General features: G+C 54.5%; 1 protein-coding gene and 1 long non-coding RNA gene across 2 annotated transcripts; one reads left to right on the forward strand and one right to left on the reverse strand.

Moving 5' to 3' along the window:
- The first annotated feature begins 5532 nt into the window (after positions 1-5532).
- Positions 5533-10492, forward strand: LOC309632287. Its single transcript, XR_014246832.1, has 3 exons — positions 5533-5807; positions 6071-6207; positions 6459-10492. It is a non-coding gene; the product is annotated as an uncharacterized lncRNA (long non-coding RNA).
- Positions 10493-10559: 67 nt separating this feature from the next.
- On the reverse strand, positions 10560-21832 carry SHH (sonic hedgehog signaling molecule; the record flags this gene model as incomplete). The annotated part of the gene is made up of 3 exons (XM_082399614.1): positions 19449-21832; positions 14029-14290; positions 10560-11356 (listed from the first exon to the last, which is right to left on the reverse strand). The coding sequence occupies exons 1-3, from the start codon at positions 19755-19757 to the stop codon at positions 10560-10562; spliced, it is 1368 nt and encodes a 455-aa protein (XP_082255740.1). The 5' UTR covers positions 19758-21832.
- Between the last annotated feature and the right edge of the window lie 48589 nt (positions 21833-70421).

A 70421-nucleotide genomic window follows, 5' to 3' on the forward strand; every position in this document is an offset into this window, starting at 1 on the left:
ACCACTCTCTAAATAATCTCCCCGTTCTCTTGCTACCATTATTTTCTCTCTCCTTATACTACTTTATTCTCCTGGGAGTTTTTACCCTGGTCTCTTCCTTCTTAGAATGTCCAGTAATTTTGGATTGTATATTGGACATTTTGGACACATCATTTTGGGAATCTGGAATTTGTTGTCCTGATTTAAAGAATGTTCATTTTTGTTCTGGAAGGCAGCCAATCTCATGGAGGGTTGACACGAGGCTTTGAGACGTCGTTTCCAGCTTGGTTTGGTCCATCTTGGGGGGCCCTTGCTCAGGGCTCCTGGGGCTGGAGTTGCAGATTGATTGCCCAGGATGTTCAGTGATGTTTCCGCTGTGTCTGGTCAGAGCGCCTCCTCTCCCAGCACTGCACTCTGCAGTCTGCGTAGCTCACGGTTCTTCGTGGCTGATTCCTGCCAAGCCCCACGGTGTCATGCCCGGAACACGTGCAGCTTAGTAGAAAGCCAGGACTCACGGGGACCCCCTGCAAGTGTCTGGAGTTCCTCCTCTGCTTCGTCCTCCCCAGGACCCTGCACCACAAATTCCAGTCTGCTCGGCTCAGCCGAACTGGCGTGCTGCACTCGGGGTCCACGGCCCTGCACTGAGGTCTGGAAGGTTCCTCCAGGCAGAAAGCCGGCCATGTGTGATGACAGCCCTGTGTGCCTGTGGTCCGGCACCTGGCAGAGATGCTGCATACATTTCACTCCATTTCATGCCTGGTACAGGGGCAGAACCAGCTGGGTTGTGGTCGTTCTGTCCTGGTTGGAAGCAGAACTCCTATCCTGTTGGGTAATATAACCTAATAACTTACTACATTTTGTATATTTTGTTGATCACGTGCCTCCCTTCACTCTATAAGTAAGTAAATTCTAGAAAGGGAGGAAATATTGCCTGTTTTTTTTTCTTTTGTTTCCCTGCTGTATCCAGAGGGCCCAGAATTGTGCTTGTCACTCAAAAGGTGCTCAGTTCATAAGTGAACAAGTAGAACTTGTCCCCAGATGGTACCACATGAGCTCCTCTTGGAGGAGGACCATCTGGGCCCTGATCCTGCCCCTCACCTGCTCCCACGGGGGCTGCGAGGACCACGGATTCAGTGCTCCGGTCCGCGGGGCCCAGCATCCCTGGTTGCCCGGTCTCGCGTTCAGTCTGCTGACGGGGGCTGAGTGTGCAGTGAGGAAACCCTTCTGTTCGAAGAGAAACTGTAAACGTTTCCAATGGGAGCGACCGGCTGCAGGCGCTCCTTGGAATTCAGGTGTTATGACCTGTGCAGGAGTCGGTGGGGCGCGGTGACCACCTGGGACACGGCATGGGGGGGGGGGGGCGCGTGGCCACGGGAGAGCACGGCCCGGGCAGGAGGCACGGAGCCTGAGCCGGGCCCCTGCCACCCTCAGCTGCAAGACGTCTTCCCCTGGTTGGGGCCCAGAAACCAACGTGGCATGAGGCCCAGGGACCAGGCAAAGCTGTCAGCCCTTCAGTAGAAAGCAGCTGCTTCCTGGGAGTCCTGGTGGGGAATCTCGGAGGATGAAAGGCCCTCAGGTCACACTGGACATCAGTGACTTCTGGTCCTCACCTTCCACACCCCCCTCCTCCTGGATTTCATGGTGACTTGATCCCGTCATCTTGTAAGCCCCAGGCTTCGGGAAAAAACATATATTTTTTAATATATGTATGTAAATATCCATATTGATTTTATAAAATATGGCATTATGGCCCTTACTCTTTGTGAAACAAATTTAAAGTTCTCTAGAGAAGAAGTCTACACTGTATTGTAGTACGTTGACTGTAAGATACTCCTTTTTTTCACCCTCGACTTCTCTGAGACGGGGTATGTCTGACACTCGCCATCAGCCAGGAGGCACTCAAGATGCAATTGTACACATCTTGTTGTTCATCTCGAGGGCATCGTCAGACGGCTGCAGTGCCTTGATGTTGCAGAAAACAGCCATTGAGGAAGGACCGCGGTGTGTGAAAACTTCCATTGGTACCTCCCACTGGTAAGTTAGGCAGCTTCGATTGGATAGAAGATGTAACTGCTGCCACTTACCGAACGCGTGTGAGTGCTGGGCCTGTGTGATGTGCGTTATGTTGCTTACAGTACATAGCGTACGTGTACCACAGATACGCACACGCGTGTTGTCCAGTGCACAACAGCCCCTGTGTGCTGTGAACGGTGACGTTGACTACAGCCGGTTTGGGCCAGGGCCACACGGCTTGGCGTGTTGTTGCCGCAAGTCCCCTGTCCTGGTTGAGGACATGAAATCGTATTAACCGAGGGCTCAGGAGCGGAGGGAAGTGCGGGGCTGGGGAGAGGGAGCTCACGGCCTCCCCGGGGACCCCTCCCCTCTCCTCTGCGGCCCCTCAGCTCTGTTTGGGGCCCTCAGTCCCTCTGTCCTCCGCCTGCCCCTCCGGCGGCCCCGTGGTCCCCACGTGGCCTGTCCCAGGACCCCGTCACCTGCCTGTTCCGCTCTCAAGACCCATCCTCGGAGGAGGAGTCGATACTGAAGAAGTGACCGAAAGGCTTTACTCCCCAGGGGCCTAGCGTTTCTAGCCCGAGCCGCCTCTCTCGGCAGGAAGACAGGCGGCTTTAGCTCGCCTCACCCCCTCCGGGTGCCCTTGGACTCAGAAGGCATGTCCTCGCTCAGCCAGAGTCTGGGCCTCGCTCTGCGGCCTGGCGCCTGCGGACTCCTCCCGGACTCCACCGCCCACGCAGACACACGCATGTGCACGCACACTCACAACTCACGCGGTAGACTTGCGAACACGCACGCCGCACACTCACACGTACACTTGCACACCCAGCCACACCCTCAAGCGCTGCATCCAGAAGCTCGTGTGCTCACCTGCCTGTCTGCACCTTCCGGGGTGGGAGCGGGCGGCAGCGGGGGCCCTGCCTCTCCTGGAGTTGGCCTTGGGGGGGTCTGTCTGCCCTGGGGCGTCTTCCCTGGGGGCTGGAGGTCACGGCTGGCAGGACGGGCAGGAGGGCGCCGGCCTGCGCTCAGAGGGTCCGCCCGGAGAAGGCTGAGGATGGGAAGGCTGCACCCTCCAGCTGGCTCACGCGCAGGCAAAGTATTTTTAAACTCATTTCCTTGACCTAAAAAGGTTCTTTTTGGACTGAACACCTCGTGTTCAGGACCGACACGGAGCACTGCCTATAAATAGCTCGGAGCGGCGGGGAGGGCGCTGGCGTCCAGGGGGGCCCCAAGGTGGAGGCCCGCGTGAGGGCTGCCGGGGTCGCTTTAAGTCACAGAACCGGGAGGGGATGAAACGGGCCGTCCTGCGCCGCCCCCGAGTGCCACTCGGCCGGGGAGCGAGGGGCTGCAGGCGGCCTGACCGCACGGGCAGGATCTGAGCTCCTGGCATTTAAAGATCATTTCGCTCTCCCCACGACGGAAGTGTGCTCCTTCCGTTGAACTAGGGAAACACAGAAAATGGAACAAATCGATATGTATCTACGAAGCTCCTCACAGCCCGTCCTGTGGTGGGCGTGGATGGGCTGAGACCCCCCCCCCGGGGCCGCCCCTTCCCGGCTCAGCCTCCCGGCCGACTTGGGGTGTCGGGGCTTCTTTGCTGAGGCTGGGCAGGCTCCTCAGATGCCCCTGGGACCACGGGGGCTGGCGGCTGGCGGCTGAGACCCCCCGGGCTGCCTCAGTTTCCCCTTTTCCTTCTCACCCCCGGTGCTCACCTTCCTGCGCCCTCCGTGGGCGGGCTGGTGGCCAGGAGGGCAGGTGGGGGGTCTGGGGCTGCAGTGGGGCCCAAGCTTGGTGCCGTCTGCAGGAGGTGCCCTCCGCCGCGCGCTCTGTCTGGTTCTTGCCTCGGCCCTGGGCTTCAGGGCCGTCACTCGAAAGCCTCTCCCGCAGGCCGTCCCGAGGTCGTGGACCCCTGGACGCGAATAAACAGGGCGGGGGGGCGGAGGGAGAAGGCAGCGTGTGCTGCAGGCAGCATGGCTGTGGTGCCGCGTGGCCGGGAGTTGGGGAGACGGGGCTCCTCCCCGTGGGCACACCGTGTGCGGGCCGGTCGTATCGCAGAGCGAGCTCCAACAGGGAAGGGGTTCTGGACGTTCGATCAGCGTTGGTCTATTAGGTTTCTTCTTTTTTCTTCAACTTCTTCCTTGAAAAAGAGGAAGAGAGCTGAAAGGGCTGCTTTCCCCCAGCAGCGGCTGCGCTGGGGTCTGCATCTGGGTGGCCTTCTGGGCTCTGCCCGGGAGGGGCTGGGAGGAAAGTGCTTCCTGGCCTACAGTGGATGAGGACAGAGAGGGGTCTCTTCTCCCCGTCCCCAGTCGCCCTGTGCACAACTCTGCTCCCGCCCCAGCCAGCCCTGGGGTTCAGGGAGGGGGCACTTCTCCTACAGTGTCTCTGGTCCCCAAGTGTTGCTGCAGAGGGCACTGGGGCGGGGCAGATGCTGGGTTCTTTCCCACTGAGGATGGCGTCCAGCGCAGGGACGGGTCCCCCGTGAAGGCCGCTCGAGGGAACAGCTCCCCCCCCCCCCGCCCCGTGCTTTGTGGCTCAGGACACGGCTGGTGTTGGCATCGGCGCTCCACGGCAGCTGACCCCAGACATGGGTTCACAGGGACTCAGATGCCTTCATCTAGAATTTTCAAAGACTGTCAGGTCATCTTTTTTCGTGTGTGCAGACGGACTCCATCAGAGTCTCACCTGAATCCAGGTGAGGCCTGAGTACGGGACAGAGGAGTGATCCAGCCTTAGATCAGGGGTATTTCTGAGCTTAAAGGGACCTCAGGGTGCCCTGTCTCATCTGCCCTGTGGTGGAATGGAGGGCGGGCGGAGTTAACCCCCCGGTCAGAGGGCTGGGGAGCGGGGAGCCCAGCGGTTCCCTCTTGGTAAAGGAGAGGCCAACATGACTGCTGTCCACGTGTGTGACCCTGTACTTCCTACGAGCCTCTCACAGGTCACTCCTCACCCCAAGATGTGGGAAGTTGTTTCCAGGCCACGGAAGCCAAGTGACGGTCCACAGGTCCAGGAACCTCCGGACGCTGCCACCCCGGCCCTCGGGAGGAGGACTCGCCAAGTCGCACCCCTGGCCACGCCCCTCAGCTCGGAAAGGGCTGCAGCTGGGCCCGGATGCGGGGCCTCCCAGCCCGGGGACCCTCAGCCCCAGTTAAGGGAGAGGAAGGCTCGAGGGTGCCCTGCCGCCCTCCTCAGCGCACGTTTCTAGGCTTCAGTTTTCCCAGCACAGTCATCGTTTTCTTCTTCCTTTTTTGGCTACTGGTCAGAATAAAGAAGAAACTGATGCTTTAGAGCACTGACCCGGCCTGGTGCACGGGGGCAGCTTTGATGGCTGGGTTTCAACTGGTGGGGAGGGGATGCAGGACAGGGCGGTGCTGTCGGCTCTGACCCCACACGTCACCCCTCTCTGGGGGCTTGCCCTGCCGCCACTGCCCTCTTTTTGAAGGTACTTCTGATATTTTGTGTTGATCAGCCCCCGCTGGCGGTCCCATCACTGTCGGCCCCTGTCCGGGCGCGAGGCCCGACTTTCCCACCGTGACCAGCAGAGGGCGCTCGGACTCCACTCAGGGGCGTTTCTCCTGCCAGCCCGGGTGCCCCTCCGTGATGCCGGATCCCGGGAAACTTTCTCGGCGAGCAGGCTGAACCGGAGGCATGGTGCCGCCCTGAGCCAGCAAGTCCGCAGCCCAGCCCTCTGCTCCCAGCCGCCTCCTGCGCTTGGCGCTTCTGCTGCCCGGGGCAGCGGCGAGGGGAAGGAGGCTTCCCGGAAGTCCCAGCGAGAAGCGGAGCGGCCGCAGGCCCGGGAGGGCGGGCGCCGTCCCGGGAAGGTAAGAGACGGGGCGGCCGGGCCAGCCGGAGCGCGTCCGCGGAAGGGGCGGCGGCCGCCCGGTGCTGGCAGCGATGGGGCACTGACCCGCAGAGCCCCGGGCTCAGGAAGGTTGGCTGTGCCCTGCCACATAGGCCACGGAGTACCACCACCAGCAGCAGGGGGAGGCTCAGGTCCAGCTCCACCTGGTGGTCCCGTGCCGATGCCAACGCTCTGGGGCTCTTCCTGAAACAGCCCCCCTTCCACGCCCACGTCTCTGCCCAGGCTCCGGCTTTCCTGGCCCATGTGCGGCCTGCCTGTTGGGTCTGGCTGCAGGGTTTCGGCTGGGATTCTGATGACTTGGACCCGCAGGGTGACAGACACCGGGACCCGGCGCCCAAAGCTCCTTCCAAAGACATCGGGTTTGTTTTGCTGCCTTTTGGTGGCAAGGCTCAGAAAGGGAAGCCTTGAGCCTTCCTGGGGGTCTGGAGAAAGGGAATTTCCCGACTGGGATGAGGCTTGGCGTCCAGCGGAAAGGGCATCACCTTCCCCTGGAAGCAAACACCCAGGCCCTGGCCTGGGACGTGGAAGTTTCCACCCAGGACCCGGTTCAGTTGTACGGGGGAAATCCTTGGGCTTTCGGCATAATATTTCTTCGAATTTATCTTTTCAGATTTCTTGAGCCTCTTATTTAAACCAGTTTCCCCCTTCTGGGAGCATAGCTGCCCTCATCCTGAAAACCAAAGACACCCATTGAAAACGCCACCTTCATGCAGTTTCCCTGTCTTCTTGGTGGGCCCAGAGCTTATTTATAGAAGGTGAATTACTGTCAGTTTCTTCTTCCTTTGAGAAAATCAGGCTCAGCCAAGAAAAGCCAAGAAGGTTACCTCCAAACACGGGCTTCCTATTTTCCCCCTGGGGGTGATGATTTTCACCAGGTTGGGATGAAGCCTGCATGCTCGTGGGTCTTTACAGGTGGGTGTCTCCAGTTTACCTCCAGGCTAGCACAGGGTTCGCCTGTCACACCACCAGCTCTTGCTGGATTTGTGACCGCAGCGAGGAGCAATGGGAGCCTTTGAATTCCAATAGAAAATGTGCTATGCTGGCCTCACCCCATTACGTTCCAGCCCCACCACAGCGGGCTGGGTTTCCATGAGATCCTAGACGGGGGTTGGCGAACGTTCTCTGTAAAGACCCGGATAGTACATACTTCAGGCTCTGTGGGCTGCGTGGTCCCTGATGCAGCTTCTCGGGAGCCGTGGGAGCCTGAAGGCCCCCCCAGGACAGCAGGCAGAGGAATGAGCCAGCCTGGGGGTGGGGTGGGGTGGGGGGAGTAGGCTTCCAAGAGAAACTTGCTGATGGAAGCTGAGTTACAGATTTTACAGAATTTTCACATATGGAATATTCTTCTTTAGCTGTTTTATTTTCAACCATTTAAAATGTAAAACCCGATCTCGGCTTGTGGGCTGTATAAAAACGGGCTGCTGTCCAGATTTGTCCCTGGGGCCACGGTTGGCCGATGAGAAACTATGAAGGTCACTTCCCTGGACCTCTCAACCCCCTTGAGTGGATGGTTCTTTCACAAGGATGGACCGGCCACTTTTCTGCGTCACTGGGGCACCCAGATGCCTCCCCCCGCCCCCCAGCCCTGGAGCTGGCTCACAGGCAGGCACTTTGTTGCTTTCTTGCCAAATCTTGCAACCAGCCGGCATTCTTTGCATGTCAGCCCAGTATTTCCCATGTGGATGTGATGCTGACAGCAAAGGGTCTCCACCAGGAGAGGATGGGGCTGCCTCCCTCCCACACAAACAGGCCGCCGCGTGCTGGCAGCTTCCTCAGATGGACGGGCCTCGTGCTTTGTCCCACACGTAAGAGCCCATCACCACCCCTGATGGATGCAAAGTGTGCACTCTCAATGAAATTTCTTCTCTCACATATTTGGGACAACCTGGTGGAAGAAAACGGGAGTTGCAGATGACAGGATGGGACGGGAATTCTGCCACAGAACAGACACGCACAAAGTCTCTGTAACTTCTTTAATTATTCAAACAACAGAGCACAAAGATAACAGTTTCAAGTACATTCTGGTACGCGTGTTTGACAGGAATAGATATGCAATTAGTCACGAGGGAGGCCGGCGGCAACACCACGCACACGCTTGGCACAAACTCTTGGTCCTGTCAACCCTGAAGATGGAGAAGTGGGCCCTCGTCCGGCGGCAGTACTGCACCTGCCCGATGCCCTGCACTTCGTTTCTCTACGCGGTGGACGTGAAAAAGAGAATTCTCACTGTAAAGCTGCGAAGGGTCTTAAAAGGTGGGGAGGCAGGGGGGGAAACAGGCGAGGGTGCCACAACCTTGCCCGGCCAGGAGGGGGCGCTGCCAAGGGCCTTCGGGCCAGGCCAACACCTGACCTCTCTCTCTGCCCGCTAACTAGTCCGGTGGATCAGTCTGGCCAGAGCTGCTGGTGTGCTTTGTGCCCCTGGTTTGACTTCACACTCAGACCTGAACAGTCACCGGAACAGAAACCACCAACCTTACCAGGGATCGAAACCCTGCTGACCACCTAGGGGACCAAGGAGGACCGGGGACCACTCCTGCCTGGAGGGTGAGCTCTGGCCCCAGCACCACCCATCGGGGCCCTCGGCCTCCTGGAGAGCCACATCTCACCAGACCTCAGCACAGAAGCCCCCAGGGGCCTCAGCCCTAGCCTCAGAAGCAGCTTCTCCAGACCCTGACCAGGTGGGACCGAGACCGGCCCGAGGCCGTCGAGTTCAATTCTGTTCCCCTAAACCCAGGCCCGCCTCCAGACATGTTTAATCTGCTGAGACGCCCTGAGGCCACACGGCCCACCTTTCCGAAGCTCAGCCTGCAGAGGCATTTCGGCCCAGAGCGCAAAGCGGGACAGCAGCCTTCACTAAACCAAAGCCCTCAGTGACCGCCCAGCGCGGCTGAGCCTATGACACAGCACCAGGCACGGAGGACCTGTCCCCCCGGCCCGGCTGACACAGGGCGCTGGCCCCAGGGCGCCCGCAGAAGGAGGACCACGACCTAGGGACAGACGTACTCGCCTGACAACCACTCAAGACAGACAACTTGGAGACACCAGCGTGGCCCGAGGACCCCGGCACCCTGAGGCTCTAGTGGGTGTGACGGGAGAGGAGGGAAGGCCGGGGTCCGCACAGAGCAGGCAGGGAGCACGTCCTCCCGCAGATCGTCAACACCTGGGCCTCTCCTTGGGGACCCTCCTGAAAAGGGCACCCCAGGACTTCAGAAAGCAGTTAAGGACCGCCTCCCTGCAAGGCCAGGGGGACAGTGCACCCCAACCTGGGTCAACCCAGTGGAGGGAACGAAGTCGGCCAACAATGACACGGGGCCTGGGGAGGAAGATCTGGGTGACTGCCCCAGGCCGTCTTCTCCAGGCAGCCACTGAGGCTGTGCTGGTTAAGCTGGGGGAGGTGAGGGCAGAAGGGCACCCAGCACGGCACCGCCATCCTTTGAGTAGAGAGACTTTCACACAATAAATACAAACAGAGCTGAGGTTTCTCCAGTGACGAAAACAAACGAGTCAATTCGGTTACCTACGTAAGTGGATCTGAATTCACAGTATAAGCAACACATCTAAATATAATACTGGGAACTCCTGTCAGCACTAGGTTTCCCAAACAAAGAAGCCAAAAAAAGGAAAGAAAAAGGGCTGCAACAGGAATTCTTAGTTATTATATACTAACCAGGCTGTGCGTGGCACATTTTATTTCTATAAAACTATTACAAAATATTCAAAAATACATTTTAGTAAATTTACAGCAGTTATTTCTCAATTTATTAATGCAAAAACATCCTTTGTTTTTCTCTGTACAAACTACAGGCTCCATCCTTGTGGGATCATCACTATGTGCGCTTTTAAAAAATATTATTTTCTAATAAATTCTTTGAAGTTAAAAATAACAGAGTTCTTCCAGTTTGTCCAAGAAAAAAAAAAGTGTATGTGTGTGTGTGAGTGTGTAACAGTCTTGACTTCCAAGAATGTGGCCAAAATGGTGATGACAAAGCAAATATTAAACCCAGAAGACAAAACAGGAGATGGCTGTTACATTGGAAACTAGTTAAATTAAAATAATATATTTTCATATTTTACACTATTTCAAAAATGAAATGTAATTCAGTTAAGTATTGATCTCTCAAAAATCTAATTTACAATTCTGTGTATAAAAATATAATTTGTGGACCCCCATGAAGCATGTTTTAGTTTACACTTGCTGAAAAGCAGGAGCGTTGCAAACGAGGCATGGAGAGGACAGAATTTTGCTTTCTGAAAGTCAGGACGAGGGACATGTAGAAAAATAGACTCTGAGCGGGTCGCTTGGCCTCACAAAATAATCTTTCCCCCTGTGAGTACAGTTCACATGATAATAAATTATCCAAGAAACAAACTATTTAAGGCTCTTGAAGGTCCGGTTCATATTATTTTAAAACATCTATTCATACCAAACAAATAAATAGCCAGGAGAGGTGAAAAAATAACCAAAATTAAACAGGAATCAAAAAATTCAAAAATATATATATATAAACTAAACACAACAACAGAATTTCTCGGGGTCTTTGATTCCTTATAGTCTACTTTGGACTGTCCTACTTTTTTATTATTATTAATTATTATTATAATTAAAGTCTCATTTCGTGCGCTTTTTCCGTGTGTCATTTGCGGTATCTCGCCCCTCCCCCCGCCCGCCCCGCCCCGCCCCCTCCCGGTGCCCTCCCCGGCCCCCTGGCCTTCAGCTGGACTTGACCGCCATGCCGAGCGGGTGCAAGGCCTCGCTGTCCAACAGCCAGGTGCCTATTTGGTAGAGCAGCTGCGAGTACCAGTGGATGCCCGAGGCGCCTGGCGCGTCGGGCGCACCTGGCGCGGCCGGGGACACGCGGCCGCCGCCCCCGCCCCCGCCGCGGTCCGTGCGCGAGGGCGCCAGCGCGGCCAGGAGCGCGTGCGCCAGGCGGTAGGGCGCGAAGGCCCGGTGCGCCCAGCTGTGCTCCTCTATGACCGCGTAGCACGACGCCAGCACCCGGTTGATGAGGATGGTGCCGTGCGCCGTCAGCGGCGCGTACGCGCCCGCGCTCTCCTCGCGCAGCGTCACGCTGTGCACGGCGGCCGGCAGGAGCCGCCGATCCCCGCCGCGCTCGGCCACCACGTACACGTGCTGGCCGGGGCGCACGCTGCTGGCGAAGAGCGCCCGGCGCTCCGGCGCGCCCCCAGGCGGCCGCCCGGCGCCCGACAGCGCCTCGGGCTCCCGGACGGCCGAGCCGTTGTGCGGCGCGACGAAGAGCAGGTGCGCGGCGGTGAGCAGCAGGTGCTCGCGAGGCTCCCGCGTCTCGATCGCGTAGAAGACCTTCTTGGCGCCGTGGTCGCGGTCCAGGAAGGTGAGGAAGTCGCTGTAGAGCAGCCGGCCCTCGTCGTCGGCCGCCAGCACGCGGTCCCCGGGGCGCAGGTCCTTCACCAGCTTGGTGCCGCCCTGCTCCAGGTGCACCGTGGCCGAGCCCGGGAAGCAGCCGCCCGATTTGGCCGCCACCGAGTTCTCTGCGGGGGAAGAGAAGGGAGAGGAGAGGAGACAGGGCGGTGAGTCCCGAGAGGAGGACGCGACTGGAAAGGGGGGCGCACGCTTGGTGTCCCGCGCGCCCAGACCGAGGAAGCGCGTGGCTCCGGGGAGAGATGCCAGGCTGGTCCCGCGCGGACCTCCCTCCCCCCATCCCCACCGCCTCGGTGACCGAATTCAGATGCAGACGCATTCCTTAACGACTCTCTTAGGATTGGACTGGCGGTGACAAAGGTCGATTGGCGTCTCCGGCGGGAGGCCGGTTACACTCCTTCCCTTTCGCCGCCCCCCTCCCCCGCCGGCTCAGCACACACCCAACCTCGCCACGAATTCAGAGGGTATTTGCTCTCCACTTGGATTCCTCAGGAAGCCTCCTTGAGCTCACCCGGGCGCCGGGGCGCACCCTCCTTTGCTCCCGCCTCCGGCGCGGGGCGCGGCGCCCCCTCGTGCGCTCCGCACCCGGGCTGCGCGGCGGGGACCCTCGGCCGCTCCCCGCCCCCACCCCGCCCCCAGCGCCCAGCGGGGGTCTTGGTGTCGGCCGGTTGGTGTCGGCCGGTTGGGGGCGAGGGCGGGGCTGAAAAATAGCTGTAGTAGTTGTAGCAACTGGACAAACATTCCAGAGAATTGGCCGAGGTGTGAAAATCCGGGGCTTGTGTGGATCTTCTAATTAAAATCCAATAAAGGGCTCGCCATTGTCATTGTAATTTCTGCAACAAATGGGAGGCGCTCTTGGAAGAGGGGCTCCTTCCATCCCCCCCACGCCTTCTCGGCTCCCTCTCTCTCCAGCTCTGGGCCGCCCCCTCCCTATTTGCTCAGGTGCAACCCCCCCGCCGCACCCCCGGCGATTCACACGCGGGCTCTCCAGAAGCCCGGGCCTCACAAGCACTATTTGCACAGCCAGGCCTCTCTTCCAAGCACTCGAGATGTGTATTTGAATTTTAAATGGCGGGGCCTGCTCCGAGCTCTGGAAGCGCCGGGTTCTCAAGGCCCCTTGACTACCCGCTTTCTCCGGCCTCTGTCGCTCTCTGAGGCTCACTGTCCCGAGGACAATAATCGGAGTCGGGCGGCGCGCAGGGGGCCGTGGAGGAGGGGCGGGGACGTCCCCGTCTTCTTTGCATTCCAATCTCCGGGATCCTGCTTTTTGCAAATAGAGATCGCGAGAAAGAATCTTCCTGCTGGAATTACTGAGGGCTTTTAATCTTCTCATCGTTTTCTCCGGCATGAAGTGCGGGGCCGGCCTTTGGAGGCCCGACATAGCCGCCCGGAATGCGCCTGGGACGCAGGCGAGCCCGAAGCGTCGAGTCGCACGACCCTGCTTGACACGCAGCGCCCCGCGCCCGGCCCGTGTGCGCGGAATGCCAATGAGCGGCTCTGCGCGCCCGGCCCGGCTCCCCCGGCGGGGTCCCGGGCCGCACGACCGCTGCTCATTTGCGAGGAGACCTCGAGGGACCCCCGCCAGGGGGACCCCGCGGACAGGGGTGGCCCGGAGGGGGCCGCGCGCCGCGCCGCGCCGCCATTTAGGAGCCCCACGAAGTCGGGGCGCGCCTCCCCGCCCTGCTGGCGTCTGAGACCCTTTCCCGGGCTCTAAGCGCAGACCTTCTCCCCAGCCTTACGAACCTTTTCTTTCTGTTGTTACAGCAGGCCACTACTTTCCTTACCTCCAAAGTGTGCCTCGACACTTTGAAAGTGTTTTTCTACTGACATACGCTATTAAAATACAGTTTAGGAGACAAACAGGCGAAACTTGGGGTGGGGGGAGACGCAGTTCCTCCCAAATTCACTGTGAACTGCCTTGCTAAATGCGCCGGCTTCTGCCGAGAGTTGGAGAGACCTGCTTCAGTGGAGCTGGGGCTTGTGCGCGCGCGCGCGCGCCTTCCTGCGGAGCTGTTCCTCGCCAGCAACAGCGTGTGGCGTTGCAGGCCCAGGGAAGTCAGCCTCACGCAGCAGGGCGGGGGCTCCAGCTGCAGGCTTGGCTTTCCTGGCCCTGCCTGTGGCTCAGGGCAGCCCAGCTGGTTCCTAACAAGGACGGATGCTTCTGGGCTTGCGGCCTCCAGATGTTGGAAGTGGTTAACTACCGGCTTTATTACCTCCCATCAGGCCTCTTCCCAAAGGCCGAGTGAGTTAAGTTAGTTCAGAAGCCACAGGCGCTCAGGGGGGAAGGGAGTGGACCGGGACTTCCACCCCGGGCAGAACCTCCTGTGCCGGGTGCGGGCCGGTGGCGAGTGGGGAGTCGTTCATTCTTAAGCTCTATTGAGACAGAGGCTCTGGGCCAGAGCTGGCCGACTGGGCAGGGCTGCAGTCTCTCACCAGGACAGTCCCCCCGCCCCACCATCTTTCCTCCCTGTCTCTGCCACCTGCAGCAGGGACTCCGGAAACAGGGGTGGGAGAAGGCTCGAGAAGCCAGATGCCCTCTGCATCTGGGCTCAGAGAATGTGGGCCTCTGTGGCCTCAAAGGTAGGGACAGCTCCCGGCTGGGGACTGGGACAGGCCTCACGGAGTCCATTCCCGCCACAGCAACACCAGTCATCACCCAATCCCCTCCCCGCCTGCCCCCCTCCTCCCCACTTTCCTCTTGCCCGTGAGCCAGGCTTTGGGGCGCAGATCTGGAGCTGCTGGGGGGTGCTGTCGGCGTGGTTGGGTGGGCCCGCCCCCTCACCTGCTTTCACCGAGCAGTGGATGTGCGCTTTGGACTCGTAGTAGACCCAGTCGAAGCCGGCCTCCACGGCCAGGCGTGCCAGCGTGCCATACTTGCTGCGGTCGCGGTCCGAGGTGGTGATGTCCACGGCGCGGCCCTCGTAGTGCAGCGACTCTTCTGAGTGGTGGCCATCTTCGTCCCAGCCCTCTGTCACCCGCAGCTTCACTCCTGGCCACTGGTTCATCACGGAGATGGCTAAGGCGTTCAACTTGTCCTTGCACCGCTGTGGAGAGAAGGGGGCACCCAGCGCCCGTGAGTGTCCGGGCCTGCCCCAACCCTACCCCTGGGCTGCTCTGCCCAGCCCCCCAGGATGCGGGCTGCGCGCACAAGTAGGGAGACAAGGCCAGGCCTGGAACGGGCCGGCCTGCTCCGGAGAGGGGGAGCTCGGCTAGGGAGGAGGGGGTGGCATCAGTAGGCGGAGCACATCCTCTTGGAGGAGACGTGAGCGCCTTTCTCCACACCTGAAATAGCAGGGCCCCTGTCAGGGCCTGAGAAGCAGATGAAATGTCTGTCTTCGAAATAAGTAAACTGCGTGTTTTTGGACAGTGGCTGCAGAAGCCGCCAGGAGCACCCTAGGCTATGGCCCGCGCCCTCCTCCACGATGCCCTCCACACCCCTGCCCTCTTCTGTGGCCCCATCGCCTCGCACCTGTGCAAGGCTCCACCCAACTCCCTGGACAGACTCCCTCTCGGGAGGCGGGAGAGAGGCCCCAGGTGCAACTTCGCCGTAGAAAGAAAAATACACGGTATACTTCTTACAGAGTTAAAAGCCTCGCCTTATCTCTGCCCTGTGCCTATCTGAGGTGAGAATTAAGCCAAAGGTAGAGAGGGTGGTGGGACCCTGATAGCAGCCGAAGGGGTGGGGGAACCAGAAGTGAAAGGCAACCAGGTGAGTTATAATTTTCAATAAGACCAGGGCCGGATGACAAACATTCTTTATCTGGACAGCCACATTCCTTTTCCCCGTGGAACTCTTTTCTCCCGGCTTTTCTGTGGTCTGATTGTGTCTCTTGTTTTCCTTAACCTGTTCCCTCCCCCCCTCTTGTTTTCTTGGCCGGCGCAGAATGGTGTCCTGCAAGTTTGAAGAGCCAACTTAAGAGGTGGGGGAAGGGGAGGGGGGAGGGGAGCCAGAGAGGCCTGGGGCCTCTGAGCTCTTGCCTTAGGGAGGCTTCTTCTGGAAACCGCCCTTGGGGTTCCCCCCCCCCTCCCACAAGGAAGCTGCCAGTAGGAGTAAAGAAGCAGTGAATAGGCGGGACTCAAGCCAGGGTAAAGCTGTGGGAGTTCCCGTATAATTCTCGGGTCCCATTCAGACAAGGATGCAAGAAAGAGTTGAATCACGTGCATGTTTGTGTGGGCAGTAACTCACTGGACGTTTATACTGCGGCTGGTGCGGGGTTGAAAAAAGGGGAGGTGGTGACAAAATCATGATGGGGGCATCCCCCAGAGAGGCAGACTCGGGGGGGACAGGGGACAATTCCAAGTTGACTGCTGCAGAGGGTAGGGCTGATACCCGGGCGGGGACCCCGGTTACCGAGAAGACCAGCCGGCCCCGGCAAGGACCCTGTTATAGCCTGGGGGAACTCTTTCTTACAGAGGGCAGGGAGGCGGGGGCTCCTGCAAGGGCCGCTGCCGCGTTTTAAGGGGATGCGGCCGATTGCGCGACAGGAAAAGTCCTGTGTAGTTGGCAGCAGTAAAAACCAGTATATGGTTGTAGAGTTAGACATACAGCAAGTGTGTGTGTGTGTGTGTGTGTGTGTGTGTGTGTGCGCGCCCGCGCGCGCGCGCGCGTGGTGGAGGGAGGGCAGAAGGCTAGGGGGCGGTCCTGGTAACAGGTCAGCGCTTGCAGGTTTCTGGGCCCGCCAACAGTTTTCTTAAAAAAAAAAAAAAGTCAGAAGGACAGAGTTTGAGTGAGGTCATCTTGAGGATTGAATGCGTTTTACATGAAAATCAATCAGTAAACCAGGGTCAGTTGAGAGCCGGGATGTGGAACCGGCTGCGCAGGCGCACACCACCGACGCGCACACGCAGACAGTCGCTTCCCGAGCCCCCATCGCACCCCAGCTCCCTGCTTTCGGGGGGCAGATGAAGCGTTCAATGGCTTCCCCCAGGGCCGCTGGCGAGGGGGAGGGCAGGAAGGGGAGCACGCGTACCATCCCCCAGCGTTCTGAGCTGCGCCACTCTGGCAATGGAGACCCCAGGCGAGGAGCCCAGGGCCGAGGCAGGCCCGGGCTCCGCCAGGCGCAACGCGGCCTCGGCCCGCGGCTGCAAGAGTCTCTGCGCCCCGGCCGGGCGGGATCGTCGCGGGCAGAGCCGGGAAGCCCGGGCCGGTTATCAATTCACTGGGTCGTGTGCCGCGAATCAACCCCGCCTCTGTGCAGCCACCGTGAAGCCCACAGGGGCCGACGGGCCCGGCTTTGTGTCGGCGGAGGCCAAGTTGTTCCCCACGCCTGAGCTCCCGCCACCTCCCCAGTCTGCGCAGCCGCTCCGCGCCCGGGAGCCGAGCAGGGACTGTCACCGCCGACGCCCACGGGCTTCCCCAGCGCGGGGGAGGGGGTGTCCCGACTTCAGAAGGGTCTCCTCGGGTCCCCGCACACACCTCTCGCCGCTCCCCCCCCCCTCCGGAAAACCAGGCCCCTGCCTTCAAACCCACACCTGAGCGCCGCTCCCCGGGGCCGCCACGCACCCGGAAATCTGCCCAACGTGGCGCCTCGGGCCGGTCCCCGGCGCAGCCCGCAGGCCGGCCCCTCGCGGCCTCCTGCCCCCTCGGAGCCCCTCGGCATCGCGGCCTGCGGGGAGAGCGTGTCTGTCTGCGCTTCCCCCTCTCGGAGTTAATATTAACCAGGAGCTCCTGCGTTCCTGAACTGCTCTGAAAGTTCCACTGGGGACGATCTTGCCATGGTTGAGGGACTTGGGCGGCAGTCACATTAGGGAGACAGAGACACGCAGAGACGGGGGAGGAGGGACACGCACCCGAGAGCAGAGTCTAGGTGGTTATCTTAAGTGGGGGGCCGGCGGGGGAGCAGGTGCCCCAAGAGCCCGGGAGGCGTTGCCGCTTCCCCTTCCCCCGGCCCTGCCCTCACCTCCCAGGTCCCCCGCCTTCCCCACTTTAACTCTTAGGACCGGGGACGCAGGAAGGACGGGGAAGGGGTAAAGCAGGGGGCGCCTTTCAGGCCAACCCCCCTCCCCAGCCTCCAGGTTTTTAGGGCACGTTTTGGGGTCCGTGGCACACGCCTGGCCTGGCTCTCCCCACCCCACCCCGACGGCGGCTGCCCCTCCCCCCTCCTTTTGTGCTGGGAACGGGAATAGCCACTGCCCAGGGAAAAAAAGTATTTGTTTTCTTTTCGTTCGTCTGAGGGAAGTTGACAGAAGGTCAGAAGTTCAAATGCTGCCAGCGCACGCTGCGGCCAGAGCGGCCGGGCGCCGGGCCGCGCGGCTGTAGGTCCCGGCGGGGCGGCCGGGGGCGGCGGGGCGAGGGACCCGGCGGGGGGCTCGGGCCGGGCGCCCAGGCCCGCGAGGCGCCTCCGCCCTGGAACCGGCTTCTCCCTCCCGCCCGGGCCCGCCGGGCCCGCCCGCGCCGCCTCGCCAGCCGGGCCGTCGGAGCGCCGCCGGGAGCCCTGGCCGAGCCCGCGCTCGGGCGCGTGGAGGGGCCGGCGGGCGGCCGCAGCCCGGCCCCGCGCGCACTGAAACCCGAGCCGCGGGATCGATAACCCGGGAGTAAGTGGAGCCGAGAGGCGTCTGCCCGGGTGCGCGGCTCCGCGCGCTCGCACTTGTAGGCGGGGCGGCGAGGCCCGGGGACCCGGGCAGGGCGCGGGCCGGGACCCGCTCCCTCCCGCGTCGGCCCGGCGCGGACCGCGGCGGCCGCTGAGCTCTCCGGCTCGGGGACCTCCGGCGTCCCCGCCCCCGCCGCTTCCTCTGGCCTCGCGCCCCTCTCCCCGGTGCCGAGGGATCCCGGGAAGGCCCCTGCCCTGCCGCCGGGACCGAGGGTGACCAGGGGGGTCGGAGCCCCAGACGAGCCGGAGAAGCGCCCGCAGCTGGCCGCACGCGCAGGGCACCCCGCGGCCTGCGCAGAGTTAATTGCGGCTCGCGCTGCTCTCGGGCACAGGCGCGCGCGTCCACACTCGCGGTCCAGATTTAAGGTGGTCGGGAGCAGATGCGAGCGAGCCGGGGATGAGGACCCTCTCCTCCCCTCCCTCTCCGCCTCCGTCCGTCAGCTGGAGCCCGCTACCCCGCCTGCCCCTGGCCTTCCTCGGCTCCGCAGCAAGGCCGGGCATCGGGCTGGGGAGCGGAGCGGCCGGGAGGTGTCTCCTCGGTCCCTCCCACCCCCAGCCTCCCCTGCACTTGCGCCCCGCCAGCGCCGCTCCGTCAGCTGCGGTGCGCTCCTGGCCCTAAAGGTAGGACTCGAATATTTTAATAGGGCAATAAAAAAGATGTTGACCTATATTTGCCAGGAAATCCATTTCTAGCTTCAGTTATACGTGCCTGGAGTTGCAGAAAGTCTGCCATTGACGGGCAGATTGGCAGCCAGAAGTCTCAAACGGAGGCGGAGAGGGAGAGAGGAATGCGTGTTTTGCTTTGGTTCTTCTTTCCAGCCCCCCCTCCCGCTAATATCTAGTCGCTCCTAATTTCCTATGCAAGCAGGTTGAAAACTAGCGTGATGCAATGCCAGTAAGTTCTAAGTCCCTCCCCTCAAGTACCGCGGGCTCGGGAGAATAAGAGGGCATCCTTAAAGAAATATCGATACATTCACACTCTGACGGGCACAAGTGGCAGCGATGGAACCGCAGTGGAGCTATGTGATACGGTCAGGGACCAGACCAGCCGCCTCTGGAGCCCCGACCTTTTGTCAGCCCGGCCTCCTGGCTTTTCCAGTTGAGGGTCTTTGGTGGGGGGCAGCGGGGGGGGTAGTAGTGGTGGGAAAGAAAAACACAGAGGAGGAGGGAAACGTGTAAGCGCCGAGGCTACACTTGTACAGTGATCTGGACGCCACTTTATGTTTATGGGGGGGATGCTTGCCCCCTCTCTCCATTCCCACTCCCAACTTGGAAAGGACAGATGCCCCCAAAGTGAAGGTCTCCCCAAGTTACAAGCCAGAGCTGAGGCAGGATGGGAAGGCCATCCCAGCAGGACAAATCAAATCAGGGCCATCCAAGGACCACATCTCCTAGCGTCCTTATCCCCACCCCCCAGCCTAAACTTCTCCAGCTGGACCCTTCACCTCCATTCCCCTCCAGGAAGAGGAAGGGATGGTAGGCCGGCAGGTGGGTGGGGAAGCAGAGGGCAAAATCGGCTCTCTACCTGCCTGAAGAGCAAACAGACAGAACGGCAGGGTTACACATAACCCCTTGAAAGCGACACATTCCCCGCCCCGTGCTGGGTTTCTACCTGAGTCATCAGCCGGTCCGCTCCAGTGTTTTCTTCATCCTTAAATATGATGTCAGGGTTGTAATTGGGGGTGAGTTCCTTAAATCGCTCCGAGTTTCTCGTGATCTTCCCTTCATATCTTCCACTGGCCCCTAGGGTCTTCTCAGCCACGTTGGGGATGAACTGCTTGTAGGCTAAAGGGGTCAGTTTTTTGGGGTTCCGCCTCTTCCCAAATCCCCGGCCGGGTCCGCACGCCAGCCCCGAGCACATCAGCAGCGAGGAGACCAGCACCACCAGCAGACATCTCGCCAGCAGTAGCATCTCGTCCATGGAGCCCAGGGACCTCAAGGCTGGCCCGAGCAGGTCTGAGTGCGCGAGGGTGCGGGTGTGCGAGTGTGTGTGCCCGTGCGCTCTCCCTCCCTCGCTCGCTCCGGCTGGCTGCTGGCGCCCTCGCTCTCTGCCTCGCTCTTTCTCTTCCTATATAACCTTGCCCGCCGCCGCTGCGGGGGACTCGCCACCGATCCCCACCCAGACGGGGGCTGGAACGGCAGGCTGCTGGCCGCTGATAACGGAACACATCGGAGTTGGGGCTCAAGACAGCAATCAAAAGACAAAAAGAGTCTGATTTTAAATGGTAGCAAGCCTGAGAGCTTGTGCGAGAGGCTGTCTTCAGTACTATATTATAGCTGGCAGGGGCGTATCTGATTGGCCAAAGCAGCACAGGCTTGTCTTCTGATGTTTAACCCTAAAAAAGACTAATTTTTTTTTTCTGTGGCTGCTTTATTTTTACCTGAAGGCTTCTAGTTAAAAGAGAAAAACATCTTTACTAAGACAAAGGTGAGAGGGAGAGAGGAGGCACGTTACTGAGGATAACATCAGCTACCCCCTGCCCGGGGCACACCTCCCGTTCCCCCTTCACTTTCTCCAGAATGGTAGATGCTTCAGTTAAAACCAACTTAAGTTTTTAAAGGACAATCTAGACCCACCGCCATCCCCCCCACCCCAAGCTTCCATCACCAAACAAATAGTCTCTCAAATGTTTGAGGGGCAAAGCTGCCCAGGTCTTATCTAAATATTTTCCCAGAGACTTTATCATGCAGGCCAGGGCTCCCTGCAGTTGAAAGAAAGAGGGGCCTGTGCCCCCTCCCGAATAGTCCAGTTGCCACGACTGGCCGGGACTGTACGTAACGTAATGCTATTTGAAGTGCTTTAAGCACCTTAGAAAAACTTGAAAATACTGCTCCTTTATTGTGTTTCAATTAATGCATTATTTTTAACTCTCTGGAAGTGGAATGGAGGCGTGCTCAGGGGCTGGTGCAGAGTGAGGTGAGGGGACGATCCGGCTGGCTGGGCCCGAGCGGGTCTGGGGGCTGCAGCCCAGCTCAGAGGAGGGAGCCGGTGCCGGTGCCTGCGTGGTGGGCGGAGGCCCATTGTGCCTGGGGGCAGCGGCGAGTGGGCAAGGCTGTGCACACACCGCCCCCACGATTCAATCGATCGGAGCAAAGTGCAGGCCAGGGGATGAGCTGGATGTGGAATTCAGGTTCCTTCCACATCATGCCGAGCTGGCTTTCCCTGGAGCTTGACAAGCCCGTCCTCAGGGTCCTGGGGGCTGTAGCCCGAGTGGGGCAGGGCCCTGGGGGCACAGTGTTCTGGTCAAAGAGGGGCGTGCAGAAGAGGGCTCGGTGCTCAGAGCCGGCAATGCCGGAGCCCCAAATTCCTGCACTTTGAGAAACAAACTAACTTAAAAAGTCTTATTTAAACCAGGAAAGGAAAATCGGAGATTCCCCCTTTTTGCAGAATATGCCCTCCTCCTTCTGGGCCCTTCCTGTCTCACTCTGACACAGCAACTGCTCTGGAGTGGGACGCGGGAGCGAGGGCCCTTCGTGTGGAGTGGACGGAGCGAGGCCCGGCTGACACTCTGTGCAGTTAGGCGCTCTCCCTTGACCCCAGCCTGGCTGGGGGCAACGCAAGAGGCCCTCGGGTCAGTCCTCAGAACAATGGGACACTTGCCGCAGTCTGGGTAAGCTCCAGTGCAGACAAACTTTTCCTCTGGGTGTGGGGAGCGTGGAAGGGGACATCGAAAGAGGCTGTAGTTGGGCCTTTGCAGACACTGAGCGTCTCCAAGGCTCTGCTGGCCAGGAGCGCATCTCCACCCCGCCTTTTCTATTCTCTGATTTGTGAAGCATCAACCCAACTTCCTCAAGGCCTCCCAGTGGAACCGATGCAGCAAGGTCACGCTGTCCTGGACCCAGGAGAGTGGGCCTGCTTGAAGTGGTCGCCACGCAGCAAGTGTTGTGACACCGCTGGGCATGGGGGCTTGAGAAGCCACCGGGCGCGCTGGGGACACTCCAGCCTCCTGATTGCCCTCCCCAACTTGGCACCTCACTCCAGGCCCTTCCCTTCACCCCTCTTTTTCCGCTCAGGCAAAGGTGAAGGGGCCGCAGCACCGGGTCTCAACCCCCTGGCTGGAGACCGGGGAGCCCATGTGGCCACCGCATGAGCAGGGATGCCCGCCCGAGATCTCGCAGGTGCCGGGACCCCCCCAGACCAGGAGCAAGGCTGGCGCTTCCGGAGCCAGAGCCTGAGCTGCAGAGAGCTCTACATGGCCCGGAGACTTCGGGGCTCGGCTCCCTCCAGGTGGGGAGCAGGCAGGACAGGAGGTGGGAGGTCCAGACTTCGGGGCTCGGCTCCCTCCAGGTGGGGAGCAGGCAGGACAGGAGGTGGGAGGTCCGCCGTCAGGCCTCCTCGGCCCAGGGGCCCAGGCTCGGCCGAAGCCACCTCCCTGTCCCTCTTGGCCAGCCCTGGACACCCCGAGAGCCTGCCGGGGCCGCCTGCCTGGGGGCTGGCCAATCCTCAAGAATGAAGTAACGATGAACCGTAAACCCACCACACTGACGCCCGAGTTGCCTGCATTCCGAGGGCCTGCTCCCTGTCGTGGGTGGGGCTGGGGTGGGATGGGGAATCAGGACAAAGGTCAACTGTAGTTTGTGTTTATTGCCCTGGAAACAAGGGCACCAGCCAGCCACCCCAGAAGCTGAAGTCTCAGCCTCCCCCCACTTCCCCTTCCTTTCATCCCGCCCCCTCCCCACTTCCCAGACAGCAGACACTGTCCTCTTCCACCTCCAGACGCCAGATGGCTCCCTCTCTTTGCCTTTGCCCCTCCAGACAATCTGGGCCCCTCCCCGTGCGGGTCAGAGGTTCTAAACCCCAGCCTCTGCCTGACCTGGCCCGACATCCCAGGTAACCCTCAGGAGCCATTTCTAATTTGTCTGGGCTCTGCCCTTCTTTCCCATGGTCATCTGCCTTCCTCCCTCCATACCCCCTCCCCACCTCCATCCTCCCATCCCTCCCCAATCCCTGCCCACCTCCATCCCCCCATCCCTCCCCACCTCCATCCCTTCCCACCTCCACCCCTCCATCTCTCCCCACCTCCACCCCTCCATCCCTCCCCACCTCCATCCCTCCATCCCTCCCCACCTCCATCCCCCATCCCTCCCCACCTCCATCCCTCCATCCCTCCCCACCTCCATCCCTCCATCCCTCCCCACCTCCATCCCCCATCCCTCCCCACCTCCATCCCTCCATCCCTCCCCACCTCCCTCCCTCCATCCCTCCCCACCTCCATCCCTCCATCCCTCCCCACCTCCATCCCCCATCCCTCCCCACCTCCATCCCTCCATCCCTCCCCACCTCCCTCCCTCCATCCCTCCCCACCTCCATCCCTCCATCCCTCCCCACCTCCATCCCCCATCCCTCCCCACCTCCCTCCCTCCATCCCTCCCCACCTCCCTCCCTCCATCCCTCCCCACCTCCCTCCCTCCATCCCTCCCCACCTCTCTCCCTCCATCCCTCCCCACCTCCATCCCTCCATCCCTCCCCACCTCCCTCCCTCCATCCCTCCCCACCTCCCTCCCCCATCCCTCCCCACCTCCATCCCTCCATCCCTCCCCACCTCCATCCCTCCATCCCTCCCCACCTCCATCCCCCATCCCTCCCCACCTCCATCCCTCCCCACCTCCACCCCTCCATCCCTCCCCACCTCCACCCCTCCATCCCTCCCCACCTCCACCCCTCCATCCCTCCCCACCTCCATCCCTCCATCCCTCCCCACCTCCATCCCTCCCCACCTCCCTTCCTCCATCCCTCCCCACCTCCCTTCCTCCATCCCTCCCCACCTCCATCCCTCCATCCCTCCCCACCTCCCTCCCTCCATCCCTCCCCACCTCCGTCCCTCCATCCCTTCCCACCTCCATCCCTCCCCAGCATCCCTGTTGAGGACAGGTGGCTGCCTGTCTTCTGCCCCCACCCCCAGGAGGCGCCTCCCGGCCCGGCCCCTGCCTTCCCACCAGCCCCCGCCGCTAGATGGCCTCCTCACTCTGCCTTCAGGCTCTGGGCTGCAGGTTTGGGAAATATGTGCAGACCCGGTTGGGGGGGGGGGCCTGAAAGCGGGGCTAGACAACTTGGTCCATCCTCCCCTGATCCCCCCGTTAGTTTTGCAATCCCCCATTTCCCTTTTCCCAGTGTGGTACCCGCTGGGCCCTGCAGCTGGCACTCTGGCCTCCCCATCGAAACCTCTGCCCACCATACTTGTCCAGGGCTCGCCCGGACTCCAGTCTCTGGGTTAGGGCTCTAATCTTACAACCCCTCCTCCCTGTATCCCTCACTTTGACTTCTCTTCCTAATAATACTTGTACTCATTCTCTTTCCATCCAATCATCCAGTTTCAATTTCTTTCTGATTTTGTTCCAGTTTTGGCAAATTGAGTCTCTGTTGCTACGGTTCTCCTAGTGATCGCCAGCCAGGCCCCCTCTGAATTTTGGAGGGAGGGGGCCCTTCAGCACTGCTCTCCTAACCCCATGTTCCTTGCTGACCCTGGACCTGGGGGAGGGGTCTCCGGCTTCCCGGAGGGGTCCAGGGAAGGCCCTGCTGTTCACAAGCGGAGCCCTCACCTGGGTGCACAGCAGCTGCTGGCCACCCTGCATGCATGTCCCCAAAGAGCTGCAGCAGTGGCGGTGGCAGTGGCAGGAGGAACTGGTGGGGAGGCCCCCGGCTCTGGCTGTGCTGGCACGAGGGGCCAGCGGGGCAGTGCCGTCCTCGCGGGCTGCTGCTTGCAGGGCAGCAATTAGCAGAGCAGAGCGGAGAGAGGACCCCCCGCCAGGGGTTGGGCAGGCTGCCGAGAGCTGCAGCAGGCCTGGGGGTAGGACCCAGGCGTCTTCCAGGCCTCAGGCACTCTCTGAAGCAGCAGCACAGGTGGCATCGAGGCCCCTTCTATCCTGAGGACCTACGATTCCCTCCCTTAATGGGAAGGGCCTGGTGGGCCCAAGCTGCTGCACGGCCGAGGGGCTGCGTGTATCTCCAGGGGCCAGAGCTGGGTTTGGAGCGGCCCGGCTCAGACTCAGCCCTGCCTCTGGGGGGTAGGCGCTGCGGACGAGGTGCACCCGTCCAGGGAGCTGCATCTGCCTGTGTCCTGTGCCCGCCGGGCTGGTAGAGCCCCTGGCTGGCTGTCACCGCAGCTCTGAAGGAGGGTAGCCGCGACCCTTCTTGGCAGGAAGCAGAGCGCTTACATCATCTGGGCAACTTCTGTGCAGACGTTTTCTTTTAAATAAAAAAGGGTTGCAGTGCTGACACGCAGAAACAGGCCATTTCTCTGCAGGAGCGGAGAGCGCGCAGAGGCTCCCCAGGCGGGGCTTCGGCCTTTGCCCTCAGCTGTCCAGGGAGCGTCCCCGGCATCGAGACTCCCGGGTCCCAGCCGCCGGGGCACCTTTGTGGCTCCAGGTCTGCCCTCCTCCGCCCTCTCCCTCTTGGCCAGTCACCCGACCGCTCCTGAGCCCTGTTGCACGGCGGCCATCAAGCCTGTGCTTCCACGTCAGCCTCGTCCAGCAGCCTCTGTACGGCGGCGGGAAACAGAGAGCCGGGGCTGGCCCTACTCCCCCGCTGCGAGCATCCCTCCCGGCCCCTTAGGTTCGTCCCTCGGACGCCTCGGCCCCTCCCTGGGGATGCACCTCTGGTTTGGGGTGGCTTCCCGGGGCCTTTTGGCTATGTCGGGCACCAGCCACGTGTGGAGTTGGGGAGGCCCTGGGGGTCCCATTTGGTCAGGCAGCTTCCAGAAGGTGCCTCCCCTCCCCCCACCCCCCTTCTTTGCTGTCGTGAAAGGGGGCGATGCCACATCCCTCTTAAGATGCACAACCAAGAGCAAGAAACACAGAGGCAGCGGGCGGAGGGGGCCAGGCAGGGGCAGCGGAGGGGCTCGGAAGCGGGGGCAGGCGTGTCAGGAGGTGGGATAGGGCGCAGAAGGGGAAACTGAGGTGTGGACACACATTGGGGCTTGACAACGTTAGCAAAAGCCGCTGGGACCTTAGCAGTTCGGCAGACCCCGGACCCAACATTTGGGGGGTGCTAACAAGAACCCCTGGGAGGGTGGCCGGTGGCTCTGGCTGGGGTGGGAGTTTCCCGGGGAGACAGATGCCACACCACAGGGCTCGGCCCTCTAGGGGCTGGGCAGGGAGGGGAAGGACGTTGTGGGTGAAGGAGGCGCCGTCCCCGGGGGGTCCCATGGCCCCTCACCTGGTGGAAGAGTACAGCACAGGGGCCTGGCTGATGGGGGTGCCCTCTTGTGTTTGCCAAGCATCTCACCCAGAGAGTGCCACTCGGTGAGAAGGGAAATCTCACCTGTGACTTTGGGTAATCGTATTTGCTTATTCAGTGTTTATTATACTTTTTCATTGTGGTTAGATAAAATTCAGTTAATCAATGCACACAACCCATTGCGCAGGAAACGAGGGAAACGAGGTACAGAGAGGTGAGATCTACTGTCCGGGCACTTGCAGAAGATGTGACAGAGGGTGGCCCTGCCCTAGAGGCAGGCTCAAGGTCTCTGCCAGGCTGGTGCCAGCACAGATGAGCAGCAGGTGACTGTGCCCAAGGCCCCTTAGCAGTGAGTGGTCAGCATGGACCAGACTGACCTCTGTCTCCAAGCTCCGGGTTCTGCACTCCTGAGTCCCAGGAGAGACACCCAGCAATGCTGTGTTTCCAGGCTGGCCGTGGGGCTGGCCCCTGAGCTGTGGGCAGAAACATTGGTTTCAGGTTAGGCATGCTCAAGGACATCGTTTCTATGAATCCTTAAATTATTTATTTATTTATTTTTAAACATCTTTATTGGAGTATAATTGCTTTACAATGTTGTGTTAGTTTCTGCTGTATAACAAAGTGAATCAGCTACACGTATACATACATCCCCATATCTCCTCCCTCTTGCGTCTCCCTTCCACCCTCCCTATCCCATCCCTCTAGGTGGTCACAAAGCACCGAGCTGATCTCCCTGTGCTATGCGGCTGCTTCCCACTAGCTATCTATTTTACACTTGGTAGTATATATAAGTCCAGGCCACTCTCTCACTTTGTCCCAGCTTGCCCTTCCCCCTCCCCGTGTCCTCAAGTCCATTCTCTACGTCTGCGTCTTTCCTTGAATTATTGATCTCTCAGATGACTGTGGAAAAGAACAGCGCAGCATGAGAGAAACCTTTAAACAAGAGCAGTCTTCCTGGGCTGGCCTCTCTGTGAGATGTCTCTGTTTTAGGACTTGGGACCTTCACCTGCAGGGGACCACGGCTGCTTCCGAATGACAGAGATTTTCAGACGCAGGACTTCCACAGCCCGCCTCACCTCCGGGTCCTCTGTTATTGTTACTCAACATTCTGTTCACCACGTGACAGCGTGTGGGTCTCCAGGGCCTTTGATCCGCCCCGTCGGGGAGGGAGCGGCCTCCAGCTTTTCGGGTTGTCTGTCGGCAGGATGGGGAGCAGAGGTGGTCCGACACACGACCCATCACTGTGGCAGGAAGCTGCGCCTTTCTTTCCTCTTTGCCAGAGCGCAGCTTTTGCTGGTTTCAGTTTTATTTTTCAAACAGATTATTGTGATACATAGATCCAGGCAGACAACACGATTCCCCACAGCTAAGTCAGCCTGGTCCTCCCGTGGCCTCGTAACCGCCAGGGTAGGGTCCCGTCATCTCGGGCGGGATGGAGCATTTGGAGGTCTCACCGACTGCCTTTTGCCTCTTGGTCTCTGAGTGTGTTTATTTTTGCACCATTCTGTGCTCTGTCCTGGTTGTCCTGATGTGGACTAATTCCCCAGGGCTGCTGGAACGAAGCGCCACAGACTGGGGCTTAAGACAACAGACATGCACTATTTCACAGGCTGGAGGCCAGAGGCCTGAGCTCCAGGGATTGGCAGGGCCATGTTTCCCCGACGGCGCCACGGAGGGGTGTCTCCCTCGCCTTTCTCTTAGCCTCTGGTGGTGCCGCAGTCCTTGGCATCTTACGGTTTGTCGATGCATCACTCCAGCCTCTGCCTCCATGGTCCCCTACCTGGCCGTCCCCTCCCTGTGTGCCTGTGGTCTCTCCTCCTCTTAGAAATACACCAGTCACTGGGCTGGGGCCCACCTTACACCAGTGTGGCTTCATCTTCACTAATTCCACCTGCAAAGACCCTAGTTCCCACTAAGGCCATACTTGCAGGTACCGGATTGGTGTTGAACAAGTCTTTTTGGCCCCAGCTGAACCCACCACAGATGGACTAAACATTAGCTTTTCAGTAAGAGGCCACGTTCTCTCCAGCCCCTGCAGGTAAACTCTTGGTCAGGACAAACAAGACCTGGGACCTTGTTTCCTCCTGGGCTGAAAGGAGGTGATTAGGATCTGAGAGCTGTGATTCGTGTTGCTGCAACTTGTCTCTTGTTTGTAGGGCAGAAGCCGCATCACAGACGGTGCTCTACCCGAGTCGACGGTATCACGCAAACTCCTCGTGTGCAGCACGTGTTTGCAGATCTCGCTGGAGCCCCCAGCAGCCCTGGGGGTGGGGTGGGCGAGGCGGGGGGCATGGTGCTTCTGTCACAGGTGAGGCGACAGAGGCCCCAGGGCTCCCTACCAAGAGCTGGCATCCGATCTGGGCATTTCCCCCCCTCCCCAGAGCTGCAGCCCACGGTTCTGGGGTCTTTAATCATAAATGTCTCTTTTGATTAACTTAGACGGGGCAGATTCCAGACTTGTTACTCTCCTGCATTTCTGTCCGCTGCATGTGGGTCACCCACGCCGTCCCCGCAGGACCCACGGTCAGTCCGTGACCCAGCCAGTGAACTTCTCCATCACTTTCGCTCTCTAGCTTGGCGTCCACCTTCGGGGCCAGCTGTGGCCTCTCGCCCTCCGTGGAGTCCTTCCATCTCCCCGCATCTCAACCTGTGGACCCCGGACGCCAGTGTGTCCCGCCCTTAGAGTCGAGCTGATGGCCTCTGTCACTGCTCACATGCATATTTAACTTTGGGGGTTGTTACTTGCCTTTCGTCATTAGGGTCGCTATTTGTATCCTCAACACGTTTGCTAATTTCCAGAAGAGCCTTCAGGGTGTGAGTCTTATTCATCTCTGTAAGTCCCGCAGCTTCGGCTCAGAAGATGCTCAATAAATATTTGTCAATTGACAGATGTTTCTTATTAATTAGCCAGTTAAACTGGTGACATGCTGTGAAATGCACTCTGGTGGATGCTGTTTAAAAAGAAACCCAACAAAACAAAGCAAGTAAACAAATAATAGCAAGAGAAATCTCAAATATCAAGTTCAGGCTCCAGGTACTTCCTTCCCGCTGGAGAGGGCTCTGGGGATCTCGATCTTCGTTTGCTGTGATCTCAGAGTTGGCCTCAGAGGGGCTGAGGGGTGGAGGTTCTCCTCCTATTCCAACATGGTGTCCTTTGAGCCCAGGGCTCTGACAGGAGCAGCCAGAGGGCCTGGGAGTGTGGCCCGAGTCCAGGCCATGTCTCTGCAGCCAGTAGGACTGAGCTGGGGCTGGACCATCTTTGACATCCACTATTTGTGCCTCTGAGTGTATTTCCCCATCTGTGAAATGGGGCAAATGCTTGGGTTGCACGGTTCGCTCAGTAAGTGGTGGTGCATGGCGCTGCCCAGCTGGTGCCTGCCTGACGTGGGCTCTGAGCTGAACAAAAGCGGTTTCGCGGTTAGACCGACGGACATAGCTGCTAGATCCTTGTTTCGCTCAGTTGGGTGTCAAGTAATTCAACTGTTTTCAACAGAGTGGGCCTACCCTGGGTCACTTCTTTAGTTTGATGAAAAGGACATTGGATCAAACTGAGTCAACTTAAATAATCTTGCTTCCTGTTGAGGCTCATTTTCCTTGCGCCGTGCGCCTCCATCACTCTTAAAAACCACCTCCGGGCGACTTTCCTGGCTGGTCCAGTGGTTAGGACTCCGCGCTTCCACTGCAGGGGGCCCGGGTTCTATCCCTGGTCGGGATAGAACCCAGAGTCACTTGTTCAGAGTCACTTGCCCAGTCACATTGCCCGGAGTCACTTGTTCAGCCTCTGGCTTGGCCCATCACGACTCTGTGAGGGCCAGTGGAGGGGGTCTCAGAGGGCCGTCCCGGGTAAGGGTGTGTTTTCAAAGGGGCTGTGACCCCCGCAGTGACACTCTGAGGCGGGGGCAGACCCCAGGGCATTGCCTCCCTCTGATAGATGAGGAAGCTGAGGTCTAGAGAGAGCGGGTGACATTGCCCAGAGTCACTTGTTCAGCCTCTGGCTTGGCCCATCACTCTTCCATTTCCCTGCCTTCAGCTCAGGTGTGGAGTGAGTTTGTGCTCAGTTGCTCTGGACTCTTTTAACCTTAAAGCTTGAGCGGCCAGAGTGTCTGGGGCCCGGGCCTTGCACCGCACTCTAAATCATTTCCTTTTCCATGTAAAGAGCCTTCTTTTGGCTTCTGCATTGACTCCTGCCCATGGGATCTGGGATGTTCCTACCAGCAGTCTATCCCCGGAGAAGGGAAACTCCTGATTGGCGTCTTCCCTTGAGAGCGCTCAACGCTGTTTGTTTCCAAGGAGGGGAAGGCGGAGATGGCCTGGGGGAGGTGATGGGGTGGGGAGGGAGGGAGGGAGAGAGGGAGGGAGGAATGCCAAGAGAAACCCAAAGGCATGAGATCAAGTCAAACCCAACACCGCTCCTCTCTGCCTTTTCAGTGTGAGGATGGCTCACCCCAAAGTACACAAACCAACAGGCTGAATCCCAGCTCTCTGTTTGAGCAGCCCCCAGACAAAGCCTGCCCTCTGGGGTCCTCCCTCCGGCCCCATCCCGCCATGGTAACCGCTGAATCCCCCGGGCCATGGGGGCAGGCCAAGTATGTGCCTGATTGTCCCGGATTCTCTTGTTTCCTCTCATCGGTGGATGGCGTTGGATGTTGTGTACGTGTGTTCTTTCTTACCCTGATGTATTTATGCCCTAATTTTGTGGTGCTTTGTTTGGGGGAGGGCGGAGAGGGTGGGAGGCAGTGGGGTGGCCGGGGACTCTTTTGTGTCAGATTGGCCAAGAATGTGCACCTTGGGCTCTTCAAGTGCCACCGCCCAAAGGCTGGGAGAGCCGTCCCTCTGCAGGACGCAGGTCTTGGTGCACTTGGAGGCACTTGTAAGATTTCGTGCCAATGAGATCACGTGGCATTTGGCTTCTGCTATTAAGGAAGAAGGAGGTATAAAGGCCACAGACACCTTAGGCAACAGTTCTATACAGGAGGCAGTAAAACGTGTAATTAGGCGAACCCGATAAGGCGCGGCGACTACTTTCAACTCTTCAGTCACATATCATTTCCCAGCAATTTACTGTGCGTTTCAGTGAGGTCTGTCTTTTTACAATTCCCTGTGAAAATAAAAGCCACGGCAGGAGCGTGGTTTGCTGTTAAACACCACTGACTCACATCTCAGAGTGTTACGACAGGCATGGCGTACTTTCATCTGACGGAAGGGGACGGGCAAGTATGAGATCTTTCAAGGACAGGCCTGGAAAGCCCAGTGGTGGCCTCAACATTCTGTTAATTTCCAGGTTACAGACCCATATCTGGAGGAATCCTCGTGTCTTAACGGTCCCTGTTCCCATTTAGTGTCAGGTAGCTCAGTCCCTTTAACAATTATGCAGTTTTGCCCAAATCTGCTGCGATAGGACAACTAATCCATCGGTCACCTTTCTTTGTGGAAATAATCAATTCTCATCAGTAATTGCTTTTGGGCAATAGTTCAATTCTGCTGTCATCGTTTGGCTCACAGCATCATAACATCATCTGGGTAGCTCTAAGGGCAATAATACATGTTCAAGGCCAGAGAGTATTTATTCCTGTGCTTAACTATTAGGTTAATATGCAGTGCATGTTTCCACGTCTTATCCTCTAGCCCCACCGTGCAGAAAAGACATGTGCGTAGGAGTCCGTGTCTTCAGAATGTCAAACATCTTAGCCTCTGGAATAGATCATCTTTCTTTTCTTAGTTTTCAGAGAGAGAGATTTAGCGCCAGGTAGACACAACCTGGGATTAGTGAAGTGGTTTTTCTGGGGAAGGATTTATAAGGTCTTAGAATCAGCATAAGAGGAAGGATTGAGTGAAAAGAACTGGCTTTAGGTCAGAGGTACACCAAGAATCTTCTGCAAAGAGATACCTGGACCCGTAGCTACATGGCTGAGTCATGCTGGAAGGAAGGAAGCCAGTGCCAGCAGGTGTGGCTGTGAGCGGTGACTTGAGGACCACGGTCCCCCATGCCCCACCGCCTCTTTCGCCTCCATATTCTCCCAGAACGGGGCCCTTCTCCCTTCCCTGGTCTAGGTAAGCCTTACTAATAAGTTTGGGCTGTTAGATCACTGAACTACGGGATTTTCTGTTGTCTAACTTGGCTTTATAATTTCTCCAGCTGGAGGTTTAAATACCTAGTATGTCGTATTTACTCAATAATACATTCCTTAAGAAGTGGAATTAAAATGAGGCCTATCTGTTCCCGACTATCCTCTTAGGTCGTGGGTCAGGGCGGAACTCGTAAGGAATAATGGACAGCTGGTGCCATCAGAGCAGAGTGGGTTTAAACCAGGTGTGACTGCCACATACTCCTTAGGGGCTTTGAAAATTGTGACCATTTTCTTTTTTCTCTCTCTCTTAAGCTAGGCTTTGTAGGAAAAAAACCACGAATTTGCTCCTGGTACAAAGGTTTCTAAGATATTTGTTATGAAGAAATAAAAATCCTATTAAAATATTTATAAATCTAAACAACCTCAGAAGCCACACACACAATTAGGCCTTTCAGCCTTCTATTCTGAAAGCCAGATAAATCATCATTCAGAGAGCAAAGATGAAAAATCAAAACACACGGAGTGCTCAGACGGCCGCCACAAAAGAAGGCACGGAATGTGGTCTAGAAAATTATCCTTGTCTCTTAGCCATGCTCAATCCACAGACATCCCAGGAAACCTTTGAGTTTCTGACTCATCAAAAAAAAGGAAAAGAAAAAAAAAAAGCTCATGTGATGTCATCTCCGGAGTTGCTCAGTCTATAGGCGACTGAGGCTTATCTGACTCAAGTGCCTTGTTCCCGTCAAAGGCGGAAGAGTTCCAAAGCCAGAACTGGAGCGCACACCTTGCACCCTCCGCTCAGAACTCTGCTTTCACGTTGGTCTTGTTCCGCAGATTCAGAGTCCGGTCTGTGAACCAGCCCTGGAGTTCGAGACCACACATGCCCTTAAACTGTGGTGCTGGTGACACCGAGGAAAGCTTGCTCACTGGTTTATCTTCTACCATGTATCCACACATCTGCTTATTCATTTCACGGACATGCACTTGACTCCTATGATGGGCTAAGACATGCTAGGATGTCCTTTGGTACGAACGCGAGCGCCAACCCCCGGCCTCACAGCCTTCAATCCGGGGAAGAGATGTGATGGCAGAAATCTCTAAAGGCAATGGGTTCCGTCACAGAGCCAAGGACAAGCGTTGAGACCCCGGGAGAGGAAGCCGTGGAGTTTCACTCTTGCTTCTGTGCCCCAGGGCTTAGCATTAGCTTCTCCGCTGGGGGACCACGCACCACGCGGGTGGTGTACATTCGGAGCCCACATCCGCCTGTGGCCTGGCTGGGATCTCCAGTCTCTCCCAGGGAGGGTTTGTCTCCTGACCCCGAATCCTGGGTAGAGCTGTGTTTCTTTGTTGCTTCTTGGAGTGGATGGGTAGCGTTCCCCAGCTGCCTTTCAGCTTCTTCACGACAAGAGAAGCCCTTCCACGGGTCAGTGCCAAGGGCGGCTCTCCGATCTATCACTGCGGCTGCTGAAACTCAGCTCCCAGGGTCCGCAGCGGGTCTGACCAACCCTGGGCCTGTTGCAACATCACTTCACAAGAGTCAGGATCCCACATTTTTCTTTAGAGTCCCCTGAGGCGTTCTCTTTATTCCCTTTCCAGGTATGTTTCGGCCCTTGGAAAAATGTTACTCAGTACCTGGTGTGTTTGTAGCAGGTCCTGTGGCCCCAGGTTGGCGCAATCCGTGGTATTGTCACAACCCTGCTGAGCTCCTTGCCAGGCAGCTCTCCATTTGGTGGCAGCTCCTAGCAGCCCCCGAAGGGCCGGCCTCCAGCTTTCCTTGCTCACCGCCCCGCCCCTCCCCCTCCCCCCCCCCCCCCCCGTTGGGTGTGCAGGGTGCAGGCTCTCTGATCCCCAGCCTGGGTGGGATGCTCGTCCTGGGGAACCCTTTGATCGACAGCCCCACTGGGTGAGTGCGGGGCAGAAGAGGGACTTTACAGCTGGAGGAGGGGACGGCGACGGGCGACAGCATCTCCCTCGTTTATGCACTACTGAGGCTGCTTAGATTCACCAGGGCGGGTGTCCCCTGGAGGTCCTGAGCTTGTGAAGCACACACTGTGCCAGGTGACTGGAAGGTGCTGACCTCGGCTGCCGAGTGCCACCCCTCCTCCAGGTGAGAAGGGACCCACGCTGCATCCCTGCCTGGCGTGCCGCCGTCTGATGTCGCCGCCCCCTGACGCAGTCGCCCCGGCAGTGCTGGAGGTGCAAGAGCGAGTCCTCCGGGCCTCCGCCCTCCCCCGACGACCTGGGTGGGGCATCGAGCAGCCGGAGGCTGTACGGGGGCCTCAGGAGGGGTCGGCAGCAGCGCTCCCCTCCTGGACGCTCAGCATGTGGACGGACTGACTCACAGCATGACGGCCAGAAACGCCGCCCCGAGAGGTGCCGGGGCGTGATTAGGGCTCGGCCCAGCCCCGCCCCCAGCGCAGCCCTCGCCGCCCGGCTGGCACAGAGCCCTGGTCTCTCGTTCCCCCGGAGGGGGAGGGGATGGCCCGCAGAGAGGGAGGGCGGCCGTGTCTGGGGATGGGAACCCCTCGCGTGGCCTCTGGCGCCCGCTTCCGGGGTAGCTGTCCATGGTTCTGTAGCCCAGGCTTCTCTGCCGGCTCCCCGCGTGCTGCTGTGAATGGGTCTCTGCTGAAGATAAGTCGAGGGGGTCCTCAGAGGGGGGCCGTGTTCATCACACAAAGCTGCGAATTCCGTGGGACCTAGATCTGGAGCTGAGTCAGAGGGGAGGGCCCGAGAGAGCCGGGGACTAGAGGCGGGGGCCGAGCTGGCGACCCCGGGGCCTCTGAGCCGGGGGGGCCAGGGTCTCCGCTGCTCCTGGATCTTGCTTGGGGCCTGTGGCCTGAGCCTCCTGTGGGTGCAGGTGCACAGGAAATGGGGTGTGGGGCTCCCACGGAGCAGGGAGCAGAGGGGAGGGGCAGTCTAACATGTGCTGGATTCAACGACTTCTTTCTCAAGTGCCTCTTGGGTTCCAGGCACCAAAGGAGGGGAGGCGAGGAGGCTTGGCCCAGGCCGCCAGGTCCGGGAGGCTCTGCGCTGAGCCAGTGTGGCTGCTGGCTTTGCTCTGAGTCACGGCCAGAGCAGCACCCCAGATGATAAGTGCTGTGTGTGCAGAGGTTCGGATACCCGGTGCTCCGGAGGGGACAGGCCTCTCAGAGCTCCTCCTTCCTCTAAGGGAACCTACCAGCAGTTTACGGGGGAGGCACTGGCAGTCCCATTTCACAGAGAAGCAAACTGAGCCTGAGGGAGGGGGAGAGGAAGCCGATCGCTTCCAGCAGCTCGTCCCTTCTGCCACCCTCCTGCCCTTGAAGATGGCACACCTGGTCTGGGAGATGTTGTTCTGTGATGCCAGGCATGGGGAATGTCCCTAGCCTTGCAACCCCTGAGCCTCTGGGAGACCTCACGGGTCCCACCCCTCAGCTTGAACCCTCACAGACGCCCACTGTCAGGAAGACAGAACCTTCACTCTTCCTCCGACAAATTAGAAGATCTCCTTGTAGCTCTCGTAATCCATGACCAGCGATGCCGGGAAACAACCCAACAAGGCCTTTTGCAAATACACTAACCGTATGGAATAACTATACAAATACACACCCATAAGGAGCCCAGTTCCTTATACGGCAGTTTCATTTGTTTAGAACACGCCCAGTAACCAGAAGAGTGGTAAAAAAGACTCTGGTTCCCCGAACAGATGTCCTATGTCCACACCCATCCCTGCACAGCAGACGGGCTTCCTGACCCTCATCCAGAGTCTACGTGCTCTTGAAAAATTTCTAACTCACTTGGTTGTCTGGCTGCAAACATCCAGCAGGTTTAGAAGTAAAACATCAAAAGACAGGAGAGATTCCTACAGGGTGGCATCCCCAGGGGCCAGATGTCAGTGACACGAGGGAAAACCAGGCTCTGGCTGCCCTCGACCAGGCTCAGGGGCTCGGGGAGCCGGCAGCCGGAGGCACCGGGTGGGGTTCAGCCGCTGCGGAAACTGGTGATTCTAGCTCGTGCAGGAGGTGGATTGTGTCCAGTTTGAACTCTAATAAAGCAGAGAGAGGGTGTAGCGCTTTTTCAGAAACATTTCTGTCCAACATGAAGAACAGAGAGCAGTTTTGACCTGGGGATGAAAATGAGCCCTGAATTCCCTGGAAGGCCGGCCGCCTGGAAGGTGGGCACTTGTGTCTCAGCTGAGTGGTGACCACCCTCTCAACCTGAGGTGGGCAGATGATCTTCAGACGGGAGGTCACCCCCATCCTGCCTACCAGGACCTGCGCTGGGAGGGTGTCCCTGAGGGGCCAACTCCTCCTATGTATGGAGCAACGAGAAGCAGGACGGGCTCAGGCCTCGCTGGTCTTTACTGGGTGAGACTCAGGGCTTCCGAGGTCTTGAGACATTTGACGTCCTTGCTCATCTTGGAAGCACTTTATCTGTGTGACCACTCTGTGTCCCCTCCCTCCGGCCTGCCGGGGACCCTCTTGTAGGCATAGCCACCTGGGTCCCGCTGACAACTGCTGGGAGCCCCAGCCTCTCTTCCTCGGTCAGAATTTCTCAGCCGAGCTCGTGGGAACTTGGCTGCCCCCGGGGCTCGGGTGGTGACAGCTGGGGGATTGACCTCCCATCGTGGAGAGCTGCTCCTGAGACAGCGGCGGCGACCTGAGGCAGGCAGGAGCTTTGCTGCCCGAGGATGTCAAGGGCTCCGGGACACCTCCTTTCCCCTGAAGGACCAGACGGTCCCGGGGGCTGCTGTCCAGAAAGTCGGTGGTGCCCCTGCCCTGTCCCTGCAGCTCTGGGGACTCATGGGGCTGTGGTGCTGTTGGGAAGCCTGGGGTGACAGAGGCACCTGGTAGCTGGTGTCCTGAATGCTGCAGGCTCTTCTCCACCTGGGTCTTTAAGGAGCACTTGGTTTTCAGAAAAGTACCGTTTGCTGGATGGTCCTCAGTGGCTGTAGGGGATGGCTGCTCGTGAGGCCGCAGGGACCTGACTGCTGGGGGTGGGGACAGTTCGCTCCCTTGGGCTGGTAGCTGGGGGTGTCCTCAAGCCCACGGCAGGAATTGATTGGAGATTTTCTGACTTCATGAGGCTTGTTTTTATTTTATTTATTTTATTTTATTTTTATTTTTATTTTTTTTAAACATCTTTATTGGAGTATAATTGCTTTACAATGGTGTTAGTTTCTGCTGTATAACAAAGTGAATCAGCTATACGTATACATATATCCCCGTATCTCCTCCCTCTTGCATCTCCCTCCCACCCTCTCTATCCCACCCCTCTAGGTGGACACAAAGCACCAAGCCGATCTCCCTGTGCTGTGCGGCTGCTTCCCACTAGCTATCTATTTTACATTTGGTAGTGTATATATGTCCATGCCACTCTATGAGGTTTGTTTCTAAACAGCTTTGTTGAGATAAAATTCACAGACCGTACAATTCGCCCATTTAAAGTGTATGATTTAATGGTTTCTAGAATATCCGCGGATGTGTGCAGCCATCACCACAGTCAAGTTGAGAACATTTTCATGACCTTAAAAAATAACCTTTAGCTATAACTTTCCTGTCTCCTCATTCCCTGTCTTCCACCCTGCCACCCCTCCCCAGCTCAGCCCGAGGCTAATCTACTCTCTTTTCTGTTGAGTTCCCTGTTCTGGACATTCATGGGAAAGGAACTATAGAACACGTGGCCTTTGTGACTGGCTTTTTCATGTAGCATAATGTTTTTAAGGCTCATCCATGTTGTAGTCTGTGTCAGAGCTTCATTCCTTTTTACGGTAGAATAATGTATCATTGTATGAATAGACCTCATTTGTTTAGCCCTTCATTCGCCTTTCCCCCCGCAAATATACAATATAGTATTGTTAACTGTAGTCATCAGGTTGTACATTACACCCCAGGGCTTACTTATTTTGTCTGTGGAGGTTTGTGCCTTTGGATCACCTGCACCCATTTTGGCTCCCCTTCCCCACCCCTAACCTCTGGTAACCATCAATCTGTTCTCTGCATCCATGAGTTTGGAGTGTGTGTGTGTGTGTAGAGATTGCACATATAAATGAGATTGTACAGTATTTGTCTTTCTCTGTCTGACTTATTTAACTTAGAACAATGCCCTCAAGGTCCATCCATGTTGTTGCAAGTGGCAGGATTTCCTTTTTTTTTTTTTTAAATATTTTATTTATTCATTTATTTATTTTTGGCTGTGTTGGGTCTTCGTTTCTGTGCGAGGGCTTTCTCTAGTTGTGGCAAGTGGGGGCCACTCTTCATCACGGTGCGCGGGCCTCTCACTATCGCGGCCTCTCTTGTTGCGGAGCACAGGCTCCAGACGTGCAGGCTCAGTAGTTGTGGCTCACGGGCTTAGTCGCTCCGCGGCATGTGGGATCTTCCCAGACCAGGGCTTGAACCCATGTCCTCTGCATTAGCAGGCAGATTCTCAACCACTGCGCCACCAGGGAAGCCCAGGATTTCCTTTTTTTAATGGCTGAATAGTATAATGATAATAATAATAAAGTAATATAGTATTTTATATATATATATATGTGCCACATATCTTTATCCATTCATCTGTCAATGGACATGGGTTGTTTCCATGTCTTTGCTACTATAAATAATGTACCAGTGAATATGGAGATGCACATATCTCTTCGAAACAGTGATTTTCCTTCAGGTAAATACCCAGAAATAGAATTTCTGGATCAAATGGCAGTTCTATTTTAATTTTTTAAGGAACCTCCATAGTGTTTTCTATAGTGGCCACACCAGTTTACCTTCCCACCAACAGTGTACCAGGGCTCCCTTTTCTCCACACCCTCTCCAACAGTTGCTGTCTCTTGTCTTTTTGATGATAGCCATCCTAACAGGCATGAGTTCATATCTCACTGTGGGTTTGACTTGCATTTCCCTGATGATTAGTGATGTTGAGCATCTTTTCATGTACTCGTTGGCCACCTATACGTCTTTTTCAGAAAAGTGTCTATTCAGGTTCTCTGTCCATTTTTTAATTATTATTTATTTGATATTGAGTTGTATGGGTTCTTCATATATTTTGGATATTAAATCCCTATCAGATATATTATTTACAATTTTTTTCTTGTTCGGTAGGTTGCCTTTTCATTTTGTTGATGGTTTCCTTTGCAGTGTAGAAGATTTTTAGTTTGATGTAGTCCCACTTGTTTATTTTTGCTTTTGTTGCCTTTGCTTTTGGTGTCAAATCTAAAAAAATCATTGCCAAGACCAACGTCAAGGAGGTTACCCACTGTGTTTTCTTCTAGGAGTTTTATTGTTTCAGGTCTTACATTTAAGTCTTTAATCCATTTTGAGTTGATTTTTGTGAGTGGTGTAAGATAGTGGTTCAGTTTCATTCTTTTGCATGTACGTATCCAGTTTTCCCAGCATCATTTATTGAAGAGACGGTCCTTTGACTATTGACTATCCTTGGCTCTCTTGTCAAATATTACTTGACCATATATGCAGGGATTTATTTCTGGGCTCTATATTATGTTCTATTGGTTGATGTGTCTATTTTTATGCTGTTTTGATAACTATAGCTTTGTAGTACAGTTTGAAATCAGGAAGTGTGACACCAACAACTTTGTTCTTCTTTCTCAGTATTGCTTTGGCTGTTTGGGATCTTTTGTGGTTTCCTACAAATTTTAGAATTATTTTTTCTACTTCTGTGAAAAATGCCATTGGAATTTTGATAAGGGATTGCATTGAATCTGTAGATGGCTTTGGGTAGTACAGACAATTCAACAATATTAATTCCTCCAGTCCATGAGCATAGTCTATCTTTCCATTTATTTGTGTTATCTTCAGTTTCTTTCATCAATGTCCTACAGTTTTCAGTGTATAGGTTTTTCACCTCCTTGGTTAAATTTATTTCTAGATATTTTATTCTTTTTGATGAAATAGTAAATAGGATTATTTTCTTAATTTCTCTTTCTGATAATACATTGTTAGTGTATAGAAATACAATGGATTTTTATACATTGATTTCATATCCTGCAACTTTTTTTGGTGGAGTCTTTAGGATTTTCTATGTATAATGCCATGTCATCTACAAACAGAGAAAATTTTACTTCTTCCTTTTTGATTTGAAGGCCTTTATTTCTTTTTCTTGCCCAATTGCTGTGGCTAAAACTTCCAGTGCTATGTTGAATAAAAGTGGAGAGAGTGGGCATCCTGTCGTGTTCCTTTTTTGTTTTTTTAAACTTTTAATTTTATACTGGAGTATAGCCGATTAACAATGTTGTGATAGTTTCAGGTGCACAGCAAAGCAACTCAGCTATGCATATACATGTATCCATTCTCCCCCAGACTCCCCTCACATCCAGGCTGCCACATAACATTGAGCAGAGTTCCCTGTGCTTTACAGTAGGTCCTTGTTGGTTATCCATTTTAAATATAGCAGTGTGTACATGTCGGTCCCAAACTCCCTAACTATCCCTTCCCCCCACCCTTTCCCCCCCACCCCCCATCCTGTCTTGTTCCTGATCTTAGAGGGAAAGCTTAGCTGGAAGCTTTTTACTGTTGAGTATGATGTTAGCTGTGGGCTTGTCATATATGGCTTTTCTTATGTTGAGGTATATTCTCTTTATGCCTGCTTGGTTGAGAGTTTCCTTCTTTTGACTATTGTGAGTCATGCTACCATGACCATTTGTGGACTCTGTGTGGTCGTGTGTGCCCAGGAGAGGCTCCACCAGAGCCTGATCAGGAGACAGAGCAGGGGGACCAGGGGTGAGGACTTGCTCAGGAGCTGGGAGGGGCCAGCTCCCTACTGTGGCCCAGGCCTGTGGTCACGCTCAGGGTTACCCTTGCAAGAGCTTACCCTCAGGTGTATTCTCCTCTGAAGACAGTGAATGTCTGAGCCTGTGACCCCAGGAAGGTGTCTGAGTTCTTTCGTATAATCCTTATAATGCATTTTTTTTTTAAAAAAAACAACTCAACTTTATTTTTTTCAAATATTTATTTATTTATTTTGGCTGCACCAGGTCTTTGTTGCTGCATGCGGGATTTTTAGTTGCGGCATGTAGGATCTAGTTCCCTGACCAGGGATCGAACCCGGGTCCCCTGCATTGGGAGCTTGGAGTCTTAGCCACTGGACCACCAGGGAAGTCCCTCCTTATAATTCTTATATATGGTAAATTGCATATGAAATTATATGTGTAGAAATCATATGTAGGAAATTACTCCTATATAAGATTTCCTATAATTCTGGGGGCACACTGACCTGTGAGAACACAGACCCTACACATGGGGAAATGAAGAGCCCAGCTTGGTCCTGCGCTCAGGGTGTGTCATTAGGGCCCTTCCATCTCTGGGTCTTGGTTTCCGATCCTGAAAACATCAGGGGTGCGTTAGCCGAGATGCCACTGAGGTCCCCAGCTCTAGCATCTGTGGTTGTAGCTGACCTATTGGTGGAAGAGAGGTGCGTGCAGGAACCACCCTACTCTCTAAGGGCCTCCGTTTCCTCCTCTGAAATACAAAGTCCTTGGACTTGGTTGTCCAGTCAGAGGCTGGGCTCCTGTCTGCAGGGCTGGCAAGGGCTCTGGACATGGGTAGCTGGATGCTGACCTCTGGGCTTCCTGTAGCCCAGGCGTGGTAGGAGGGTGCTGTCCATGTCCTGTGTGGGCTGTACCCTCCCTGTCCGGGGAAGAGACTCTACAGCCCCACCGGCTATACAGCCTTCCTGGAATGGGCAAGGTCTCTTAGGAACTTGACCTTGGAGGGTCGTAAGCTTTAACACCTCTGCCTATGTCTTCCGTATCCCACCCCTTTATCCCCCCCACCCACGCTCCTAGCACTGTTCTAGACAGACAAAAGGTATTTAATAAACACTTGTAAAGTGCTTGAAGAATTTTAAGTGATGTTCTCAAATCTTCCTGGATTAAGACATCAGTGGAAAGCAATTGAAGTTATTAATCTGTACTGGGATAGGCTCTTAGCCAGGATGGCCATGACTCCCTCCGCATCGACCCATTACACTGGAGAACACATTTCCCTCTTCATGTTGGCTACCTGGTCCTCACCTGGCCAAGGGCTTTGAGTCACTGCATGTACGTGAAAGTGGCCCTTTTAACCAAGAGAAACCCAATTACAGAGCCCGGTTTTTGCAGGAATCTTGGTTAGCTGATCATCAATACAACGGCTCTCCTCAATTTTGCTTTCCATCAAGAGCGACAGAGGCCAGAACTTCTCCAGCCCTAGTGATAGGGCTGTCACCAGGGCACTGGGGACACCCCTCCCATTCCTCTGCTTTGGAAAGAGGTCTGTTCCAGCTCTTCTTGAGCTGGAACTTGGGAAGGTCACTTCTCTGAGCCAGGTTTTCTTAATGGGAAAGAGGGAAGATGTACCTCTACTATCCCATGGGTCTGAACATGGACCAAGTCATGCATGGGGGATGGGTGTAAGTGAGGTAATAATCATGAGGTTTGGTCAGAAAAGGGAACTAGACAGAACTGAAGCTGATCTCCCCATCTTTCTGATTGTCCCGTGACCAGCTTTTGTTTCTGATGGGTGTTGTCTTGGCGCACACACAAATACAACCAGAATTCCCCTATCCATCTTGTGTTGTCCATGATGGAGTGGATTTTATTTCACAGTCAGTGACAAGGGCTTCCAATTGTTAGAAGGTGAGACAGCAAATTGTAGTCCAGGAAGCCTCAACGATATTTCTGTAAAAGCACTGTGGTTCTATGAATTGAATTGAGGAAACTAGAGGAACTTTGGTTGCTTGCTGAAGTGTTTGTTAGCTGTAATAAAGGTTTAAAGTTCAATGAACTGAATTAGAAAACAATATAAATTAATGAATATAATTCCTTCAATGTTAAACTGATGTCCAGTGACATTTTCTTAAACCTCTGGCATCCTGCCTTAGGGGTGCCCCCACTTTGATGGCAAAAGTAGGTGAACACACAAAACAGAAGTATTAAGTTAGAAACTTTTCAAAAAAATTTTTTTTAATTTATTATTTTTTTGGCTGTGTTGGGTCTTGTTGCTGCATGCGGGCTTTCTCTAGTTGCGGCGAGCAGGGGCTACTCTCGTTGCGGTGAGTGGGCTTCTCATTGCGGTGGCTTCTCTTGTTGCGGAGCACAGGTTCTAGGCACATGGGCTTCAGTAGTTGTGGCTCGCAGGCTCTAGAGCGCAGGCTCAGTAGTTGTAGCACACGGGCTTAGTTGCTCCACAGCATGTGGGGTCTTCCCAGACCAGGGCTTGAACCTGTGTCCCCTGCACTGGCAGGCAGATTCTTAACCGCTGTGCCAGCAGGGAAATTCCTTCAAAAGTAATTATGTTTGCTTTAATGACTTATTTTTTGTGGACATGGATGCTTATGGTTGTGACTGTAGACCTAAACACTTAGAAAGTCAAATTTCAATGAATAAAACATTTTAATCCTTGTGATTGCACTAGAAAGATAAATGCTTCTTGATAGTCTTTAAAAAGCTGCCATGTCTTCACAGAAAAGGGCTCGAGACACCTCTCTTTGGTGGGGAGGTCAGGCACCAGGGAGTTGAAAGACTTGGCCTTGAATCTCAGTGTCACTGAGAAGCAGAGCAGCTGTCTGATTAAGTCTGTGCCTAAGGATTTCGGGTCAGACACATGAATTCATTTCGCTGGAGCACCGGGAGCCCAGTCTAAGACACAGTGTGGATGGTTTATTATAAAAGTACAGCAAAGATATGGGAAACCAACAGTGTGACTCAGACCTCTCTGAAGTCAGCAGTTCTTTGCTTACTGTATCCAGATGACCCATAATCTGGACGAAGCTATGCAAATAGGCTCAACCAGGTCATTAATTTCGAAGTTCTGTGGGGCTCTGGCAGTCTCAGAACCACTGACTCTGGGGAAAACTCCTGACTTTTGGCCCCGGAAGTCTCAGAAGGGCGGAGCCCCTCAGGTGCGAGCTGGAGCGTGGGGCCTGCTCTGCAGGTACCTGCTGTGAGCACAGCAGGACGGTTTCCTGCAGGACGGTATCCGTCATGCTGTCAAAGAGGTAATCTTATCTTCACTCATTTACTAAATATACAAGGGCTGGGATTTCCACTTGGCAAATGCGCCTGTTTACCTGAAGGCTGCTTTTCCCTGAACTCAGATAAAGTTCATCGGCAGCTATTCGAAGAGACAGGCTGACTTCCAATCCCTACAACACTTTCATACGCGCAGTCGAGACTCTGCTCTCAGTTAGTGGCACGCTTCCTGGCCCAGCTGCTCTGGCATGGAGGGTCAGCTGTCTGATGGAGAAGGCTTCCAGGGATGTCATCTCCTGGAGCAGGGCCACCACCCACCCCTCCGTCCTTGTAAATCTGGTGCCTGTTTCCCCTCTGGGCTTGTAGAACTGGACGGTTATTGGAATTTGTGACCAGATTTCCCCTTTGAGGTCACAGACTCTTTTTTTTTTTTTAACATCTTTATTGGAGTACAATTGCTTTACAATGGTGTGTTAGTTTCTGCTGTATAACAAAGTGAATCAGCTATATGTGTACGTATATCCCCATATCCCCTCCCTCTTGCGTCTCCCTCCCACCCTCCCTATCCCACCCCTCTAGGTGGTCACAGAGCACCGAGCTGATCTCCCTGTGCTATGCGGCTGCTTCCCACTAGCTATCTATTTTACATTTGGTAGTGTATATATGTCCATGCTACTCTCTCACTTCGTCCCAGCTTGCCCTTCCCCCTCCCACTGTCCTCAAGTCCATTCTCTACATCTGCATCTTTATTCCTGAGGTCACAGACTCTTTTAAGCATATTTTACATGCATGTGCCTTTCAGCCAAGTTCAGGTAGGTTGTAGTTTAAGTAGAGCTGAGATAAATAGTCCAGATTTATAAAACATATCTGTTTGCAAGTTTATTTCTTCTTGGAGAAGACGGGCTACAAGGTGCCTTTAAACAGTGAGATCCCCCAGGCACTTGCTTGTGAGTCTATTAACTCAACAGTGCCTCAGAACAAGGTGTGACACACCCACACGTGTACACACACACACACACATGCACGAACGCACAATGCAAACCCCTAGCAAGGAAAAACACATGCTTTTCTCATTCAACACACGTGCCTACATACACCCCAGTGTATGCTTTCCCCCCAGGGCTGTCCCCTCAGGACGTCTGACCCTATGGGCAGCCTGTCTCACTGGCTGGATTTGCCTTCGATCATCTCTGGTTGTTGTGAAAACTGAAATTCACTCTTAGAGGACAAGCACTGGTCACTTCTGAGGACATCTGGAAAATGTGCTTCAGCTTCTGAGCAACGGTGTTGGGGATGCGTGGTGGGGGCGGGGCAGGGACCATGGTGGGCGGGGCAGGGGCTCATAGTGGGGGCGGGGCAGGGGCTCATGGTGGGGGAGGGGCAGGGACCATGGTGGGCGGGGCAAGGACCATGGTGGGGGCGGGGCAGGGACCATGGTGGGGGCAGGGCAGGGACCATGGTGGGCGGGGCAGGGACCATGGTGGGTGGGGCAGGGGCTCATGGTGGGGGCAGGGAGGGGCCCACATCTTTAGGAGCCCTGGCCATGTGTCGTGTCTTAAGGCCAAGGTCCCCTGTTTGTCATCCACCTTTCTCCACCTGGTGCCGTCCCTATTTGATGCAAGGAGTCGGGGACCTCAGGAATGGGACTGAGTCATACCATCACTTGGCCCAAGAATCATTCTTGGTCTTCCCCTGGGCTACTCTCACGGTGAAATTTTCTGCCCTTCTTGGCCAAGTACTGCATTAAATTATCTCACTTTCAGTCTTTCTTAAGTTAGATCTGCATGCTGGCTTCTGGGTGGAATTACTTCAGATTTTTGCCTGCTTGGCCTTGCTTCCTTTTGGACAATTCCTGACTTTGGGGACCAGGCCCCATCCCGCCCTGCAAGGTTCGTGATGTGCCATCTTCCCCTGCTTTGCCCACAGGGATGCGACGGGGGCCTTGCAGCCCAGCCCGGTGGGCAGGAGTTTGCCGGCAGCCTGCCTGTGCTGTGACTACTGCAGAGGCCGTTTGTCCTCAAAACGGCGTTTCGTTTGTTTGGACAAGGAGTGAAACTGTGCTGGTTTTCTCTCTTCTGTCTCAAAGGTTTTGCACTGCCCTTGGTTCACTGGCGGCCTCAGGGTGGGTGACAAACCAGCCCCAGAGAAAAACCTGCCTGCGGAACCGTGGAGGCATTAGCTTGGCAGGCATACACCCTCGTAGGCGTCTTTACCTATGCGGTCCTTTCATTTGTGCGAAAGAGCATTTATTTTTATTCCCTGAAGAACTTCCCCTTGAAAGTGCAAGAGTGAGTTCTAACCCCATCCACAGATGCCTACCGTCCCATCACGGTTATGCCCCGTCTCGGTGTGGTGACAAGCAGCCAGAACAATTTATTACCGTCATTTCTACCTCCATTCCACTTCCCATTTTGATATTAAATTATCTGCCATAAAATGGGAGGAATTATGGTCTGTGGGCCTTTCCCTTCTCCCTTATCTTTATGTGTACAAGCTGCTCGGAAGAACGTCCCTTCTCCACCAGATGACGTGGCAGGTCAGGAAGCTGGCGGGTCACCCCTCGGAGCCATTTCCTTCTTCTCCATCTTCTCCATCAGTGAGCATTTACCACGTGTCTGCCCAGAGGAGGCAAGCAGGGTGGGAGCTCAGGAGCGTAGGTCCCTCGTGTGGGCTGCATGAAGCTTCCAGTCTACTCCAGGGACAGAGGGGGCAGGGATGCTAAGCGACGATACCGTCAGAGGAGGAGGGCCTCTGGGGGCCGGGAAGGAGTTTCCCCGGAAGGATGGTCAACACCGAGCTGGGCAGAGGCCAGAAGCTGGAAGAGGGGAAAGTAGGGGCGCGAGTTTGGAGCCCTGGCCGGGCGCCCTTCTGGGCCGAAGGAGCCAAGCAAACGCCCCAGACTTGTGGGGGTGGGGAAGACGGAGGGCCTCCTCTCCTCTGGAGCCATTGTTTGGAATCTCACTCGAGGAGAGAGAACGGTGACAGTGTGAGATCTCTTTGGAGGTGAAAATACTCGAGCTTACCCAGGCGGAGCGCTCACTGCGACCCCCAGGAGGGGCTGGGCACGCTCGTCCCCCCTTGCAGGTCACTGCAGGCAGGCTCGGTCTTGCACGTGGGTCAGAGGTCTGTGCCGTGTCCCTGTCCTCAAGGGCAGAGCAGGGCCAGGCTGACTCTGTCTCAGCCTTCATGCCAAGACTCCTGTCCTCGGTCGGCGCTCAGGAAGTGCCTGTGATTCCAGGGTGCGTAAAAATGCCGTCGTGCCCGCCACGGTAGGTGGTGCGAGAGGGTGTCGCTCAGCCAGCAGCAGCCCCGGCTGTTCATTTCCGCAGGAACGGGAACCCAGGAGGGCACAGGGCCGTGGAGAAGTGGGGGCAGGAGTCAGGTCCGGCGCAAGGGCAGCCCTGTGGGGTCTGTGGGAAGAGTAACGCGTGGGCCGCGGCCGCTCTGCCCGTCCATCACCTGCCCCGTCTGGGCACTTTCTCCTCAACTCAGAAAAACCGGGGGACATCAGAGGTCAGAACTGGCTCAGCACCCATGGCGTGGGGTTCGCCCCTGAGTGGCATTGGACATACTTTGGGGGTGACACGGGGTGACTCTTGAGGGCGCGGGCTGGAGGGTTTCCCCAGGAGACCTGGCTGGCCCTGGGCGGTCACCCCACGTCCCACCCCCTTCCTGCTGTCCACTCTGGTCCCTGGCCGCCGTCCATGCCCAGCTCGGCTGGGCCAGGATGAGGAATGCACGCTGGCCCCTCACCCGGCTGCTCTATGTGGGGAGGAATGAAAAATATTCTTGAGTTCCCGCTACACCCCCTCCCCTGGGCTGCGGCCTCCTCCTGTTACTTCCTTGAAAACGCTGGGCGGCCTCGGCGCGCCCGTCCTAAGCCCAGGCTCCCCGTCAATGATTAACCGTGAGTTTGTGGGTGTCCCTCACCCAGGTCCTGGGCCGCGTCCCCACACCCGCTCCTGAACTGGAGCCAGGAGGGCGTCAGGGAGGCGCCGGTGCCCGGAAGGACGCAGAGCTGGGCCTGATTCCAGTTTCTCCACTTTTTAAGTCTGAGAACCTCTGAAGGAAGTGGGGTAACTAAGTCTCCGCAGCCTGATTGCGTTTCTGAGGTTCACACCCCGGCAGAGGCACCCAGCCGTCACACCAAAGCTTCTGGGTGGCGGGGGCCCAGTGCCCCTGTGCTCCGCCCGCGTGGATGGTCTCTCCGGGGGACAGGTCCTCGGGTCTCCCTGGACCCCAGGTGTGTCACCGCTGGGCAGCTTGCTTCTGCCTCTTCACGGGCTCGGGCTCCATCCCGGCCGCTGCTCGCCCGGGTCCCCTCCTCTCTTTGCTCCCCTCTGCCTGCCCCCCGAGAACACACGCTTGGGCTGACGTGGGTTGACTGAACATTTGACAGAAAGGGCCAGGTTCAGCCTGGGGTCTCCGCACCAGGACCCGTCTCTAGTTGAATTCGGAGGCCCCTTTCTTTCCGGGGTGGAGGCATGCCTGTACCCAGAGCGAGCTCCCGGAGCCGCCACTGCAGACGAAGCCTCCCCCTTCCGACACAAAGACACACTCAGTGCGGAGCCCAGGCTGGGCTGGGTGGCGTCCCCTCCCCCACGTCTAGACACCTGCCCAAATCCTGGAGCAAATTTAGGGCATCCAAAGTAGCCGGTCCAGGGAAAGGGAGGGACCCTTTTGCCTGGCTCTCTAAGTGCTGTGTTATCTTTGCTGCACCCCTGTTTGGCCATTCTTCTATTTATTTTATGACTGAGGAAATTGCACCCAGGGTACCTGCCCCACGACTGCCCACCGTCTCCCACTGTGAGCTCCTTGGGGTTCCAACCTGGGCCCCTTGGGCACGAAGACCAGGCTCTTTTCGTGGGAAGGCGCCGTCACTCGCCAAACCCTGGCGGCGTCTCCCGCCAGGCCGCCCCCAGCATCTGCACGACGAGGCCACCTGACCCACCTGTCGGCCCGGCCCCCATGCTAAGGAGCGCCACACCTGGGTCCCTTATGGCTACGGTGTCTGCACTTGGCTTTGCCAGGGATTTTGACGGCGATCCCTCGCCTCGGCGTGGAAAGCCGGCCGGTCTTGGGAGCTCACACACGCTGCTCTGCTGCCCTGCGCTCTCCAAGTTCACAGGCTTTAGGTCGGCATCAACCCCCGGGTATTCCACACCCTCTCCTCAAAGTGTGCTCTGAGCACTGGAGTTCGGACTCCTGGCCCCCACCCAGCCCCTCTGTGCCAGCGTCTGCAGGTGCTCGGCTCCCTGGGGGGGGGGGGTGTGCGCATGGACCCCTAGCAGAGCTCTCTCCCCTGCACGTTTCCTACGGTCACGAGCTGCCCCTAAGCTGCGTCTGGGCCAGAACGGTCGTTGCCGGCATCAACCCACATGAGAGGGAAAGTCGGCAGGACGGACTGATAAGGAGGCAGGTAAGGGGTACACGAGGGGCTGAGACGTCACAGAAAGCAGTGCAAGGGCCGGTGCATGTGCGCACGTGAGCGTGTGCGTGTGCATGCCTGTGTGCGCACCTGTAAGTGGACGTGTGCATGAGTGTGCGCGAGTGTGAGAACGTGTGTGTACAAGCGTGTGAGTGTGAGGAGCGGCAGGGCGATGGTCAGGACGAGCAACGACAGTGGGCATCTGCTGAGAACGGCCCCCCAGCTGCTGCCCCAGGGTCAGCAGGGGTCAGTCGCTCCCTTTCAGGATGGTGCCAGGCCATCGGGGTTGGTGGAAGGGTGTTGGTCCTACAGCCATCTTGGCCTTGGGCCAGTTACTTCAACCCTCTGCTTACATTTCCCCAATACCAGTGTCAGGGTTCTTGTAGGGGTTAAAGTGATCCCCAAAAACCTCTGAGCTGAGGGCCTCACGTGTTAATATGCCCTCAACAGGTATTAGTTACAATTCTTCGATCCTTACAGCAGCTCTGAAGTAGTTGTTATTACCTTTATTTTATAGATGAGAACAAGGCTCAGAGAGGTTAAGTGATTTACCCAAGGTCACACAGCTGGGGATTTGAGTTTGGATCCCTGACGCTCAGAGGTCTTGTCTCCGGGCTCCTCTGTGGGCTCTGCCGCCCAGCGCCTCTTTCTGAGCATCTGAGCAGCCCCAGCCTCGTGCTCCTGGCCTCTCCCTCCCTGACACTTGGTCTCCCTTTGTTCTCCCCTGGGACCACCGATTTGTGGTTTGAAGTCTTTGCTGCTGTTTCTGTGTGGGTCGCTTCTCTCTCACTGGCTCAGCTTCCTCCTGGGTGAACTGGGAGTGATTGCAGGGGCTGGTCCCCGGGTCACTGAATGGTCGCGGGACATCAGCGACAAAGGACGGAGCCCAAGGTGAAGGAGACCCCGGACTCACAGGCGCCTCCTCGCAGGCACTCAGGACGGGGAGGGTGCGGCTCCAGGAAACACAGAGGATTCGAAGGCTCGACTTCCAGGCAGCCTCACCGAGTGAGGTCTAACTGGTCAGTGTGCTTCCAGGGGCACCGAAGCACCTCTCCGTCGGAGACCCCAGAGCCTGGGAGCCAGCCGTGCACGGGGAGCCCTGGGACCCGAGGCCCTGAGATTTAGGGTTCCTCGTCTCCCAGGGCAGGGAAGAATCCAGGAGGAGACAGAGCGTGTGGAATGACCTCATCTGCTACCAACTCTCAGGCTCCAAAGGCGAAGCTGACGTCAGCTCATATGTGCAATCATTTTTCCTCTTTCCTGCAAAACAGTCCCTGCTGCTGGGAGAGCATTTGGCCGGCGGCCCCGTCGCGGGATTGCCAAGGCATGCTTCCGTCCCCGAGAACATTTCTCAAGTGCCCACTGAGGGGGCAGCGAGACCCTGGCTCCCAGCAAGTGCACCCGTGCCATGATTCTGATGGGGGCTGGGGCCTCTCCAGGCCCGGGTCTCAGGGGGCACCTGGTGCCGCTCCCCAAAAAGCCTGGAGAAGCAGCAAGAGCTGGGTCTTCTCTGACCGTGGAAGGGACCCTTGGGGGAGTCACTGCCAGGCTTGCCTTGTAGAGAAGCTGAGATCGTGGTCATGCCCTCTGCGCAGGTATGCCCTGGCACGGACCCCGTGGAGGAGGCCAGGCAGGGCGGGGGACAGGAGACCCAGGGGCCACCCCAGGTGTGGACGGCAGAGCTCTGGGTCTTCCGGCCAGGAGGGCGAGGCAGAGAGGCGAGCTGCTACGTCAGTCGGCCTGGCCATGTCGCCAAGACGGCCACACGTGGTCCCGCCGGGAATTTACGGAGACTCCGAGCTCTGAGTGATTGCTCCAATCTTGTAAGTGCATCTCACTGCAGAGTGGCCCCCCGCAGGCCCATAAATAGTGAGTTGTTAAATGTCACTCTGCTGCCTGCTCGCGTGTCCCCAACGCACGTGGTGAAGAGGGGTCCCAGGCCTGTCCAGCCCTGCAGGTGGCATCATCAATAATCACCTTCTCAGGCTCACTGAGGGGGCTCCTCTCCCCTCCCCAGTCCAGGTCCCCCTCCCCCGTTCTTCTGACTTCACCCCAACATAGGCGCTGCACACAGGCGTTCAGCTTACATTTCCAAGTTCAGGTGTTCTTACAGGAAAGACAGTTATCGACTGGCCCACAGGTGTTCATGGAACGTTGAACAGTTAAGATACTGGCTCATGAGGAAACACCATGTGCACGTATTTGCAACTGTACATCTCATCTTCATTCAGAACCTACGGGAAAAGCACCCAGCATGACCATCCTAGGGATGTGGAAATCCTGGGGGCTGTGTTTACTCAGTGAGAAGACTCTGGAACTTTCTTATCTAGTCCCCCGTCCTGAGGCCCAGGAGGCGCGCTCCGCCCGCCATCCGCAGCTCACAGTTCCAGCAGGATCGATTTGATTACTCATGCTTTATACATGAGAAGGCAATTCTGAGGGCGTGAAAACATTTGCTCTGTTGTGCCAGCCTCGGCCCCGCATGAGCCTCTCACTCGACACGTGCCCAGTGATGGCCCCCATGCCACCGTCCCACCATCGTTCTGAGGATGATTTACAGGGTTACAGACTCCTGGACCTTAGACCTCTGTCTGTAATAAAAGAGAAGTTAAATGCAGACCTCCACTTGCCGATGGCTCTGGAGTTTAGCGTGATGGTAAAATGCAAAGGTCGCCACCCCGCCCTTCTGGAAGGCACAGTACGAACGGCTTCCCGGCTTCCCGGCTGAGGGCCGCGGGGGGCGCAAAGCCGGCCCAAGGCTGAGGGCTGCTGCTCCTCAGGGCTGGCCCTGACCCTCTGACCGGTGGCTGTCCCCCCACGGGGCTCACCGTCTTCCCAGTTCAGACAGCAGGGACTCCTCATTCAATAGCCTTCCATCCTCCCCACGGCTCTGCACAAGCCCTTGACTTAGCAGATGCAAGAAAACCCGCAGGGAAATGAGCGCGGCCTCAGGCCAACCCCCTGGATCCCTCCCGGACACTTGGGATCGCTGTGCGTCAGGGTCCTCGGCTGGGAGGTAGGACGCCAGCCCCTGCCTCTCGGGATTCCGTGCCGTTTACGCGAGATATGCAGGTGAGCACGGGGGATGGTCGCTGACACGGAGCAGGTGCTCTCGTGGCTGACTGTTCCCCGTCACACGGGTTCTGGAACCTCCTGGATGCCCTTGTGTGACCACCACTGAGGCCCGGCTCTCCCAGGCTCGCTGACTCTGGGCTGTGGATCCAGACTTGTCCTACACACGCTGCCTTCCTCAGCCTGACCTGTGCCTTCTTTTTCTGACGTGATGGCTGTTTTTGAGCTCCTTCTTCATTGGGTTTTTGACGTGCTTTTCTTGTACCCTGGGGCTTTTTGAGGAGAGAAGACACCTTTTAAAAGTCTTTTAGGGACTTCCCTGGTGGCGCAGTGGTTAAGAATCTGCCTGCCAATGCAGGGGACACGGGTTCGATCCGTGGTCCGGGAAGATCCTACATGCCGCGGAGCAACTAAGCCCGTGAGCCACAACTACTGAGCCGGCGTGTCACAACTACTGAGCCTTAGCGCCACAACTACTGAAGCCCATATGCCTAGATCCCGCGCTCCTCAATGAAGAGTAGCCCCCGCTTGCCGCAACTAGAGAGAAAAGCCCACGTGCAGCAACAAAGACCCAACGCAGCCAAAAAATAGAATAATAATTTTTTAAAAAAGCCTTTTAGAGTACACAACCAGAAATATATCAAAGTCGGCTCTCAGTTCCTTATCTTTATCTGAAACCACGGGGGCCGTGCTCCTTGGAGAGACAGGCGCACCAGGGTGATGGCTTCTCGGTGCGACGATGGTGTGGGCCCACCCGGCCTTGGCAAGCTGCCTAAACCTGGCCACAGACTGTGACCGTCAGAAGCCCTTTCCACATGTCTGCACGTTTTGGTGGGTGGCCTTCTGTGTCCCCCTTCACCTGCGCTCCTGGGGCCTCAGGTCGGCCGCCATTGCCAGACACGGCCCAGGTCCTACACCCGCCGCCCCAGGATGTCCACGCACTGGGGTGACCTTAGGAGGGTGGAGGTTCGTAGACACATAGGGCTCATGGGGGAATCCACCAGAGACCTTCTAGCCTCGCCCCTGCACCTGGGGTCTTGGCACAGTGGCTCTGACTGCGCCCTTTGACCCCAGGCACTCGCCAAGGACTTCTTCCTTCAAACAAGAGCGATTCCGGTGCTGTCAGCTCCTGGACTTTTCCCAACTTGGTTGCGTGGGCGGTGGCCACCCTCTGCAGCCCCGGTCCAAGCCCATGTCCCCCCTCACGCCCGTGGCTGTGCTTTTCCCAGCAGAAAAGGCAAACTTCTCACTGACTGGGAGAGTGACCCCGCAAGCTGACGGGTTTAGAGATGTGCTTTCTTGCTCTCCTCCAAGGTGTCCCTTTGGGGTCCCCTTGGGGAAGGGAGGTCCTTTTGGCCGTGCAGCCGTGGGTCCCCTCAATGCATCTTCCTTCCCCCTCTGTCGCCTCTTTGTCCCCGACACCAAGGCAACAGCCAGCCCTTCTCAGCACTGGGCCTTGGCCCGGCCTGCCCTCACCTCCTCCCTCCCTTCCAACTCCACGTGAGCGCCGCTCCCTGACCCCCGAATAACCAGGTTTAACCATTTGTAAGGGTGCAGCCTAAGGTGCAGAGACCCCCAAATGTGATGCTTACATAAGCCCGGAAGCTATTTCTCTCACGCGTAACAACCCAGAGGCTCTGCTCCATGAGGACACGTGGGCCCCCAGGACCAACGTGTGGCTTCTCTGTCTGGTCCAGGGCTTGTTTGCAATCGCCTCCTGGCCGCAGAGAAGGGGGCAGGAGGAGACGAGGAGACAAGGTGATCGCCATGAAGGTGGTGGCAGGTTTGCAATGTCCCTTCCCTTCGTGTCACGCTGGTGAGGGTCCCACATGGTCAGACCGAGCTCCAGAGGAGGCGGGGATGCGGCCTCGCTGAGGCCAGAGGTGGAGAGACCCTGCCGTTAAAAGGAAAGAGAGGGGGTATCGGGCACAACCAAGGCTTCAGCACCTCAGCTCTCCCCTCTGATCTGTCCTGCTCGTGCCCTGTTCCCAGGATTTTCCCAGCGTGCCTTCTGCAGATGGGGACACACCGGGAGGCTGTTTGCTCTCTCCTTCAGCTGGGAACTCTGGTGATGGGATCTGGTCTGATCTTGCGGAAGAAAGCCGGCTACTGGGGCTTCTCGTGGCCGCCACCGGGCTCCCGGTCCTCCTTCTGGGTGGGAAGCAGCCTCACCTGCCTGTCTCCTGTGGGTCAGAGGAGGCCAAATGGTGGGCATCCCTCTCAGACCTCGTTGCCGATGCTTGGACATCGGTGACTGTGGTTCGATCCCGGCGAGGACCCTGAGCGGGCCGCGTCCTGACCTTTGTTACGAGGCCCCTCCCTCCACCGCTCGGCCTCCTCGGCACTGTTCACGGCTCTCTTCCCTCCCCCACTGCTGGGGCCGGTCCTGGGGGCCCCGCGACCCATGACCGCTTCCACTCACGTCTGTTCGCCCAGACGCAGCTCCCGAGGTCGTCCTCACCGTCGGAAAATGTCAGTGCCTTTCCATAAACATCGAAAGAAAATCGCCCCTTGCGGGGAGGGCCTGGTGCTCCCCGTGCTGGCGTGAGCGCCGTGGAGAGCGGAGCCTGGGTCAGGACGTGGGGGAAGCACCCACCTGGGAGGTGGGCCCAGGAGCGAGGCGTGAGCGAGGAGGAGGGGCACCCGTGCATGGGGAGGCCGGGAGCCCTCACAGCGGCTGTTGCTGGGGCAACGGTGACCCTGGAGTTGCCCCTCGGCCTCAGTGGGGACTTGCCCACAGCTGGTTTCCCCGGGTGGAAGGGGGCCACCTCTGGGACTGTCAGGTCCCCTCACCTTCAGGCAGAAGAGCCGGAGAAGCCGAGCAGGGGCTTGAGGAAGGCCAAGCCCAGGCGTGGAGCTGTCCGGCACATGGGGAGGGAGTCGGGCGGCCAGGGGAGCTCACCCACCACCGAAAGTGTCCTGCACGCCCCACACGTGAGAGCTGTCATCCGGAAACTCACGCCAGTCCAGACCATCTGCCACGCTGCGCTCTCTAGGTTTTATGTCACCCGAAAGATGACATAAAACATCTGTGTCTGATGTTCTATATGTGTGCGTTATTTCCCAGTCTGTCCTGGGAAGACTCCGAATCCTACCCTCTGGGCACCTCCCTCCCATCCAGGGCAGAGCACAGGCAGCAGGCTTATAAGAACAGGGTCCTTGACGCTCCATCGGGGGACTTCCCGCAGAAACTCAGAATACGGCCACTTTCACTGTGGCATGTAACCTCGATGCTAGGAACTGTGTCCCTGGGTCAGCAGAGGACCCTGACATTGGATACACAGAGAATAAAACCCTCGTCTGAAGGGAACAATCTTTACACAGCTATTATCATATAAATGAACTTAACTGTTTAAAAACTTTTATTTATCTTTGGTAATCAGGCTAGGAATAAAGCCCAGACGACTTAATTATGGCTTCAAGAGCGAATGCCAATGTTAGTATTCCTGACAGTGTAAAAATACAATTGTAATTGGTAAAAGTGGCAGAGACAGTGGAGGGGAGGGGGGAGATTTATTTGCTTCCCCCTGATTTGTAGAGTAGAAAATCGAGAGATACCTTTAAAGTTGGTGGAAGAAATAAAGTGTATCATCTAAATTTATCAACGTGAGCAAGGGGAGAACTAAAACTAAAAACATAGGTATCGTATTGTTTGGGGGGTCGTGAGAAGCTGTGTGAGTGAGACGACCCTCACTTTTCTTAATGAGCCACAAACACATAGCTTCCAAAGCTGAAAACTTGAAAGTATAGAGGCTGTATCAATCAGGACAGACAAGGTTATGCTGTATAACAAACAAGCTCAAAAATGTCAGGCGTGTAACTTTAAATGAAAGCTATTTCTAGCTCGTGTTAACTGCAGGGGGTGGTAGCAGGTGGAGGTGCAGCCCTGGCCGTGGTTCTGGCTTCAGGGGCAGCTGCCACCTGGGTTTAGGATCTGTGTTCCTAAGATGAGCTCTGTGGCTGAAAAGTGTGACTTGGCCTCCCTCCTTCTGCAGGATTCCTTGGATCGTGCAGTAGCTTGTTCGACCACGTCCCGGATCAGAGGTCCGCAAACCTGGCTGGCAACTTGTTTTCATGTGACTGTTGAGCTGAGTCGTTTTTCCATTTTTAAATGGTTGGAAAAAAAAATCAAAAGGTGAAAAATATTCCATGACACATGAAAATTATATGAAATTCAAATTTCAGTCCATAAAGCAAATTTTATTGGAAAAAGATTTCAGAAAGTTCTAAAAAGCGAAACTTGAATTTACCGCAGGCTGGCAAGTGTTTACACAACATTTACACTGTATAGGTATTATAAATAATCTAGAGGTGATTTAAAGTGTATGGGACGATGTGTGTAGGTTATACGCAAGTACCATGCCATTTTATATAGAGGACTGCAGCATCCTTGGATTTTGGTATCCACGGGGGTCCAGGAATCAGTCCCCCCACAGATACCTGGTGACAAGTACTTGCCATCTGCCCTTCACAGGAGATGTTTGCCTACGTGCTCTCTAGGGGTGAGCATCTGCTTGGTCCTCCCCATCACGAGGATTTGTTCATTCATTCATTCACTCATTCACCCAGCAATGTTTAATGAGCACGTACTTCGTGGGAGGATACACACCCTGGAACTCTTGTTGACACAAAGATAAGAAAGATGTGTTTCCTGCCCTCAGGAACAGCGAGTATGAACTAGCCATTCAAGCCCCCTCTGACTCAGAATGGAGCTCTTTCTGCAATTCCCCCACTGCCTGCTGTTATCAAGGTAAGGGGTCCCCAGGGTATCAGTAGCACGAATTCACTTTGAATTCAGTTTTTCCAAAGAGGGGCATTACCCCTGGGGGTGGAGTGGGTCCCATTTTCCTCTGAGGCTCTCAGAGGCCCGGATTTTGCTGGGCGGGGCAGCCTCATTGGTCCCAGGCTGGGTCTCACCTACCATGGGGCCCCTGAGCTCATGAAATGGACCAGCCAAAGCGTCCCCAGGGCCTCAGCGCTCTTCAAAGCACAGGTCTGACTTGGTTTATAAATATTCTGTGGAGTTGTTCACGCACGGCTGGGGCCACTGTCGGTCTTGGTCCCTTGGCTTCGAATTAATGAACTGACTTTGCAGGGAAAGTTCGCGAGAAGGCGCAGCCCGAGGGCTGTGATTTTCCTGGGGTTTGGCGAGCTCACAGGGCAGGCCAGCCGGGACGCAGGGTGGGGATGCAGGTGTCCAGCTGCTGCAGGCTGCCCTCCTACGACCTGGAGGGGGGCCAGTCCTGGAGGCAGGTGGGCTTTCAAGTGTCTTGCCGTCCAGCCGGTCCCGTCCCGTCTCACCTCCGCTCATGGGCCAGAGGTCGTCTGGGGGCACAGGTTATCTTCCTGAATTCCAGCCTCCCCCGACTGGGCATGGCCTCAATCACTCTCCTTTCCCTTGAAAGAACTTCGAGGATCTATAAAATTTTTTTAAAAATTAATAAGAAATGTGCATTCGTCAGCTGTGTCTTCTCAGAAGCGGGTGAAGGGGCGCGTCAATCAATCTTCACGCACAGGCGGCATCACTTTGTGCGAAGACGTGCCCAGAGCCCAGGTTTCCAGCGGTACCTCTGACCCCCTTCCTCACACCGTCTTCCCTTCCCCGCGGCTGATCCAGGCGTGCCCTCTGCCCGAACGCGCCTCCCATTGGCCACCGAACACGACAAACGCGTCCCTCGGCCTGGAATGCTGTTTCCTCCTGCTGTCCTCTCCCTGGAGCTTCGGGGTCGCCAAGCACACCCCCAGCTGGGCTGCACAGTGAGCCTCTGGGGGGCTTGCTTTCCCAGGCAGTTGAGGCTGCCTGGCATGGGGGTCTAGCTCCAATGTGCTGGGTGACCTACACCCTCACCTGACGGTCCTGTCACTCATGGCTCTTCCTCTTCCCTGGATGTTTGGGTTTATTCACTCACTCTGTGTTAGGTTCCTGGGGCGGCTTAAACAACAGAAATATAGTCTCTCCCAGCCCTGAAGGCTGGAAGTCCAAGATCAAGGTGTTGGCAGGGCTGGTTTCTCTGAGGCCTCTCTCCTTGCTGTGTACATCACGTCTTCTCCCCGTGTCCTCACGTGGCCGTCCCTCTGTGCCGGTCTGTGTCCTGATCTCCTCTTCTTACAAGGACACTGGTCACACTGGATCAGGGCCCGCCCATATGACCTCATTTACCTTCATCACCTCTTTAAAGGCCCCCATCTCCAAATGCAGTCACCTTCTGAGGTCCTGGGGATTAGGACTCCAACATATGAATTTGAGGGGGACACAATTCAACCCATAACAAATTCTGAAAAGAAAAATGAAATTGGAGCTATTATTTGAAGAAACATCCTTAAAGCCAATAATTAAAAGAATCACTCAGGCGGGTACTAAGCATTGCATCATTCACAAAATGCTGCATTTTGGAGAATTATTAAAAGTGTAAAAATGAGCCACGTGTGCCCATGGACAATCATGGTCTAGAATGTTTAAAATGCCAAAAAGTTAAAAAAAAAAAGACAAGAATGGGTGCAAGAATGACCTGAAGCAAATCTGTCTGAGGTGAGTCGACCTCCCAGCATCCTTCTGGGGTCTCTGGCCTCCAGTAACCAGGGAAGCAGGTAAGCACACCTGTTACCTGGGAGGCAGGTGAGCACACCTGTTACCTGGGAGGAGACGGGCTCAGAGGCTGCAGCTCTTGCCTCAGGTCTTGGATGACGGGGACTCTGGCTGTGGTCCTGGGCACCTGGCTCTCCTGTCTTTCCTCCCACCTCCACCTCCTGTACGGATGGATGCGGAATCCGGACCGTCCTCATGGCACCGATGTCCCAGGCAGGGAGGCCGGACCGCGGTGCCCTCAGCGCTTGCTGCTGGCCTCTTCCTCTCCTGGGCCACCAGGGGCGGCTCTCGGGTGGGACGAGTGCTCTTTCTCTCCACTCCTTACAGACAGGTATTCCGTTTTCATGAATCTGTTTTCAGAATTTCTGGGCAATCAGCCCAGGTTTCCTATTGCTGAATTATAACTCCCCACCCCCAGACTAGAATCCAGGAGTATTTTTGACCAGAGCAGTCACCGGGTCCCGAGGAGGGAAACCTTTTGAAGGGCAGTGTCAGATACACTCTTCTCTCAGCGGGCAACTGCCTATGTTTTATTTACAGCTTCACATTGCCTTAGTTCCGAGGATAATGTTATTTTTGTCCTGAAAATTCAGCCTTCCTATTAATAACAAATGCAAACCCATGGCCATATCCTGCCGCCGTTCCGTGCTCAGATCGATGGCAGTGTGCAGCTTGTGCTGTGTGTGTTTTTTCTTTATGGATAAAACATTTCGTTTAGGTGAGTTTAATACTGCTCAGGTATGATTTGTCCAGAGTGCTTGAAAAATGTCCCGATAGCTTTTCCTCCCCCTGGTTTGGTTATCACCAGCCACAGATGACTCACGGGAATTTTCGTTCAGTTTTTAGAGAATGAGAATTTTGAGGTTAAAAAAGATGTTAAGATCTTTTTTTGCAGCCTCATCTTAGAGATGAAAAGAAGGAAGGCCCAGAGAGCTTAGAGGCTTAAGGTCCTCAGCTAGTGAGCCGCAGAATCAGTGCTAGAACCCGGGGACCCTCTTCTCTGTTTGACATTTCCTCTTTGCTGATACTTCCTTGGATTCATTGAGTTTGTCATTCTGCAGCTTTGGATTCCGTTCTGTGAACCCTGGTCCACGCATGATGCTAAGTGATGCAGAGCTAGTGTGTCGAAAAGGAATTGTTTGCATGACCTGGATTTCCATCAGCCTGGTCATCGCAGTGGCGAATAGCAGCGCCTTCATTTTCCGATTGGTTCACCCAGAGTAACTTTTATCTGGTAATTGCCCAGCTGCCCGTGCTATTATTGGTATTGGCGTCTCATATGTGCACAGGGCTGGAACTGACCGGCTGAACGGCTGGATCAAGCGAGAGACATATAACCATACTTGAAGAACCTAATTAGACATTTAGGAAGATAGCAGTTCCCCCATCTTCTCCCACATCCCCACCCCGCCAAAGTCTCCCTTTGTACAGTTCAAATAGGAAGCAATCTTGGAGAAATCTGAAAATATGCACAAGCCCACTGCTGTTCCCCGGAGCGAAGGAGTATCGATCTCACACTGCTTCTATTGATTTAATGTCACCTCTGTGATTTAATCATGTTTTCTTTCCCCTCTGTTTGCAGTCTTTCTTCTATTGTCTGCCACGAAGCAGCCAAGGCCTTTCAGCCGCTGAGCTGGTCAAAATAACTTTGTTTTCCATTTGCATTGTTTGCAAGAAATGATTAAACCGCCCAGGGTAGGACATTGGTGGCTGGTGTTACGTGGGGTGCATAATGTCATGGGACACCCAAGTGTCAGCCTAGGAGGCCAGCCGCAGAGCTGCTGTGGGTCACGGTCGTGGCAGCAGGGGCTTCTTCCGCTTCAGCTACGAGGGAAGCGCTTGCTTCGTGGGCCATGCCTTTAACGCCCCTCCTCCTCTCTTTGGAGCCTAGGAGTTTACCACGTCAGAGCCGGGCCACGCAAAGCCACAGTCAACGGTGGAAGCTCATTTGGAATGAGAAGCAGTCCGAAGAAAGACTTCGAGACTTACTTTGTTTTAAAGTGGCTTTACTTCCTAGTGTGACTTTTGTGCACGGTGCCGCCATGGCAGCCATGAGTGGTGGCAGACACGCGGGGACAGCTGCTGGCGGCGTGGAGGCCCTGGCCGTCCGTGAGTTCTGGCCCTCCATCGCCGAGTCTGTGCTCTCTGTCTCTGTCTGGGCGGAGAAAACGACTCTGAGACACTCAAGTACGTGTTTGTGTAGAGGGTGATGAGATTCTTATTTGGAATCTCCATGATTCGAGAGCTTTGCTTTAAGATTTTTAAAACAGTGCTTTTTTCATTTTTAAAGAAAGTTTTTCTTTTCTTTTTTTCAGAAGCAATAGATCTATATAGTGAGGGAAACAGGGAGAGGGAGAGAGGGAATGAGAGAGAGAGAGAGAGAGAAAGAGAGAGAGAGAGAGAGACCCACCTGGTTTAATCAGAGTTCTCCGTGAATGTTGGTAAGGACTGGCCTGGGAGGCAAGACCCCCATGGGACCCTCCATCCTTGGGGGCCAAGACTAAGGCTCCCTGGGCTGTGTGTCTGTCCTGACCGTGCTCATGTCTGTCTTTTCATTTGTGCTGTGCTCTCTGCCTTCCCCCTCCTTCCTCATCCATTAAGATCAGGATCAAATGCTGCCTCTAACTTGACCAAAAGTTTTAGCCCCAGCCCTAAACCTTCTGAAAGTTAAAAATCACTTAATAAAATAAGTTGCCATAAAGAGGGAATAAAAATGGCACTTACTATTTAGTTAGTATGGATGGAGCCCCGCTTATTAAGTCTATGGGGGTAGTCAGAGCAGTAGTCATGAAAATTTATAGTGTTCAATTCATTCCATACAGAAAAAAATGTAAATAAATATGCTAGATACTCAAGAAGTTAAGAAAGGGGCAAAGACCATAAGCACAAATACAAAGAGAGAAAATCAGGGAAAACAAATGACATGCAAAAATTAGCACGTTAGAAAATAGAGGACTAGCCAAAGGGATTGTAAATCCATAAACTGGTTGTTCGGGAAGAAATGATAAAGATATCTAAAAAGGCAAATAAAAAAGAGAAAATACAAATAGATAATATTAGAAATGGAAAAGGAGATCTGAGCATGGAGCTGAATTTATTAAGAGTAAACAGGAGAAGGAATCTGGTTGTAATGTAACACTCTGCTTGTAAATTTGTAGATTTTCATACATTGGATTATTTTCTGGGAAAATACAGATTGGAAGAACAGTCTCAATAAGATGTTTAAAGCATGGATAGATTGATGTCCTTGGAATAAATTGTTCACGTTGTCAAAGAATTACTTCAAAACCAGAAACATAAGTCCAGGATACAGGAGTTTTAATGGCAAATCCTTTTAAACTTTCAGGGAAGGGATAATTTTTTAATAGACTTTATTTTTTAGAGCAGTTTTAGGTCACAGCAAAATTGAAGGGAAGATGCAGGGCTTTCCAACGTACCCGCTGCCCCACTCATGTGTAACCTGTCCCATTATCAACATTCCCCAGCAGAATCAGAATGATACTTCTTCTTCTTCTTCTTCTTTTTTTTTTTTTTGACCAAGGATGAATCTACACTGACACATCATTATCACCCAAAGTCCATAGTTTACATCATGGTTCCCTCTTGGTGTCGTACACTCTGTGGGTTTGGGCATGTATACATTATGGTATCATATGGAGTAGTTTCACTGCCCTAAAAATCCTCTGTGCTTCATCTATTTATTCCACCCCCCCCAACCCCTGGCAACCACTGATCTCTTTGCTGTCTCCATAGCTTTCCCTTTTCCAGAATGTCATATAGTTGGAATCATACAGTGTGTAGCCTTTCCAGATTGGCTTCTGTCACTTAGTCATACACATTTAAGGTTCCTCTATGTCTTTTTATGGCTTGATAGCTCTTTTTTTTTTAATGCCGAGTAACATTCCATTGCCTAGATGCACCACAGTTTATTTATCCACTCACTTACTGAAGGACCTCTTGGTTGCATCCAGGTTTTGGCAATTGAGAATAAAGGTGCTATAAACATTCACGTGCAAGCCTTTGTGTGGACATGTTTTCAACTCTTTTGGGTAAATAACAAGGAACATGATTGCTGGATTGTATGGTAAGAGTATGTTTAGTTTTGTAAGCAACTGCCAAATCGTCTTCTAATATGGTTGTATTGGGACTTCCCTGGTGGTCCAGTGATAAAGAAGCCTCCTTACAATGCAGGGGGCTCGGGTTCGATCCCTGGGCAGGGAACTAAGATCCCACATGCCGCAGGACAACTAAGCCCGCGCGCCACAACTACTGAGCTCCTGCACCTCAACTAGAGCCTGCAGACTAGAGAGCCCACGCCCTCTGGAACCCGCGCGCCACAACTACAGAGCCCATGTGCCCTGGAGCCCTTGCGCCACAACTAGAGAGAGAAAACCTGCATGCTGCAACTAGAGAGAAGCCTGTGGACCACAACGAAGAACCCGCGTGCTGCAACGAAAGATCCTGCATGCCTCAGTGAAAATCCTGCGTGCTGCAACTAAGACCCAATGCAGCCAAAAATAAAAATAAAATAAATAAATACTAAAGACACAGCAAAACAAACAAACAAACAAACAAATAAAGTGGTTGTACCATCCTGCATTTCCACCAGCAATGAATGAGAATTTCTTTTGATCCACTCCTTGCCCGCATTTGTGTTGTCCATGTTCTGGACTTTGGCCATTCTAATAGGTGTGATGTGGTATCTCACTATTGCTTTGGAATAGCTAGTTTTCATGTTGTTTCATGTCTGTTCACCCACATGCAAAATAAAAACCTCCCCAATTAATTTTACTAAGTTATCATAATTCTTATATAAATCTTGACCAAAATAGCATGAAAAATTACAGACCAATCTCACTTATGCATACAGATGCACTAAATTGTAAAGAAAATACTACCTAATCAAATCCAGCAGAATGTTGAAAGAATAATACACCTTGATTTCAGGAATGAGGTGATGGCTTAATACAGGATACTCTTGGTATAATTTATAGCATCAATAGGCTTAAGGATAGAAAGAAAAGTTTATCTTGATAAATTTCTAAGAGACCCTATTCATGATTTTAAAAAAGTTTTAGCAGATCAGGAATAGAATGATTCTTCCTTAACTTGGTAAGTACTCTGTCTTTTAAACTAAAACCTAACATCAGATATCAGAGTAAAACAATTAATATATCTCTACTAAACTTAAGAATGAGGCAAGGGAGCTCATTTCCCACTTTAACACTGATCTACAAGCTTTAGACAATACAATAAGACGAGAAAAACATGAGCAATAATATACATCTCCAAAATATAAAGAAAAAAATTATTACAATTTGTAGATGATTTGATTGTGCACCTTAAAAAACTCAAGAGAATAAACTGAAAATGCTATTGGAACTATTTAGATAGTTTGTACTAAATTGGCTAGTTACAGTGTAAAAACATTAACCAATAGGTGTTCTACCTGTTTGCAACAACTAGTTGGAAAACTTTAAAGGAGAAAAGATTATATTCATTATAGTATATAAAGCAACTGGGAATAAATTTAAGAAATGTGCAGAGCTCCTATAACAAAAAGCCAAAATTTTTTCATTTGACAAAATGGAAAGATATGCCATGTTCCCATACGTAAAGACTCATTATTATAAAGATATAGCTTTCCCATAATTAACTAATTAAAAATATAATGTAACTCCAACAGAAATAGACCCACAGACATAGAAAACAGACTTATGGTTACCAAAAAGGGAAGGAAGGGGGTAGGGATAAATTAGGAGTATGGAATTAACAAACTGCTATACATAGAATAGATAAACAATAATGATTTACTGTATAGCACAGGGAACTATATTCAGTATCTTATAATAACCTATAATGGAAAATAATCTGAAAAATATGTACGTATAAAACTGAATCACTTTTTGCTATACACCTGAAACAACACAATATTATAAATCAACCATACTTCAGTAAAAAAGTATAATGTAATTGCAACCAAAATCATGTAAGGATATTTTTGGAACTTGACCAAGTGATTCTAAATGAAAGAAATAACAAATAAGTGGAAATAGACAAACATTTTTAGAAAAGAACATTAATGGTATATTTGCTGTCCTAGATTAAAGGTATTGTGAAGAAATATTAACTCAATGTGAAAATAGTAGGTCAACAGGAAAAAAAAAAGAAAACAGAAACAGATGTAATATTTTAAAATAATCTAATATGTAATAAAAGGTACATTTCACATTAGTGGGAAAGCATGGGTTATACACTGAATGGTGCTGGGACACTATGTCAGTATTTGGAGAAGAAGAGTTCCGGTTCTACTTCCCATCAGACATCAAATAATTTCTCACATGGATTAAATAATTCCACGTGAGAAAAAGAGAATCAGGGGAAAAAAAACAGAGCAGCATTTATCTGATCTTAGAGAGGAGAAGACCCTATAAAGGCAAAGACTGATATGTTTGACTATATTAAATTTTAAATATTTGCAAATTAAAAATAGTATTTCAAGTTAAAATGCAAACAAAATATACTGGGAAAAATTCATATATGACAGACAAAGAGGTAAAATTCTTAAATATAAAAATGCTTCTAAGGATCTGTAAGAAAAAATTGAATATCCAAGGAGAAAAAAGAGCAAATGGAATCAGTAGACAATTCAGCGAAGCAAGACAAATGGCCAATGAGAGTAAGAAAAGTGTTCAACCCCACTAGTAATCAAATAATTCATAGTAAAATTAAATTAATAGTTTTTAATGATCAAATTGGCAGAGATAAAATATCGAGATAACAACCAGCCCAGGGCTGGCAAAAGGCTGAGTGATACAAAAACTCTCATATCCACGTATGAGTAAATTGGTACGATTTTCTGGAGATACTTTTACTACTTTTTATCAAGATTCTTAATGCTTAAACCATCTGACCTAGCAATAAACCTCTCCTAGGAATTTATCCTAAAAAAATGTTTTAAAAGCTGCATACAATAATTTTTATTTCAATGTTGTAAATTATACCAAAAGATTGGAGACAACACAAATAGCTAAAATGGGGGATTGTCCAATACAGCAAGCCCTATTTGTGTAGTGCGATACCATAAATCTGAAGAATACCTAATGAGTTGGAAAATTTGCATCATGTAATAAAAAGTGACAGAAAAGATGCTATTTGTAAGAAATCCTGTAAGTCCAATATTGTAAAATAAATGTTTTGAATATATTAGGTACATACAATAGTCATTGTTTGGCTCTAGTTGGTGGAATTAAGGGAGATGAAAAGCTACCTTTCTGTATCTTCCATATTTTGTATAATGAGTATGTATTACTTTTATAATCAGAGGGAAAAATGGAGTATCGTGAGGCTGAAAGAAGGGCTCTGCAGACTGAAGTGAAGGAAGGACATTCTACGAGAGGGCACCTGGTACCCGACGTGAGTTCAGTTATTTGGGCCTAGAGCACACGCATCCTGACTGGAGAAGCAGTTTGCAGGTATGTTCTCGGCATTGCCGTTGGGAGTCCTTGGAGGGGGGATATTCTGTTCTGCTGACTCACGTCGTGTGTGGGGGATGCTGAACGCTGGCCCCCCTGGCGGGAGAGGGGCTTCTGGGGTGTGTGGGGTTGGGAGGGGCCTCCCTTCCCCTCCTCATGTCCTCAGCCTTGGTTGCGGACTGGTCTTGGGCTCAGGTGAGCTAGCTAGTTCCCCCAGAGGGCAAGAGGCTTCCTAGAGGATATTTTATAAGCTTGGGTATCGGGAAGGCGTGGGAGCCTATGATGTCATTTAGTACTGAAGCTCCGGAAAGCGTGAGAAAGAACCGCAGAAATCTTGGAGTCGGGAGAGGTTGGAGCTGAATTCCCTTCAGTGCAGGTATTTGCTCTGTAACACCTTGAACGGTTTGCTCCACAGTTGTATGCTTTGAACAGAAGTTTCGCACTTTTAAGGCAGTGTTTCTCAATATGGGATCCAGAAATTCTGCATCAGAATCAAACTGGAGGCGGGGGTGTCTCTTTAGCGGTGCCCCTCCTTATCCCTGGCCCCCTTCCCTTCATCTCCTACCACCAGCCTCAGCTCTGCCTATAGCTCAGTGGTCCTATCCCATCTCTCATATGATACGTATCTGAAGGAAACTATCATGTTCATTTTGCCAGAATATCTTTTTCAGCACAATGATAATAACAATAATTTAACGAATTTGCTGAGTGCTTACTTTGAGATGGGTATTATGATTTACATGATTATCTCAGTTAGAGAAAGTGTCTAATTATTCTTATTTCTCGGTTGAGAAAACAGAGGTCCAGAGAGGTTAAGTAGCAGTCCAAAGTAACACAGCTAACAAATGGTAGATTTGGGAGTGGCCCACAAAGCCCACCTTCTCTGGTCTGTTCCATGCACTCTCCTCGAGACATAGTCTAGCTTGCTTCAGGGTTGGTCTCAAAAGTGTCCAGGTCTGGACTCAATATGCTGAATTTGGTTCCACCTAGAGTGTGAATATTAAATCCTACCGAGGCAGTCCAAACTTGTGTTATTTTTATTTTATTGTATTTTTCAGACCTGTCACCTTGGCCATAACATCCACTGGGTCTTTTTCACACATACTAAGTTATGTCTTCCCCAGCTTACACCACATGCTTACCTTGAGTTTAGGATTTTGTATTCATGCTGGATAAATTCCATCTTATCCGTTTATATAAGTTATATAAGTCTGTATATCTAGACTCTTTAAAAAAATTTTTGATCCGGTCATTTGAATATTAGCTGCATCTTAAGGTTTGTAACAGTCTCAGATTTTCTGAGCAGGTTGACATCGTCTATGTGCATAAGATGTGCAGGAGCCCATCTCTGAGGTGGGGAGCTGGAAGCTGCAGAGGTCTCCCTCCTCGGGAAACGGGTCCCTCGCCGCTGCTCAGCCCCATCCTCTCTCCTGGAATATCGCGAGATGGGGCTGCATCTGTGGATATCCTGGAGATTGTGCTATTTAAAGCAATCCACCATACCGACTTGTTTCAGTGAGATTTCTCAGCTTCTGATAACAGTAGGATGAAGAAAGGGTGTAAGATAACCTGGGGAGTGAGTTTGTGGCTGCAGCTACCTGGACCAAGGGCGCTTCCTCCTGGACCAAGGTCTGCTTATGGGCTTCTCAAGGGCGTCTGCTCACCACTCTGGGAGTTTCTGTGGCTACATCAATTTGCTCACCATTCTGTTGGTGCTTTCCATCCTCTGCAAGCTCGCCACAGACATCTGTTGGGTCGTAAAGACAACAGTCAGCCTCTAAGTAAGCCTGTCCTGCTTCCCAGAGAGCCTGGATCTTCCCACAATTGACTTGCACACTTTACCTGAAAGTTGCATGTCCTATAATCGTATGCCTGTAGCATGACTGTGAAACAACAAGGTGGGTTCTAAAGCCACACAAAACCGTCCCCATAATTTTGTAGTGAAGCCTCACGTGCGTTTAAGTTTATCTGTTGACAAAGATTATACGTTGGGAATTTCTGGAGAGTGCCCTGAGCATGCTGATTGCATTTTAAGTGCTCAGTTAGACGCTGGTGTCCACGAGCCCCGTGCTGTCTTCCTGACCCCAGAAGCTCAGCTAGTCTGAGACCAGAGCAGTTTGAAGGGCTAAGCTTTGGCTTTTGTGGGAGCCGGGTCTCCTTAGAATGTGACTTCACACGGTTCTTCCCAGGCCCCCACTTGCCTACAGCATCTAAGAGCTCCCCGATCTGGACGGTGGTCCCGCCTGGGTCACATCCAGCTGGGTGCGATGGTGTCAGTGACACCCAGGGAATGAGCGACAATCGCACACACGTCAGGGGGTGTGTCTGCTCTCTCACGGGGAGATGTGTTGACTTCCGTCCCTTGGAGACAATGTCTGGGAAGGGAGTCCAGGTGGGAAGGAATGTTCTCCGTGGACTCTGGGTACGATTGGGTCACTAGGAGAATTCTCAGCTCACCCCACGCTTTGCACCAGGTCTTCGCGACCAAGCACTTAGACGGGATTGCGGCTCCCCTGGGGTGTGGGCTGAGCACCTCCCACTGCCAGAACGTGTGGAAGACAGTGGGTCTCTTCCAGGCCACCTGAGCCATTGTCTCCTCAGCTCCAGGGCGGGGAGCATTTTAAAAGAGACAGACCTCTTTTAAAATATCCCACATGCCGCTCAAGTCTACAGGGGCAGCAAGGCAGCTATGGGGGCCCCCAAACCCACACACCCGTGCATGCTCTGTGCTGGCATCTGCAAATCCTCTTCTTGGCAGACAACTTGCTCCTTCCCTTTCGAGAAAGCATCCTTAAGGAATTGCAAATTCATATGAAGTCAGATCCAATTACATTAAGAAATCAGCATTGTCATTATCACAAGGTTTTCCTCCCAGGATCCTGGAGAAGGGACAGATACCATTCCCAGTTGCGTCATGGGTGCTGGCCACCCATCAGAGAGAGCAGGAGGCAGGGATTGGCCTTGGAAGGTGGGCTGAGCCACCGCAGTCCTTTGTGAGCAACTGTGCTGGTCTCTACGGCGCCTCCCTTCCAGGTCTGGTTGGGAGACTAGTGAGGTGACCACCGGGACTGCAGGCGGTTAGGACCCAGCGTGGCCTCGGGGCAGAGTCGGGGACTCACTGTGGGAGGCTGGGGTCAAACAGGGGTCCTGGAGAAGGGGACATAAGCTAGTTTAAAATGCTCTTCTGGGGGAAAATGCCAGAAGTTCCAGACACCTACTTCCTGGTGTCAGCACTACCTTTCACCAGGTGAGATGACCTGGCTGGGTCACCGCACCTCTGCGGGCCTAGTGCCCCCCTGTTTTGGGAGCTGAGTGTGAGTCCTGGATTTATGGCTGCCAAGCCACGTGACCTCGTGAGCTTGCTGACCTGCCGGGGCCTCCCTCTGTCCACCTGTAAGACCAGGGTCGAGGCAGTCCCCATCTCACCTGCTGGTAGTTATGGTAAACAAAGTAAGATGCGATCCTGGAAACATGAACTAAATGGGAGTCATTTGTCATTAGTGAGATTAAGGCACTGGAGGAGACCGTCTTTAGGATCCCTCTGCAGGCCAGATGCGGCGGCTTCCTTCTCGGTCCAGGAGAGCCTGCAGATGAGAAACCAGAGCTCTTCAGGTCAGCCATGGCTCCCCGAGGTGGGGCAGGTGGGGCAGGTGGGGGAGGGGGAGGAGGCAGCCGACCTCTCCCCGGGGGGGACGGGGTGGATGGGAAATCCACGCAGGGAGGGTCTCCGATGAAAGGCTCTTTACAGGAATCAGACCCACCACAGGAAGAAGGAGAGACTTGAGAACCCAGTTTTTCTGGGACAATTTTGTAACCAATTAGGAAACTTGGGACCCAAGAGC

The sequence above is a fragment of the Balaenoptera borealis genome, assembly GCF_965194805.1.
Source record: "Balaenoptera borealis genome assembly, chromosome: 7".
NCBI classification, from domain to species: domain Eukaryota; kingdom Metazoa; phylum Chordata; class Mammalia; order Artiodactyla; family Balaenopteridae; genus Balaenoptera; species Balaenoptera borealis.